Source organism: Phragmites australis, chromosome 6 (assembly GCF_958298935.1).
Source record: "Phragmites australis chromosome 6, lpPhrAust1.1, whole genome shotgun sequence".
Classification (NCBI taxonomy): Eukaryota; Viridiplantae; Streptophyta; class Magnoliopsida; order Poales; family Poaceae; genus Phragmites; species Phragmites australis.
In genome coordinates, this window is record NC_084926.1 from 7,862,409 (window position 1) to 7,923,356 (window position 60,948).

Sequence of the window (60,948 nt, forward strand, 5' to 3'; positions counted from 1 at the left end):
GCATGCATCCCAGCATAGAAACAGTACAGTAAGCTTTACGATTGATCCGATTGCTCATTTCTGAAGCTTGATCGGCCGATCTCAGTCGAACCATAGGTAATTGATTTATATAGTTGATGACTTAAGAGATGCCGTCATGGTTATCTACAGAATGTTGTCATCAGACAGAGTCCAGAGATGGGTAGTATGCGCTCCAAAGTCCAAATGCTCGTACCAGGTGAGACCTTCGACGATCGAATTAAGCAAAATCCAAGATAGCTTGTTCAGTTGTTCACATGCATGCAGCTTCTTTTATTTCCTTAGAGAGGATATCAAGATAATAAAGATATAGAGAAAGCAGTGCGCATGAGAGCAGCTAGCCATACATACTATATTTTTGGCAGCTATATTTATATGGATTGGGCAAAGAGGATAAATGCATGCATATGCAAAGGCTATATATTTTTGTTTGGAGACTTGAGTTCTTGACATCTGCATGCTTATCATCAAGAGCCGTATCAGATTAAATGAGGGATTATCTTAGCTAGTTTAGTTACGCGTCTCTCCAAATATGCTTCCGTTATCACCCACATTTATATATTAAGCGAGCGAGGGATTATTTTAGGTTAGTTACAAGTAGTTATATAACTCTCCACAAAGATAGATCGATTATTTATATATGCATCACTAATTAATCATTATAGCTAGTTAACTAGAACACCAAGGAAGTTATATATAGTCCCCTCCCATGTCTACCTGACTGGCTGATCATGACATGCTAGCTTGCGATAGAATTTCAGGAGTTGGTTCCAATTAGGCTCCAATTTGTATACATAATTCCATGCATATATCCTTGCATATATATAGGCATGCAGTTGTAGTTTACTCTTAACGATGCCAAACTATAATTTGGTATATATGACCTAGTGGGATCCTTTTATCCATATTTTTTTATCTTCAGATCTACAGTTAATGAATCAATATGTAATATTTTGGATTGTCTACTAGCTAGGTGGCTTGTTTACTGTGCAGAGCTAGCTAAGCATCACGTATTATACAAACTCAAAGTTAAGATTATCTTGCTAGTAGGTAGGGAGTATATCAAATTAACTAGTGACAGTAATATGGGGTACATGACCTATAGTACATCTGGTCCATACGTCGATGTCAGTTATACATACTTATATCTGTACAAGTTATCGATCGCGTTGCTTAGAATATTTTTTTAATGACGACCTGGATCAATCTCCAACTTAAAATGCCAAATACTCGATGTGGCTTCACATTAAGCCTCGTCATGTGCAATTCTATGTGAAATGAAAAGATCAAGATACTAATAATGTGTACTATATATAAAAACTTATTTGTTGTGTGTGAAACCGAAAGACTCCGATCAATCGATCGATCTGTCATTGTCCATAGATCTTTGGTATTTCGAGCTGTCCTGATTAAGACACACGCGTGAATCGAAATGCCTTGCGTCCAGTTTGGGGAGGCGTGTGAGTACATGTGAAGCATGCACATGATTTGAAGACAGTAGTGGAGATCACCTTTGCTTCCACTGAGAGGCATCTTCTGCCCTCGATTTCAGCTTCTCGAAGTGAGCTCCCGATCGTTAAAAATCGTTGACTCGGTGACCGGAAGCAAGAGTCAAAATCTCGATCCCAAGTCGGGATCGATCGGGCTGGACTTCCTGGGCCTCTGGGTTTCAGCCCAATAGTAGGAAGCCGCAGCCTGCAGGCCTCGAGGGACTCCTACAGGCAGCGTGACTGAAAGGTAACTATCGCGGCCGCCGCGGCCCATGATGTGCTGCACGTGGAGCCCATACGCGCGGCCTTTTCAGCCCAGAATTTTGCACTCGTCAAGCGGTCAAGGTCGCCGTCGTCGTCAACGCGAGAGCAGCGAAGCGGTCGCACCAACCTGGCGAGCGCCGCGCCGCCGCGCACCCGACCCAGTGCAGCTCCCCTCCCCGTTTACACTTGTCGCGACTCCGAGACGCGCCCGCTCACGGCAGCCGCGCGCGATGCCGGAGTTCCGCAACTGGGGCGGCCTGCCCGAGCTGCCGCTCGCGGAGGTGCTGCGGCGCCTCCTCCCTTGCCTCCGCTCCCTCTACGCCTTCGCGGCGACCTGCCGCACCTGGCGCCGCCTACTCCGCGCCTCCTCCGCCCCCTCTCCCCCCGCTCCTCCTCCTCCACGTCGGCTCCTCCCACCCCGCTCGTCCTCGCGCGGTCCCTCCCCTACCCCGGCCTCCCCGCTGACGCGATCCTCCTCTCCATCTCCCGTGGCCACCTCGTCCTCCTCCGCCGCCGCGGCTCACAAGACAGCCTCCTCGTCATCGCCGACGCCCTCACCGGCGCCAAGTGCTGCGCGCTCCCGCCCCCGTCCCCGCGCTTCGCCTATCACCACGCCGCCCTCTCGCCCTCCGACCTCCTCGTCTTCCACTCCCAGCACGCCTTCTTCGCCCTCCCCTTCCCCGGCCCAAACCCCAGCTCCGATCCCGTCTGGACCAAGCACAGCCTCCCTCGCGCCGCCTCCTTCGTCACTATGGTCCTCGAATTCCGCGAGCGCGTCCTCGGCTTGACCGACCGCGCGCAGTTGCTGGAGTTCCGCCTTGGCGCCAGCCCGCCCAACCAGACCATCCAAATGCTGCCCGCCTCCGGCCTCCCGGACGCAACCATGTTCGATCGCTGGCACTTTGGGCCCCATCTGGTCGCCGCCGGGGACCAGCCGCTGCTGGTACTCTTCATGCTGGGGCCAAAATTAGGCTCCATGAGGGAGGCGACGAGGAGGGTGAAGAAGGTGGGTGTGTATGTGCTCGACATGGCGCGGATGACGTGGGAGGAAGTGGAGAACATTGGGGCGTTCAGCTTGTTTGTGGACTGTGCCGGGAAGAGCACAGCTGCGTGCGTAGACGGGGTATTTGATTTTTTAACACTCTGCCATTCGGTAGAATATCAAATTTATCATTAGGCCCACTGTTATAAATTCAGAGGTCATTTTTTCATCTTCAGCAAGAAATTACCATTCTGATAGAGTGGTAAAAAGTTAAATATTTCACATAGATGTGGGAAGCTGTTATCAGAACCCTGATTTTTTTCGTTCTCTCTCCTTCTCCTCTCTCTCTTCCTTCTCTCCCTTCCCTTTCCCGTGACCCCGCTGCCTGCCAGCGCCGCGTCACGCTTGCCGTCGCGTCGTCGCACCAGCAGACCTCGCGCTCCACGCTGCCTCGCGCCTCGCCTCGCCTTGCCCCGCGCACCCGCCCGATGCCAACCCTATATAAGGTGAACAGTGCACGATCTTTCCCCACCTTCCCTCCAAACACCTCCATCCCTCTCTCTCCAAACTCTGTGTTGTACCCTATTATTGTACTTAATTGATATATGTCTATGATATCTATTTCTGTTGAAATTCATACGTACCAGCTACTGATTCAGAGACTGGTATGAGCTACACGAGGTGACCCGAAGGAGTAGTCTGACAGCTGTGATGTGGAGAACCGAGTTTATGTTGCGGCTCCCGGATGACGTACCTGGAGGGAATGCCCTCCAGGGTGGGAGGCGCATCTCGACGGCGCTGACTACGAGTTGTTTACAAGGAGGGCAATGGAACGCCCGCCATGGCCGTCACAGATATGGGTTTACCCACAGCTCTTATTTTGATTATTTGTGTGGCAAGAATAGTAAATGCTTTTGTCTAGAATAACCGTATCTATATTCAGCTACAGTAACAAAATAATGAGTGAACTTTAGCAGCTTTTGTAGTTCTGCGCTATGAGCTAACACTGGCTAATACAAACCACTGATGATAACAAAATCACACTATAATAACATACCGAAACACTAAATAGGTAATAGACAGCACACACTAATCATTTATTTATGCGTGTATCTATGCTTGTTCTGTCCTGTTGTTTGGAATGTACGCCCTTCTCTTTTTAATCTGTTCTAAAGTTTCTTTTATGGTTTTCCACTAGTTGTTTATTTGAAACACACTGTGTTTTGTACGTCTTCTGTCTGGAGAATAACAGCATGTATTCTAAGTCTAATCATGATCTTTTGTTGCTAATGATCCATGGCTACTTCATTACTGTAATGGCTTATCCACATTCCACACTGTAGGATGGGGTTGGCCAGAATACCAATGGTCCTTATTGTGCCACTTATAAATTTTACTCTATATAATCCATAATTTGAGTAGTTCCATCTCCATCCTTCTTGATTGTTCTTGCATGAATGGTTGCTCCCGGTGAGAGCTAACCAAGAATAGAAGTGCCAAAAGAAACGCCTGCTCTTGATAGTAGCAGGTAGTTGTATTTCTTTCTGCATTGAAGCATGGTAGAAGATATACATTTAAACATGTGAAGAAGAGATGTAAGAGCACCCACATGGAGAGGGATTTCTAGAAACTCCATTGCATGTTTTCCTGAGTTCTGCAATGACATTTCTACCTTCTTCTAGCTGTGATATTTCCGAACTAATTACAAAAAAAATATGAGGATTCTCGTTCTCATTGAGTTTGAAGAGATGTAGGGAGTCTGAATGCGGGGGTCATTAAACTTTTGCTGTTTCTGCGGGTACGCCAGCCCTCTCAGCAATGATCTGTTCATAGAGATCTCTAATCTTCAGACCAACGATAGTTTGGAAGAGACCTGTTCCATTGTTGCTTCCTGGGAAGTCTGAATGCTTTAGCATTTGCTGTGTCACCTCGCCGTAGAACTTGGCAGAGAGGTTGCTTAGATGGCTCTCCACATATATGAGTTCATCTAGTCTGTCAAATTGCCCATCCATCTCCAACACTGATACCTGAAGACATCAAGCAAATGGTCAGGAAGAAGCTGATCGACAGTTATAGTTGGTCAACACAAGCAAATTGTTATCACTAGTTTAGAAGTGGTTTTTGGAGCTTTTGGTCATACTTTGGACTACCAGCTAAGTTGCCATACAGAATGTCGGTTTATTTTTCCGAAGTAAAAGCAGTAACTTTTGCTTCAGGAGTGGAAGAGGACAAATAAACCGAGATGAATTACCTCATGACCGAAGTAAGAGTCTGGGCCATAGGCAAATTTGATGCCAGGGTAAGAGCATGTGAGCTTTCTTCCACAAGGGACCCAACTTATGCTTGATCCTTCATCAAAGAGGTAAACCGGGTTGAAGTGTTTCACGCCCTCTTTTTGGATCAATTTAACACGCAGCACCTTTCCTTCATTGTCATCGGGAATCAGTTGGGTTGGCAGAACTTCAATCACAGCATCGGCGTATTGCTTCTGTGGATCTGTCATACGAAGTGGTGAGATTTAACATGTCTTCATTTATTTAGTTTAAATTATCATTTATTGATGTGGCATTTTCTTGTATATTTTATAGTTTATTTGGAAACAAGTTATTCTGATTACAACATTAGTTGGTAGAAGGCAGTACCAATAAAGGCATCGAAGTCTGGTTTCCTGGCTTCGATACTAGCCTTGATGCTCTCAAGGCTGTGCCCACGCTCTGCCATGTCGCGCTGCCAAAGAACCAGTGTTTCTTTTTAAAGATAGAAAACAGCAGAAAAGCTCCCTAATGACTCATGAGGAACAAGAACCATCTAAACCTTTCTGTTTAGCTGACCTGAATTTTCCATGCAAACTTAACCTCGTCGCTGATGTCTAGGTAGATGCTGAAATCTAGGAGATCCCTCACACGCTCATCGAACCTGGTTTAAAAATTTAAGTAAACAAATTAGTTGTAATGAGATATTAGAAAATATATTTCTTGTCACAGCTTGTAAAACAATATTGTTACTTTCACTTATTTTTCTTAATCCCGTAAGGTATCAATAAATTGAAGATTCTGTGGAGAAAAGTTTCTTTTAGCCATTGATCCGATAACTAAACTAACATAATGAAGAAACAAAAGAACGGACAGGAACCCGGGGGGTGGGGGAGTAGCACAAGTGGAGCATGGGCATAGAATGTGAGCTTACATTGGGTGCAAACCCTCAATGACAAAAATCTTTGGGGGTGTGATGGTCTCCGGCGGGTCGAGGAGGCCAGTGACATGGTTGTAGATTGGCTTCTCGATTGCCTGGCCTTCTTTGATTGCCTTCACTTGCTCATACATGAGATCAAAGTTGTTCGCCCTTGGGTCGAGGGCTGTCACACCTTTCTCCTTCCTCCCAGTTCTGTCCAAGGAATGGTAGTCATCAAGGCATATCACCGTTGTTGTGTCACTGATGAGTGTGTTGGAATCCGGGTTCCCGCCTTTGGGTGGCTCTGCAGTACCACCAAAGACACTGGTAAGCCGGCGCATGAAGGTGCTCTTCCCACATCCTGAGTCTGCCGCCAGGCCAATCACCACTGGCTTGTCGACTGAGCATGAAACCTGAAAGGTTCTTGCTCCTCCATGCCTTCTGCCGCTTCTCCTGTTGCTGGTGAAGAAGATGACTTGCTTCTGCCTGAAGCTTGTGTTTGAGACGGTTGTGCATGGGGAGTGCAGGGGGGTGGTGGTGTGTGCACTGCAGACCGCCATGTTTGCTTTCTGGCCTCTGTTCTGGGCTAAGCTCCTCTTCTTCCCTTCAAGCCTTGTGGGCGAGACTTGAAGAGAAGAAGAGAGGAGGATGGAATGGTGGATGTAGAGCTAGGAGAACATAAGGAGGGAAAGAGGATGGCGATGATGTGGTGTCCCTATTTTTTCAATCTTTTCTGATAATATCAAGGGCAGCTTATATTGAGCTGAAAATGAGGACTTCCTATAATTCCTAGCAAGTGTATTTTGTCAGTATTCTTCCTCTGGACCCTGAATTTTCTTGTTAAAAGCTCGAATATTTTTCAGTGGCCACTCTTACTGGTAAAGTTTTTAACATGCCAGAGGTCTTAAGCAGGTTATGTCTGAAATTGTTTTTGCTTATTGCTCATCTGCTAGCTGCTAAGATGGACGTATTTGAGATTTCTATTCATGTCTGCATTTTTATGCCCTGGAGAATACTTGTGCTTGTTTTTGTCTTTGCTGATTAGTCGATGCTTGAATTGTAATGGCCAGGAACGCTTGAGAAAGCTTGGTTGTGGTTTCACGAATCTAGATATGGTTCTGCCACGTGGCGGCACAAGGATGGGTGGCTGCAGATGAGGGAATGATGGGTGGCTGCAGATGCGACTTCAGAGGACTTTGGGAGGATGTTGCTGATGACCCCGTACCATGTTGTGCACCGTGGTGTGTTTTTTTTTTTTTTTACTTTTCATCACTGAATACAGCTGTAGTATCTGAACATGAACGCGCGCATTCACTCTCCACACACGCACCTATTCTACACACACCTAACGCACGCACATGCTAACCCTACAACTACACACAGCTCGAAGAAAGCGTCCATCCAAAGATCACTAGGATCTATCGAGAATCCCGTAGACGACGAGCACGTCGTAATCCCTTCTGTAGCGTCACGCCGAAGAAGCTAGAGAAATCCAAAATAAATTGGAACTCCCCGTGCGTCACCCGGACTTGAAGCCCGGGTGGGCTCGACTCAACTCCGGAGCCTTACCACCGTGCTGAAGGCATGTTCGCCACCGTGGTGTGTTGGTTCCACGCATCTTTTCAGCCTAGCGGATATCTATAATTCTAAAAAGAAATCTATTTAATTATCTACAAATACTATTATAGTTTGACCTGATGGATATAAATATATGGCATGATCCTAGCTCATGAGTGAAGCTTGATTCGAGTTTTAATCCATAGCCTAGCTCGGTGGATGGAAGCAAAGCATCCGTTCATATAGGTAGTTTCACTTATCAGTGTTCAAAAATTATCTTCATGTAAATAATTAATCATAATCTTAATTTTTATATTTACTCATGTAACCTTAGATTCGATCATCCAAATAAAAATTTAGTTTAATTTATCTAGATAAATTCAACAATTAAATATCATTCTTTTCAACAAATATGATTTTACTCAGTCTATTTATACGATATAGCTTTACAAAAGCTCGTCTGAAGAACCAAACGTATGCCATATGTAAGTTAATGGAATTGGAACGTATTCACCATGCAGTCCACGTGATAATCTTATGGCATCTTTAGTGTTTATCTTCAATTATTATCTCTTGTTTTTTTTAATATACTCCTCGAAAGATTTCGTTTCTAATTCTTGATACTCATAATATTTAGAGTTATCTTTTATTTTATTTAAAAAAAAACTAACTCTCCAAGATTTTTCTCCACGTGAGTAAAATTTTTCTCCACACCAGTTTTATGTCTACTTTTATCTACTCTTCTCTCTGTATGTCACAATAATAAGAGCTAGTTACTATCTACGATCACTGGAGTTGTCCTTACGGCTTTAGGCGTGCACCAGGTAAGCATCCACGTCACTTGACGCCAAGACCTGTCAGCGTCCACATCACTTGAAGTCCTAGACATACAAGGGATTTTTGAGAATATGCCGCCCCAAAGCATGTGTGCAGCATGCACCCAGAACACGAGAAGAAATTCGATTCATGCACTTTTCCAAGGCTCCAGTGATGTGCCGTTTTCATCTAAAGAGAAATAAAGTGCCATTTGTATGGATCCATGAACGGAAACAATATTTGCTTTTTACATTGTCATCTCGTCACATATTTATGTCTCGACGGCAATGTTTGCGATGCATGCCTCTGAGTTGCATCAATGCTGACTAGTATAAACTATGGAATACCAGAATATTACCAGGGGAGTCGCCTATAAGTAAAGTCGGAGACACTGAGGAGAATGAGACCATGCAGTTCAGCAGAAGCTGAATCTCCAAGAAAGGGAGATTCGTTCAACGTCACAAGACACAAAAGAGATCCCAGGCGGCCAAGATGTTGCTGTCCTGGGTTCCAACAACCGTGGCTCTTGTTGTAGGCACCAACAGACCAATCAAACACGCAGCCATACTAGCAAACAGAAGCTTACACATAGTGCAATTTGTACGTGTAAAGAATTGTTGCTTCAAACAACAGATCGGTCCAGAAACGACACTACAATATAATGGTATACCCCTCGACCATACAAACTTTAAAGAAAAAATTTACACTGTCATAACATCCAACGACAGACATGCATCAGTATGTATGCACAGAACGGCAGCGCAATCAGATGGTACTGGTAGACTTTTGTAAATTTCTTCCATGGCCTACTTCACTTGTGCCCTCTGAAGTACATGTATACTTTCTGCAGGCACCAAACAGAACAAGATCGATCCAGTGTTGATATTAAAGAATGTATCATAAGAACCAAAGTTCTTCAAAGACAGGTCAACGTAAACAAAATACAGCAGCACATAACATTGTTCACAATGAGTCACTCCTGATGTGACATGTTCACACAACATTCCTGTGTTTTTATGGCTACATCACGTGACGTAAATTATATGTAGTTGTCTGTTGAGACAAAGACAATGAAGACAAATGAACATAGCAACCACAAAGGACAAGGACTAGAAACAGAGACGAACCGCCACAGAGAGGCAAAGCCACTCTTAGGAACTTATGCACAATGTATAAAAAATTGCACTCGCAAACTTCAATAGTTTCTCACAAATTTATAGGTGTAGAAATAATAACTATGATACCATATTTTATATTACCAATTGGACAAATATAATTTTCTAATTTTGAAGAGAACTTCAATTTGTTGAAATTTATGCATAGCATTGGATAACTAGAAGCCTGGAGGTAAATGCAACCACAAATGACCGAAAAATATACCAATTTTGTAGAAGATTATAGGCAGATTTTGGAAAGGAATTAAAAATTTGTCTTAAGACTCCAACATTTCCAGTTGTTCCATGACTAACCACATTGATCTCAAATGAGCACAACCGAAAACAAAACATATATAATACACAATATACTCCTGCTATCATTTAAATACCAATTTGCCCCAACGTACATGAAGTGTCCTGAGATAACTGAAAGTATTTTGCTAACACACCAAGAAACATGAGAAAGGAAAATGTGTAGGAGGGAAGGGGTAGAACAGCACAGTAGATAAGTCACAGACCTGAAGAACCCAAATGCTCACAACTGTCTCCAAGCAAAACAAGGCAAATCCAACAAAGTAAAAGATCTGAAAGAAAAGAAAATCGATTTTAATGTCAGAAACTCATCTTTTGACCTTAACAAATTGTAATGAAACATTTCACAGACTAAAATGTGAAAGTGCTAGTAGAAAACATGTCCAGTTGCTCTTTCTATAGATATGAGCTGCAAAAGGATCAAAAGCATATATAGATCTACTCACCCCAACTATTGCATGATCAGAGAAGGTGTCAATTGCAGCCAATATACCCCTGATGACAAACAAAACATATTATTCTCAGCACGAGATACAAGAATCAACAATCTTGTGAACTAGAATCTTATAGAAGTACAATAAGAGATAGACAATCCATCTGAATAGTAAGGTTTTGAGAAAAATAACTCAAGATTGAGTATATAATCAGGACTTCGAATACACTGGAGTGAAATCAAGTTCAAGACTTGGCAGGAACATAGTGTTGGAAAGGTCATGCCAAGGCCATCCATAAGCATAGCTGTCAAGATGCTGCTAATTGGCATCATGCTAGACATTTAGAGCAAACATTAAGAACATATTGCTGGTGGTGATTAAAGAAAAGGTCAAAGGATGGTAGTTACTGAAAATTCTTTACTTCAGTCAATGCACAAAGTAGTAAGGATTAAGGAAGCTTACGTTAATGATTTTCCACGGAATATAATTGGTGGAGCAATGGCAGCAAGTATGCAAAAGCCAATGTGGAGCTGTGCACAGCCAAAGATACATAGAGTAATAAAATCAGGTTCATAGAAGAAATAGCATTTCAATATCAAGGATGTAGAAACCACAACTTGATCAAGAACTTACCAGGTAACAAAGGAAAAACCATCCAAAGCTGAAAGCACTGTCAGTTCTGTTCAACAAGTTGGTAGAGCATTAATACAGAACCACTGCTAGAAAACATAAAGCATAAGGTATAACAGTTCATTTAAGGCTGAACACTTTGGTCGAATTTGTACCCTACTTCTGTCAGACCAGAAATTAAAAAAAAAATCTATTTCCCATTAACAATGCCATGCATGTGCAGCTGACAGTAATTGGAATTCACAAACTAGAAGTTTAAACTTGTGCAGATTATTTTGTATTTATAGCGGGGAGCATTAACCAATAATCGTGTACCTCATTGCACGGTATAGAGGCCTATACCACATCAAGTAGGACAAAGGGATGCCAAGCATACCGTAGATGGTAGCCAGGAAGAAAAGTTTAGAGTCTGCAAGCATAAGAATGTCCATGATTTAGTGGTCTGCTGCAGTAAAAGACATAACATTGCAAAATAAATGAACGATTGTCAGTATTTAAACTACAGGCCAAGTATGCCTGGTACAATTCATGTGAAGGTGAATGGGAGACCAGCATATATGAAGGGCAGAACAAGCTAGAAAGAAATGGTGAGCTCACCTCCCCCTCTGATCCAGCAGACTATGACAGCAATAAAATTCCAGAAGAGACAAAGCACAATGCCTGTACGTCATTGCAATCAAAACATGCTCAGAAGTACAAACACTAAATGTAGCATGCCACACATTATGGAGAAAAATTCAGGATGCATGTGTACCAAGCCAGCTTGCGAACGCAAGATACTGCAACTTCTGTGCATTGGGTGGTATCTCGTTGGCAATGTCGTGGTGGATGATCGGGAAGAACGGTGGCCAGTTCTTGTCCTCCGTGGGCACCCCAGCTACATCAACAGAGTACAATAACACAATTCTCAGTTCATGGTTCCATCAGAACCTCAAGAAAGATAAGCGTTGAGCTAAGCTCAATTCTCGTAGGACGGTGAAAGCATACAGCTCTTGAGAGCTTCCTCCCTCCTCCTGATATCCTACACCCACAAAAATTCCACCGAAGAATAAAAAAAAATCAGTCAACATCCTTGTCATGTAACAATTAACAGTAAGAATCCAAGGAAACAGCACAGCACGCGTACCGCCTCTCGCCTCTTGAGATCTGTCTCCCATTGCGACAGCTCCTTCGCCTCGCCCTTCGAATCCTTCATCCCAAAAGGCAGCCACATTACCACACACGCTCACTCGATCACTAAGAACGCAACAAAGTAGTAAAGAGATGGGGCAGCCTCGCTTACGCTTATGTTTTCGAGGGGGATATCGACGGTGGCATCGCCCCTGCCGCCGCCGAACCCGACGGGCTCCGCCGACCGGAACGCGAACTGCGACTTGCCGCCTCCGCCACGTCCTCCTCCACCTCCATTCTAAACAACACCAAATCAGCACCTCGTTTATTTGCTCCAGAAAGCTAGCGCCAGAGCCAAGCAAGGAGATCTCTCTCGGCCGAGATCTGCCACGCCGCTCGAGCCAAATCCACGCGGGACCGGGGGGGGGGGGGGTGGGGAGGGGAGCAGAGGACGGCCGGGGGTTACCGAGAAGGGATTGTCGTCGGCGCCTTCGTCGAAGGGGTTGGGATCGTGGTGCATGCTCGCTGCCGGCGACGGCTTGGCCTCGGGCGGCGGGTGGAGGGTCGAACAGGCTGCCTTGATCGGTGGGTTGGGGTCGTTGGCGCGGTGGAGAGCAGGAAGCGGTGGGCGGAGTGGGCGTGTCGGGCGCGGTGGACTGACCGTGACCGACCAACTCAAGTCGCTCCGGTTTGAAGTTATTTATCGTTCCTCTCTTTTTCCGGTTCATTGCGCAGACTTCGCTGGCAGCTGGGACCGGGACACCCTACTGTCTTTCTCTATCTTTTCTTCTGTTTTGAACAGAGGATTTTGGGGAAATTGCAAATACCCCCTCAATTCACTTGAAGTTGCAAATACCCCTATAATTATGGTTGCATTTACTATCTCAAAGGCTAACCCTCCTCCATCAGGGTTCTTACTTGAGATAAGGTTAACATATTTATTGTATTGTAACCTTGAATGCTTCACATAGGCTGATAGCATCAATAAGAGATGATTGGAGAGGGTTTAACTACATGTTAGAACCACCAAACTTACTCATCTGATCTAATTTGTGCAGGGAATTGAATGGCACATTTGATTCAATGGACTTTATACCAAACTTCTCATTTGGTCTAATTTGTGTAGAGAATTGCAATGACACATTTGATTCAATTAACTTTATAGTGTGTTGTTAGTTCCTTCCCAATCCTCATCTTTCCATGGTGGTAGCCTATATGAAGCATGTCAGGTCACGTCACGGTAAATATGTTGCCATAGCATCAAGTTAGAACCTTGAGGAGGAATTTCGTAACAATGTTAGACTTGTAGGATGGTAAACACAACTACTTTACTTATACGGGGCATTTGCAACTTTAAGTGAATTGAGGGGGTATTTGCAATTTTTTCAAGGACTTTCAAAGAAGTTCGATGCTACATGCAGTTTTCTATGAAATAAATTATGAAATGTCCTCCTAGCTCTAAGTTTGATGTTTGGGTTTGGACCAAATTCACTCTTTTGCAACTTGTCTTCAGACTCCTCGTTTGGTTGACTCTCTAACCATTTCTGTTATTTGAATCTTCTCTATTGAAATGGCATTATACCCTTCTTGTGTTTTTTAACACCATGTGTTTTGCTCATTATTAAAATTCACTAAAAATTAGTGGGACGGATTGCATCTCCCCGGGTTCGACAATCCTTAATATTGTCATTAAAAACTTGGTTTTACAAAAAAAAAAATTGAACTATGCTTTGCAAACTCAACTATCCATATAAAAACTGGTTCTCTGCTCAAAACTAATCCCTATGGCTTGATTCCTTAATAAACCTTTTAAGCATCTACTTATCCCTTGAAGTAGTGTTAAAACTTTATGAGTGTGTTTCGTACTTAAACTTGCTTGTTGAATTCAGTGAGAAATTATGGCATTACTTGGGTATGAGCATTGAAGATCAAGGCTACATCCGCATCTAAATTGCTTGTGACATTAAGCATATCGTAATTCTATTATCGAGTTCTCTTCTGTTTAACTAGTCAGCTAAGGATGTCACAATAAGCTGTGAGACCTATGTATTGTTTTTTAGGTAATATTTTTGTTCGAAGTATGATTATTCTGTCAAAATATATATATATATATATATATATATATATATATATATATATATATATTAGTTATGGATGACCTAGTTTGAACATGGGGTCCGACGTTTTTCATCGGTTCACCTGTCACCTACTTCTGCCTGGGTTGACCGAACTGAACTGAGTTTGAATGATGAGACTAAACTTGCTAAAGATCAAAGCATACTAAAATAATCAGCGGACTCGTATCCAGAATTTCTAAGTTTAAAAACTCTTAAAATACACGCACACACATTATAATTTTAAGCGGAGTAATGGCTACTACTCCCGAACAACACTCTACTTCACAAATCTCTAAAGTAAATTGCAATGAATTATACACTGATTAGTTTCTTGCTTGAGTTAACCATTGAAAGGAATAAGATACGTCCGTTTTACAAGATGCCCCTGTTGGTTGATCTCGGCTAACAAACATGCCGAATTCTAAGGGGGCTAGACCCACATACACGCGCCTTGATCAGAGGCGGAAACCAACTTTTGGTTTCGGTCCCGTTCCGTGCAGCGCAACAATAAAAAGGGGAGCCGGCACCTACGTGATCAAGTTTTTGCACGTAAGGGTCTGCCTCTCCCCCCATATACCTAAAAACTCTAACACGATCGTTAGGGCGCTGCCAACTGAGCGAAGGCCGACGCCACTACCGGCCATCACCTCTACTTCGACTACACCAACGTGATCTCACTTCTAAACCCCATTTGATGGCATCACCGACAAATGGTCAGTGCTTACGCTTCCGCAATTAGATGTGTTTGTTGTTAGGGCTAATGTTCATGTGTTTTAGATGAGCATACTTGTTCTATCAATGGTACCAGAGCCATCTTTAGCCCTAATCAGACCAATTAGACCTTAATTAGATTAAATTGTGTTCGGTTGATGTCATTTTATGATCAAACGGGCCTAATTGTTTTCGGTTTACATCAATTAGCTTTAAATTATGTTTTTTAAGATGAATTAGGCTCGGATCAATGCTCCTATTCATGTTTTAGGCTGTTTATGTTTCGGATCAATCTTAATTGAGCATGTTTAAATGATAATTAGCCCCAATTAGACTCGGATTAATGTGAATTGGTGTTTTATGTCTCCAATTAGAGCCATTTTGTCATGATTTAGTCATGTTTATACATATATATATATGTGTTTGTGTGGCATGGGTTGACACGGTTTGGGGAGATCCTACTCGGGATTATGCAAATGATGCTCAATAAAGCAATTAGAAGGAGGGGAATCGGGGAGATTAAGAAAAACCCTAAGAAATCCCCAATTCCCCCCCCCCCCCCCAAATCCGAACCCTAAACCCCAAATTTCTCCAAAATCCCGAACCCTAAGCCTTTTTTTTAGAAACCCTAGAGCAATAGAAGTGGGGGGTGGAGGACTTACGACTCCGGCGCCTTCCGTCGCTGTTCATGCCCGTCGGAGTTCTCCTCCAGCGGGATCTTCCTCGTGCGCGTGCGCGGTTCATCCGACCCTTCTCGCCTCCGCTGCGGGACGGGACACCTCCTCTCGCCGCGCGCTCACCACCACCTCCTCCCGGGCTCCACCGCAAACCAACCGACGGAGGCGCACGCGATCTCAGTCGCACGCGCGCTCCGGCGGATTGGCTCACAGAGGCACCCTTGCCCTCTTCTCTCTCGGGCGGCCGTGGTCGCCGCTGTCTCTCTCTTTCTCTCTTGGCCGGCGGCTTCCGTCGCCGGCGAACTCACGAGCCGCCGCTCTCTCTCGAGTCAGGCGGAGTTTTTGGGGAGGGAGAGGAAAATGAATTAGGGTTAGGGTTTTTCGGTCGACGGCGTTTTTATCCCCGGCGCTTTCTTCGGTCAGCCGTTGGATTGCCTTGAGCGGCTGGGAAAAACCGAGAGCACTCGACCGGGCTGGCGCGCAAGCGAGGAGCTGGGCCGCGCGCTGTGCTTCTGGGCCGATCGCGTTGCTGGGCTACAATCTCGACTGGGCCGCGAGCTACATGGGCCGAAAGTCCATTTTTGGGCTGAATGGTAGCATGCACAGGTCTGGGCTGAGCCAGGCCGAAAGGCCGTTTTGGGTTGTTTTCTTTAAAGCTTTGGGATTTTCCATTTATTTGGAATTTTTCAGTGATTTCTAACATTTTTTTTCCATTTATGCACTGGAATATCTAATGCAAATAGCCCAAAGTTAATGATGATTAATGCATAAAATATTATTGTTAATTCTCTGATTGAATTGGATCCAACAGGAAGATTTTTCTGGAGAATTTTACAATCAATTTATATAGGTTTATAATTACTTTCTGACCAAAGTTGACTGTAATTATGTGCTATTTTTATGTGTTTATTTAAATTCTTTTCCGTTTTCTGCCCAACGGTGATGCGGATTGGAGTTTTATTTTTGCATGATTTTAATCAGACCAACGTAGGGTTATTTTCGTGAAAATCATTTCCTTATGATAAATTTACTAATCTGGCCCAATTCTTCTCTCTAGCTCTTAACACTTCCTCTATTGCCGCCACTATTGACGGTATAGAGCAACTTACGGGCAATAATTTTCCTGCTTGGAAAGCTAAGGTGACTGTTGTTCTTGGTGTTTTGGACCTGGACTATGCACTCAGGGTTGACGCTCCCATAGCTCCCACCATTGGCGTGAAAAATTATGATGAATTAAAGAAAACTTATGATGCACTTTCTGAGAAGTGGGAGCGGTCCAACCGCATGTCTCTTATGATAATAAGGGGAGCAATTTCAAACTCAAAAAAAGCTAAGACGTACTTGGCATCTGTGGAGGAGCAATTTAAAATCACCTCCAAGGTTTATGCCAGTACACTGATTCAGAAGCTCCTCAACACTAAGTATAATTATGGGTCCGGTGGCATAAGAGAACACATCATGATGATGACAGACATGGCTACCAAACTCAAGGGCATGGATATGAAAATCTCTTAGGGTTTCCTTGTCCACTTCATTATGACCTCTCTCCCTCTTGAGTTTACTCCTTTTAAGATAAATTACAACACTCAGAAAGAGAAGTGGAGCATGAGCGACTTGATCGCAATGTGAGTCCAAGAGAAAGAGAGGGTGAGGGCTGAAAATAAAGACTTTGTGAATCAAGTAAGCAGCCCCAAGAATAAAAAAAATTCTAAATGGATTTCAAGTCTAAGAAGAAGTTGCATTTCGTCGCTAAACACGACAAGGCAGCACAAAGGGCGCCCAAGGCACCTGCTCCTTCTGCTTCTGCCTCTAAGAATCTAAGGATGACGGATGCCACTTCTGCCACAAGAAGTACAACTACCAAAAGGACTGTGTTGGTTTCCTGAAATGGCTTGCAAAGAAGGGTAATGATTTCATAACATTCATTGGTGAATCACTTTATGCTGACTTTCCCCTTAATTCATGGTGGATTGACTTAGGTACCACTGTGCATGTTACCAACTCCTTACAGGGATTCCTTACCGCGAGAACATTAAGAAAGGGGGAGCGAAATCTTAGAGTGGCCAATGGGAAGGAAGCTCAAGTTGAAGCTATCGGATCCCTTCCATTAGTTCTTGATAGTGGCTTCACTCTTAGACTGAATAATGTAGTTTACGTTCCTTCCATGAGAATGAATCTCATTTCTGTTTCGATGTTAGATGATGATGGTTTTCATTGTAATTTCGGAGATAATAAATGCATTCTTAAATTTAATTCAAATGTTATTAGTCTTGCCATCCGACAAGACAAACTTTATATGCTTCCTCTTAATGAATCCTCTGTGACGATGAATGTCTATGATGTAAGCTATAAAAGAAAGAGAAGTACAATTAATGAGACTTCTTCGAAACGGTGGCATTGTTGTTTAGGCCACATTTTGAGGGGGAGAATGGAGTGTCTCATTAAGGAAGAGATTCTCCAACCCTTAGACTTCTCCGACTCTGACCACTGCATAGATTGCATTAAAGGAAAATACGTTAAGTAAATAAAGAAATGGGCTAATCGGAGCACAGGATTATTAGAATTAATTCACACAGACATATGTGATCCTTTTCATGTGACATCAGTTGACGGTTTTGATTCTTTTATTACCTTCACTGATGATTTCACCCGTTACGGCTATATCTACCCCATTAAAGATCGATCTGAGTCTCTCGATAAATTTAAGATATTTAAGGCTGAAGTAGAAAATCAGCGCAACATGAAGATTAAAGTAGTGAGATCGGATCACAGGGGAGAATATTATGGGAGACATGCCACATATGGGCAAATCCCTGGTCCTTTTGTCAGATTCCTTCAGGAAAATAGCATAGTGGCCCAATATTCTACACCTGGTGAACCTCAGCAAAACGGGGTAACTGAGCGACGCAACCGCACACTTATGGACATGATGCGAAGTATGCTCAGCTATTCTAGTTTACCAGTTGGACTGTGGATGGAGGCACTTAAGACAGCTACACACATTCTTAATCGACTTCCCAGTAAATCAGTTCCAAAAACACCTTATGAATTATGGACTAGAAGAAAACCCTCTTTAAAGTATTTACGTGTATGGGGCTGTACAGCTTAAGCTAAAGTCTTTAATCCACATATTGGAAAATTAAATACTAAGACAGTTAGTTGTCACTTTATCGGGTATCCAGAAAGATCAAAAGGGTATCGCTTTTACTGTCCAGATAGGATCATTAAGTTCGTAGAAACAAGACACGTTGTGTTTCTTTAGAACGGGGATATGGAGTCGAGGGAAGTTGATCTTGAAGAAAAACGGGTTTATATTCCTACTCCGCTGATACAAGAGTCATACATCCCTGTGTCTCAGGTGGTTGCACCTTCAGTAGAAACTAACGTCAGTACACCCCCTGTTGAGGTCTCTGAAATTCCTAATGATATACCTAACGATGAGCCTCAGCAGTCTCCTGCAGTACCCAGTCCTTGTCCTGCAGTGCATAATGAACCGATCAGGAGATGACATCGTGACAGGAGACCTGCCATCTCGAACGATTATGTTGTTTATATGAATGAGGATGTTAATGACATAGGGAAGACAGAAGATCCTAACTCATATAAAGAGGTCATGATGAGTAAGCATTCGTCTGAGTGGCTTAATGCCATGAATGACGAATTAAAATCTATGAGCGATAATAATGTGTAGGACCTAGTAGAAATTCTTGACGGAGCCAAAACAGTAGGCTGTAAATGGGTCTACAAAACTAAACATGACTCTAATGGGAACATCGAAAGGTTCAAAGTAAGGCTCGTAGCTAAAGGCTTCTCGCAAAGAGAAGGAATCGATTATAATGAAACTTTCTCTCCTGTATCAAGTAAAGATTCTTTCAGAATAATTATGGCGCTCACAGCGCATTATGATTTAGAGTTGCATCAGATGGATGTAAAAACGGTATTCCTTAATGGTGACCTGGAAGAAAATGTTTACATGGCTCAGTCGGAAGGTTTTATCATGAAAGGTAACAAACATTTGGGATGTTGCCTTAAGAAATCAATTTATGGTCTAAAACAAGCGTCTAGGCAGTGGTATCTCAAGTTTGACAAAGTCATTAGAAATTTTGGCTTTAAAGAAAATGAAGTTGATAACTGCATTTATATAAAGTTTAAAGGGGGAAAATTCACCATCTTATTTCTTTATGTGGATGATATCTTATTGGCCAGCAGTAATAAGGATATGCTATTTGAGACCAAGAGATTTCTTTCCTCTAATTTCGATATGAAGGATCTCAGTGAAGCCTCTTATGTTCTTAGCATTGAAATTCATCGAGATCGGTCCAAAGGAGTATTAGGTTTGTCTCAAAAGGCATACATTGAGAGTACTAAAGAAATTCAATATGTATAAGTGCTCTGCCACGCCTGCTCCTATTGTTAAGGGCGATAAGTTTGGGACATATCAATGTCCAAGGAATCAATATGAAATTGATCAAATGAAGACGGTTCCTTATGCTTCAGCTGTCGGAAGCATCATGTATGCTCAAGTATGTACATACCCTGACTTAGCTTTCGTGACCGGGATGCTTGGCAGATATCAGTCAAATCCAGGACCGGACCGCTGGAAAGCCGTTAAGAAAGTCCTTCGCTATTTGCAAGGCACTAAAAACCACATGCTCATATTTAGAGAATCCGATAACCTTGAAGTCGTTGGTTATTCGGATGCAAACTTTGCGGGGTGTGTAGACACTAAGAAATCCAAATCAGGTTATATCTTCACCCTCGCTGGAGGAGCTATTTCGTGGAAAAGCTCTAAACAGACACTCACAGCATCTTCAACGATGCAAGCTGAGTTTGTGGCATGTTATGAGGCTACCGGGCAGGTTGTAGGCTAAATAACTTTATCCTGGGATTAAGAGTGGTCGACAGCATTGCAAAACCACTTACATTATACTGCGATAATCAACCCGCAGTTTTCTATATGAGTAACAACAAGTCGAGTGGTGCTACCAAACACATTGACATTAAGTATCATGTTGTGAAAGATAGAATCCAGTATCAAACAATAAATGTCAAGCATATAAGTACTAAATCAATGCTTGCGGATCCGCTTACTAAAGGTTTGCCGCCCCATATTTTTTGTGATCATGTTGCCGGTATGGGGTTATTGGAAAGCCTATGATTCTGGATAAGAGGACCATGATGCAAACCAACTCCCATTAGAAATAACGAATTTCCATTTCGAGATGAAATAGTGTACTATAGGTTTATGGGTTTCAGTGACATTTAATTAGCGGCTGTAATCCTTTACCTTAGTATGCTAATTTATTGAGAGTGGGCTTATAATGTTAACTTTTACGATCAAAGGGGAGAATGTTGGTTGATCTCGGCTAACAAACATGTCGAATTCTACGGGGGCTAGGCCCACATACACGCGCCTTGATCGGAGGCGGAAACCAACTTTTGGTTTCGGTCCCGTTATGTGCAGCGCAACAATAAAAAGGGGGAGCCGGCACCTACGTGATCAAGTTTTTGCACACAAGGGTCCGCCTCTCCCCCCATATACCTAAAAACTCTAACACGATCGTTAGGGCGCTGCCAACGGAGCGAAGGCCGACGCCACTGTCGGCCATCACCTCTACTTCGACTACACCGACGTGATCTCACTTCTAAACCCCATCTGATGGCATCACCGATAAATAGTCAGTGCTTACGCTTTCATAATTAGATGTGTTTATTGTTAGAGTTAATATTCATATGTTTTAGATGAGCATACTTGTTCTATCAGCCCCCTTACCTGTCACCAACTTTAGTTTAATGTTAGTTAAGGAATAATCAAACTTAAGAAAAAGCAAAAAAAAATGATAAAACGAACCACTCCGACAGCGACAGGTCAATCACTGCTACATCGATCAGTGCTCTCAGCAAACAAGCGGCCAGGGCCAGCTTCGTTCGGTTCCAAAGCGTCGAGCACTCGAGCGGGGGCCGCCGAGAGGATGGTCGGAATCTTCTCCAGGTTCTCCGCCGGCGCCCACCGCCGCGCCAAGAGCGCCGCCGCCGTGAGATCCCCATCCACGCCCTCTTTCTCTTTTCCTATTACGCCCACTTGTACTTCTATGGCGTTTCTGCAGTAGTTTACTTCCCCGGCTCCAAGGAGAGATCTGCCTGTATATAACCATGTCCCAAGCCTAGGTTAGCGTTGGTTTTATGTAGTCGTCCAAAGCTTTGATTTGAGCTGGTTTGATTTGATCTCATACTCGTTCATGGGTGGATGGTGCTGTCTCCAGTATAGGGTAGCTCGTTTTTTTCTTTTCCTCCTCCGATTCTTCAAATCGGGATGCTTTTAGCATGCCTTTTTCTTCTTTTGGGTGATTTTTGCTTGTTAGGATTCTGACAAAATTTAACCAACTGGTTGCGGACCAAAAATTGGGGAAAGTTGCGAGCTTTTGTTGTCTCCAAATTGTAATCTAATTGTCCATGGAAATTTTTACTATCTGTGCTCAGGTGGTGTTCTTGATTTGGTAAAACCAAGTGTCAATGCAACTCTTAACAAATTTGCACGAAACTACGATCCTAATTTTATTAAGTCTTGCCCAATTTATGGCGAATTTCGTTTTTGATCCCGCAGGAGATTGTGGAGACGTTGGACCCCAACATGAGTACTGGAGAGTCTGGTCCGGCGGCTGTTCCTGCAGATAATCCCCACGGTATTGAGGTCGGAGTTGAGTTCAAGCCGGTGGAGCATCCTGTGGAGCCTCTCAATCTCGATCAGCCAGTGAAATGTCCACTTCCTGAGCCATCTATACTGCATGTAAGCTGTTATCTCTCTGTTTATAGACGAATTTGTGCAGTAAAATCATATTGCCAACATAAGGCGACATATTAACGAACTTATGTTGCAGAATTCAATGATACAACTTACAACAAACATGACTGTTCTTATATTCCTTTTTCGGTAACAGTAAGGTCTTATATACTTGAAGTTTGTTGTTTCCTTTGTAACAGAAACATCAGATTATGCAAACATATTTTTTATAGATAATGGAATAAAATTATCCCAGCCTCTGCATCTATTGATGCACATAGCCGTAGATTATGCAAACTTATTTTTCCCTAATTGGTTTTACTTGATTGATGGATGCTAGGATGGGAGGGTATGGAAGGAAAGGATGACTTCAGTTAGCGCGAGGGTGAGGACAGACTTGCCAGTCGTGAAGGAAGGGTCACAGCTCGAGCCTGACAGCAGCAGTACTACAAGATCGCGGTCTACGGTACCAAGGCACGCCATATTGCCCTCTGTGAGTGCCCCTGAGCATAAAATCCTAGCACTGCTTGACGAATGTGATGTTCATGAGAGCCAGAGTCCTGCTGAATGAGCTCGAGTTAATAGTCCTCTTGGCTTGTATTTTGCCCCCTTTGTGAATTACTATATCTGCGTATCTTTTCCACTTGTCAAGCACCACGAGCTGAGTTCAGCAATGTTATGTCAGAAAAAAGAAATGGAACTACACAGATCTGTAATGTAGAACGATCCTATATATACGAGTAAAGCAATGTGCGGTACATCCCTCGCATTTGTTGCAGTGATTATTGCCTCGCTTGGAAGCTTAGTTTTGTTTTGGGTAACTGCTGTTGCCGGTAATTTTCATCGTGAGTGTTCTCGTGATGTCCTCTACCTTAAGCTTGCTGAAACACAATGACCTTCGGTACAAACTGAAGTCGCCAAACAGGACCGGAGCTAATGAAATGCGTATAGCTATGGTGTCAAACTGTCCGTAGAGGAACTCGTGCAGATACAGACATGAGCAATCGTCGCGTGTTCCAATGTTTTGAGAGGGCAGATGGCACAAGCCAGCTCTTCTTGTTAGACTGTTTGTTGATTCGCTTCCCTCTATTGATTCCTAATGTATGCCAGAAAATATTGGTTAAGATTATTGCACAGAAAAGTGCAAGCTGTTGCACAGAAAAGTGCAGAGTAGCATCGCCCTCGAGTCCTTGATGCTGGTGGTTCACCCAGCAGAACGCCAGGGATATGAGCCGGATGTCAATCATATGGATAGACAATGCAATAACTAGGCTGATTGGTGTGCCTACGCACATCTATGAAACTTTAGTATTTAGTCAGCAGAAGAGATAATGTCTATACAGTATGTATATGGTAATGTTGTTTGAAATTAGGTTGATGAGTTAAAAAATAGCCGATCTAATTTTCCGTAGTTGTTAAGTAAAAACGAGTGAGTAGAGGCAAAAATGGTACATGTATATTGCAGAGTTAAGTGATATAAGTTACAATCTAATAGATAGTCGATCTTTCTTAGGGCTACCACTCATAAGTTGCTTAATGAGATCCAGTTAAATTCATTGCACGGTGTTAGATACCAGGAGCGCCACAGCGAGGTCCAGTGGGATCGGGTTTTTTTTTTCTGAAAAAGAGTTCACTATCCACAAAATTGCATTTTTTGGGAAAAAGTAACTCAAAATTTAAAAAATAATTTTTTATTATCCAATTTGTTTATGTAAGGTCAAAAATGAATTTATATGGACGAACGGGTACTCAACACCTGCACATCAACTTAATATATGTCCAAGTCAGACACAAAATATGTAGATCGGATAGATGTAACTAACTTTCTAGAAAAACTAAACACAACAACACATTTCACTGTGCTTCTTTTGACTATTGTGCCTCTTGAGCAGGGATAATACTGCACAGCACATGTGACTCATCTTTCTCTTGTGTTAGCTCCATGGACACGGCTCGGTTGCCATGGCCTCTTCCACTCCCTCTCTCGCTCAATGTCCATCTCGATCAACAATACTCTTATTCGTGGCTACGGACCAACAACAATTGATGACGACGACGGTGTTACTAGGTCGACTCACTCTAGATCCTGCGGCAGAGCGACCAAGGCCGTCGAGATCCGCTGGCAGCGCGGACGGCGAAAGCGGTTGGTTTATGTGACGGTGCGGCCTCAAAACATGCGACGGTACGACCACATCCGTCGTGGCGCGACCAGGCCGCCTCGATCCGACGACAGGTTCCTATCCGCGGTGTGGAGCTCGGTGATGACGATGTGGAGGTTTAGGCCGGACCAATCTTGAGGCGGTGGTCTAGGGGGCCTGCAAATCCAACATTGACAGGCTAAGCCTAGGATAGATTTAGCGATGGTACACTCAGGCTAGCCAGATTTGTTGGATTGGACAACGACATAATTAAGATCATCTTTAGTTCTCCTATAATACTATTAAAGTATCCTCTATTTTTTCATCTTCAACAACTATCTTATTTAATACCTACTATTACTCTGCTCCCTTCTTCGAACCCACAGACATACACTACAAACAGTAATACAAATCTCTATTTCCATTAGCAAATTTACCCTTCTTCTAACACTACAGCGACTCACCCTGTCACTGTAGCAATTCCTAGCGGCCACAGTGTTTTACCGATTAAATAACGATACTGCTGGAGCTGGCCTAATAGATGCAATAGAAATAGACCACACATGTTAGAGGCTCACATGTCAGCACATTAGCTACAGTGAGGAAAGAGCCGGTATATTTGCACAACATTGATGGAAGAAACTGTTCATTCACTCAGGGTCTTATGCGACTCGACTACTAAAACTGTAGAACAATGCTAGCCATTACAGCCAAAATTGATTATTAGTCAGTAAATCAGACCCTCAAAGGCAAGTGTACGTTCACACGGTTTGACAAAACAATATCGTGCATCAAAACGGCCAGCTTGTTGAGTATGACCCTGTATCAGGTTACCGTCGATAAATGTAATCCTTTTCTCTTAATGTAATCCTTTTCTCTTATCATCGCCTACCACCAAAGACCCCTAGAGGGGTGAGGACTGCAGCAAAAGAATAACGACCACGAAGCAGATAAACGCCTGCTCCGTCGAGGCCATCTACTCGGAAACAAATAGAGTAAATGCCTACAGTAGAAGAGGGGAAAGCAAAAATGGTCATCCTAAGCATTCTGCTTCGGCTCATCACCAGCTAATCTTCTCCTCTGCTGGTGCTCGGCGACTTTGTAATCCACGACCTCACGGAACAGGCCTGGAGTGAGCTCGCAGTCCTTGCTTCCATACACAGCGGCCTGCACACCCGCCATCAGCTTGGCGATCTCTCTTCCAGAGAAACCCTGGGTCTTGGCAGCTGCCTCCCGTACCAAGTCATCGGTGACGCCTTTCACCTCTATCTTCTGAGGCTGGCGGCGGAAGAACCTGAGCCAGCTCTTCTCATGCTTGTCACCAGCTTTGACTATGTATTTGTCCAGGTATAGCTTCAGAAGCTTGAATCGCTCATCTTCCCCAGGAAGGGGAAATTCAAGGACCTCATCGATACGGTCAGCAACAGCAGAGTCAAGGTCACCGGGCCTGTTGGTGGCAAGTGCAAGGACAATGTCCTTGGATTGGTCGCCTGTGCGGAAAAGGAGAGCATTCAGGGCACTCCTTTGAGCTTCACTCATGTAGGTCTTGTTCCGTCTGCAGGATAAAAGAAATCAGTCTGAAATGTTGGCAATACAGTTCTGAGTGAAAACACCTCGTCAATTATGGAAAAAAGACCTCAAACTCAACACCGTAAGATCTTAACAGCTTGACCGCATCAGTACATGCAAAGACATGACAATACGATTATGAAGACCAGAAAGATCAACGCTGCAGTAACCTCAACCATTAGCTAGAAAGATCACAAATGGATGTCCAGAAAAAAAGAGTAAACATAGCTACACAGATAAAGACGTGAAAGGCAGTGAGCCAAGTAGGTGAGTTATAACATACAAAAATATCGTTCAGGGTAGGTAGGTGATTCAACAATTGGGACAGCCAAGTAAGAAACATTTTGCAAATTTATTTTATCAACCACACCTAGATTTAGCATCTTCGAAGAGAGTTGCAAGACTTTCTAAAACAATTATGATGCTGCAAATTCAAATGGTGCCATGAAATATTGTATGGAAATTCGATTCTCACTTACTCGCACAAGAAAGCATCAGCTTCGTCAATGAAGAGGAGCAAACCCCTATTAGATTTCTTTGCCCAGTCAAACAACTGATGAATCTTGGTGACTGCTTGTGATCCCAATGGTGCAACATCTCCACCAGTCATTAGTGCATAATCTAATCCCTGTAAATGGTTATAACATTAGCAAGATGGCAGTATTTCCAATGTTTTTATTAGTGTTCACAGGGGGGTGGTTTATGCAACATACAGATTTGCGAGCTAGTTCTCTTGCTGCCATCGTTTTCCCTGTGCCTGGAGGCCCATAGAAAAGCATGTTCCTGAAAGGAGCTTGATGAAGTTTTGTGTTGGCTGTGGCATTAGCAAGCTGCTGCACTCTCTTCTGGAGAGAAGGATTTAGAATAACATCACCAAACCCATTCCCATTCTTCCCTGAGTTGCTTCCATTCTTCAGTTTGCTAGTCATAGTAGTCATACCACGTGAGAAGGCACCAGACCATGGATACCTCCCTCGTGATGACTCCCTTATAAGTGATGGCTGACCTAGAATACGGTCAACATAGCCCCAGACTACTCTTGCACCTTCCCTGGGAAAAAATGTGAATCTATGTAAGGGCATCAAAAGCAACAAAAAGAATTTCACCAAACGGATAAATGAAAGAAGTAAAAAACCTGAATTCCAGAAAATAAAAGGAATAGCACATTCAGCAATAATGAATATGAAGGCTAAAATCTTCATCCTTGTATTGAAATATATGGCTTGCAATCTTGAAACAAAACGTGGTCGATACAGGAATCAGTCAAAGCAAATGAAATAAGGAGGAAAGAAGTGGTATTAGAGCAATTGATTACATTGTGATTATTTCTTTCAAGAATTCCAACCAGTAAACAATAGCTTGAAGTATAATTCTGACATCATAATTGGTTTCACATTCTTTGAAGTATTAGCAGTTGCAAGTGGATAAACAGCAGAAATTTGGTGCAATAATTTATGAGGTCCAATGCCGACACACATGCACTTACAAACACTAAGGGTCTGTTTGGTTGGTTGAAACCAACCCATACATGCACGGGGTCGTGCAAGATCCGAACAGGTCCAGCTATTTTGTTCATTGAATCGTATCATTCCGTTCAGGATGAGATGGTTCAGATTCTTAGAATATACCAAGAAGATGTTGTACCAAGCCGTACGGCAAAATCGACCGAACAACCCCGTACAAGTTCTGTCAACTCCGCTAATCACTTGCAGTTAATGATGATTAGTGACTATTAGTGGTTATTAACAATTTTTAGTTAAACATTAGTTACAATTAGATGTTATTAACCATAACTAATTATGACCGTGGGTATTTAGTGATGATTATTGACAACTTAAGTTATGATTAACCGGAATTAGTAATGATTAGTACTAGTTAGCATATTGTTGATAGTAACAAATATAAAAATTATTATTTCTGTAAAATAATTAAGTTATACATGGATATAATACATGGTTTTTAAGCAACCAAACACGTTCTCGTACCATTCCATACATCCAACTAAACATATTCTTGTATCATTTCATATAACTAATCAAACAACCTACTTGTATCACCTCATCCAGGACCATCCCATCCCATTCAACTTCGTTTAACCAACCAAACACATCCTAAGAAACAGCATAGCTCTGAAGTGAAGGGTAAACCACATAACTAGACAGCCAGAAATTGAAACATAGAGCGCAACTTATGAACTTTACCTCGTTGTGTATATCCCCGCAGCAAGTGCTGTTGCACCTCCCACTGCTACAACTAGCTTGTTCTGATCAGTTAATATTGTCCGCAAACCACCTGGAGGAAAAAAAAGGAAAGGAAGATATTACACGGAGAAGGTGTGACAAAGCTTCCTATATCACAACTGATATTTCATTATACAAGCATATAAACACCTCTAACCTTACCAGGTTGGATACAACATTATAGTATGAGAAATGTAACAGAATGCTGAGGCCCACAGTACTGTTGGCCTAGGCGATACCTGATCAATATACTTGTTGAAAATTAAAAGCAACAACTTTGGGGTTTTCATCAAATCATCTGAAAACGGTACAAATAGCTTATACTCCCTCTGTCCCAAAATATAGGGCGTATTAGGATTTGGAAAAGTCAAACTTCATAAATTTTGACCAACAATTAGTCAAATTATACGCATGCTTTAATGTACAAAAGTTGTATCAATAGATCTGTATTTCATAGATCTTTTAATACGATATTGGTTTATAGCAATTGATAATATATTGCAAAATAAATTGATGGTCAAAGTATACTTTCAAAGACTTTTTCAAATTCTAATACACCCTATATTTTGGGACAGAGGGAGTAATAAGTAATAACTGCAGAAAAATTCAATAAGTGTACAACTTTAGTAAAAAAAAGTATAAGGAACTGTTCACTCTGTTAGGTATACCTCCTATATGCTCAAAGGTTGTATTGATCACTTGGACCCATTTCTCCCTCTCAGCATTTGCCCGCTCTATTAACATTCGCCTGTCCAGTTCTTCTGATAGTTTCTTTTCATGTGCTTTCGCCTTTGCATCTGCAAAGGCTTTCAACCTGTTAGTCTCCCTCTCTATATCTGCCTTTTCCTGCTCTGTCTTTCTTCGTTGTGCCTGGATTTGCTCCTCAGTCGCACGTCGTATCTGTTCTTGCTTAATTGCAGATTCCTCCTGCATCTTCACGAGCTCCTGGTTCCTCACCCTCTGGGCCTCATGCTCCGCATGCATTCGCTTTCTTGCTAGTTCATCCTCATATCGAGCCATCTGTGACTGTATATGAGCTCGCTGTTGCGCAAGTTTTTTCCTCTCATCATAATCTGTCCTCTTCATCTCCTGCAAAACACCTCATGTTACCGAACAAAATCAAGGAGCCTAATTTGTGACTCAACAAAGCATAGTTACACTGATCACACACGGCTTACGATAATGCAACTAATTACACACACTGATGCTCCCTCCTATAAAAAAAAGTGTCTTCCTAGGATGTTTGCAGCAAAACTACTTTAACTTTGACCAAAATATCTTTAGGAATACATAGGTCAGCCATATGAAAACAATACAAATAACATTTGTCTAAAAATGACTTACTTATTAGATTTTGTTGCTGTGCTGGAATAGGAATTGCCAGTCAAAATTATGATCTGGAGGTTGTGTTAGTGTGCAAAATGACATTTATTTGTGATTGAAAGGGGGTATGCAACAGTAAACATAAATTCAGATAATGCGTGTAACTGAACCAATGTCCACTTGATCCATCACAAATACACACGACTTACTGAACAAACAGGCATGGCATGATTAATGTGATGTGATGGAACCAATGCACACTTAACATCTTAGTTTCAGTTAAGAGTTGATTCTTACAGGAAAATTAATAGATTAGCCAGACTATACATAAAAACTAAGCACCAGAAAGACCATACCACATACTGCAAAAATAAACTAGTGAATACACGACACGGAGCAGGGAGCGCATTGATTCTTTCATTTGTATTTCCAGCTGCCAAGAATCTAACAAGTCATATATAATTTGGTCAAACAAGCCACAATTACAAGAATGAGGAATCATTCGAAGCAGCATGTTGACCATAGCACAAAATATAACACAGAGCATCAACATGAATGTGACATTATGGCTATGGGAGCACAGGATTGAAGCTCTATTCTGCAGCAGTAACGAACTTCTGACGGCCAATGTGGAGATCCCACGAGAGCGTAACATACACTCAAAATTGTTCGTTTGTAATCTAAAAACCTAAAAATAACTTTTTTAGCAATGGATCTCCAAACTGTTGTAATCTTAGTTGGAAGTAGAGCTAATTCGTCCAAGGCATCATGAGGAAAAAAATTTAAGAGCCAACAGTGTTGGGACGAGAGATGTCTCACAAGCTCGAGCTCGGCCAACCCCTTCTGTAACTCGACCTTCTTTGCAGCAATCTCCTGCTGGCGCGTCTCCTCCTGCTTCTTCATCAGCTCAAACAACTGCACAACCACACAGCCTCCCGTCAAAACTCGGCCTACAACAAAAACACAGAGAAATCCCCTCGAAAAATCACACCTTTTTGGGGTCCGGCGATTTCTTGAGCTTATCTATCGCCTCGACCCCGCGCTCCAGCGGTGCGGGATCGAACCCCGGCGCGCTTGTGCGAGGGTAATGATTCGAGACCCTGGGCGCCTCCTCTGGGGCCTCCGCGCGCCGTTCGGCCTCCGGCGCGGGGGACGGCGGCGGCGGCGGCGCAGCGTGGGGAGGTGCGGGGGAGGAGAAGCCGGGAAAGCGGAAGGTGGGACCTCCCCCCTCGGCGTGGGCCCGCTCGGAGCAGAGCACGATGGCGGCCCCCGCGGAGATGGCGGCGGCGGCGGCAGCGGCCATGGTGGCGTCGCGGGGTCGGCTCGTGGTTTTGGGCGAGTAGGGTTTAAGGCTGGCTGGGTGGCTAGCCTCGCCGTCTCGATCAAAACTGCGGTGGGAGATGCGCGTTATTTGTGCGTCCGGGTGGGCGGTTCGGCAGGTCGACTTGCGGCCCAAGAAGGCCGGCTCGATTCGGCTTTTCTTGGGACAGAAAGCCGGGCGCTCTCTAGAGTTCGCTTCAGATATTTCCATGAGGACATTATTAGTGGCATCTTGCATAACGTTATAGATACCGATAACGCTACTATATAGACGTCCCAGCAATTTTAATCGAAAGTTACGTGTATTATTTTTGTTTATATTTAAGTTGTATTGTGATTAACTCTTGTCTCTGTTACCTCTTTGTCTTTCTAAACCTCCTCTCTAAAGACACAGAGAGACAAATAGCAATTGCCAATCCCCTCCCCCATCGATCCCCGCAGAAGGTCAAATCCTTCACTGTGTAAGCCCTGGTGTCAGTGCGCGGTGTGGGAAGCCAGCCCACGGTGACGCGATGAGACAAGCTAGCATCCTACCGTGCGGTTTGCACAACGAGGGCCAGCGACGCGGTGGGTCTCAACTATAAAGAGCGCGACGTTATTGTCAGGTAGCATGTCGGAGGGTTCGTTCCGGCTCCATTCGACGAACAATCACGACGAGTGAAGCACTTCCCAACGTGGCTCATCGACAGCAACTAGAGCTTGCTCTCTTTTTTCCACCCTCTCCCTCTCTCCCAACAGGATCTCCCTCACATCATAGGAGCTAGTACTTCAGTGAGTATCGACTTCTGCAATAGGTCCATCTCATCCCCTCTCTCTCCTTCACAAGATTTGGTTAGATATGGCCTAGGCGCATGACAAGCATTGCAGGGCATGTTGTCGAGGTTGCAGGAGAACCAATGACCTCCAGGGCATCTCACTAGAGAGTCGAGTCTAGCAGAGGACATCTGTGGACTAGGGTTTATTGCAGTATGTGATTTATGGCGTTGCAATAGCTGATTTGTTTCACTCTAGTATGCTGAATTTTGATTGCTTCATATGTTAATTATGATTGTTGCAATAAGTAAGTTAATTTTTTGCATGCTTCTTTCTTGATGTTGCAATAGCTTTCTTCGAATGTTCCACCTATGAGTTGAATAGTTGCAACAGCTTTTTTTATGTTGCAGAAGCTTTTCATGCATGTTACAAAAGTCTTTCATATATTTTATTGAGATGGAGATGAATATGTTCTCTTCATGTTGCAATAGCTTTTTTTGGATGTTGTAGAAGTGGATTCGGTATGTTGTAACAATATGGTAGATGCAATATGATTTAATAATTTTGCTAATTTGAAGTAATTTTGTCAATAGGGAGGTTTGTTTTTTCTTTTCTTGAGATTCAGTTTCGGTTTTGTTGCAGACATTGACAAATTATGAGTATAGTATGGACCAATCATTCTATCGTTAGATATGCTTGTCTTCTTCCTCGTCACAGACGAGGGCCGCGTCACATCCTTGCAACTCTCCAATCATCGGCCATCCACATCATGCTAGTTCCCTCCCGGTGGTCAGCACCTTCTCGATGCCACAGAGCTCGGGGAGTAGCTTGGCGGATTTGGTCATCGCAAGGTCAGAGGCGGCGAGGTACTCAGCATCCCAAAGCACGCATAGACACACTGCAGCTTGGCATCGAGCAGCAGAGCTGGTCCTCGTTGATGTAGGTGCAAAGCTTGAAGTTTGGGAGGCCGAACTATCCTCGTCTATGTAGGTGCAGTGGGATGTTGCAAGAAACAAGGATTGGTTGTTGTGGTGGGAGATTTTATTTTCAAAATCGTGTGGTGCATAAGTTAATAGACGAGAAAATCGAATGGCAGGCGAACGTCCGGGGCTAGCGCTCGGATAGGATGTCCGAACGCTAGCAGTGTCGTATGGATACCAGTGGTGGGCCTAGTATTTTGAACTTGAGTGTATATATTCGTCGTGTTTGTGGGCCACATGCATTCCACTTTGCTCATATTTGCACTGCCATCGTGCTCTGCCTAGCACTTCCTTGATGGAATCCTCAAATTTTTTCAACAAAGGTTTTTTAAAATAAAATAAATGGTTTCTATATATTCTTTCCCCCTAGATTAAAAAAACAATCTCTTCCTTGATGGGACCTTTAGCTCTATGCATAAATAGACCCATACGCTACCTTATTATCCCATTTTCATATTTCTTAACTTTCTCTATGCTTATGCAGAACAAGCACTAACAAATTAACCCACAAAGCATCTGAATTTATGTAGCAGCCAATTAATTTTAAGCTACAGCCTCTACATATTGTTACATCCCAGATGATTATGCGGGTGCCCCAAAATTGATGGTACATAACTCAACACATGAGGTCGTGACGAGCAGGGAGGGGTTGAGCTGACCTTTTTGGGCCCATGGAGCCGCCCTTGGTGTTACTGTTGTCCTTTGCCATCATCACCATGACAACAGAAGCGGAGTAGGCGGTCGAGGCAACCATCATGTGCACTCGCTAGTGGCCAGCCTCCTCTGTCCGTATCTGCCTCTGCGCCTAGTGCATGTGCTATCGCGGCCAGTCCAGCCACACCCTGCTGGCACCGCGCCCGTGAACCCCGCCCACATCGTGCCTCGGTAGGATTGCATTCGGCTCCGCCTTGCTGGCGCCTATGCCATCACCATGCCCTGCTGGTGCCTGCGCCTCGACTCTGCTGGTGATCGTACCGTAAATGTGCCCAGCCAGGCTCGTCTCTGGCTCTGCCCTGCCTCGCCAGCACTCATGCTCGTGTCGCCGTTCCTTGCCATCAGCACGCCTCCACCCTACAGGCGCTTGCGCCATCTTCGTGCCTCGCTTGCACCAGGGCCAGGCCTGCCTCCGCTATCGTGTTGGCATCTGAATTGCCGCCACGCTCCGTCAGATCTGACTCGCGTAGCCGTCGTCGCCCTCCATACATTACTTCTAGTTCTAGGTTTCGACGAGTGTTGTGCATGCGTGCGTGCGTGTACTGCCATGTGTGTCAAGTGGGCGTGGAGAGCTGGTATGGCCGTGGGCCGGTGTGGTGGGGCTTGACCGTGGGCTCCTGGGCCGCATATATAGATTCTTTTTTTAAAAAAAAAATTAGATGTACACCTATACACTCATTAACCTTCTTGGGCCCGCCCCTGATGGATACAGGCATGGCCTTTAATAGGGGTTCATGTATTAAAAATTTTTATGGTATGATGGCAAATTTCTACGGTTTGGGTCTCAACGTCATTGCCGGCGCTTGATTGGCGTGGATAATTTCCATCTAGAAGAGCATTGGTAAAAAATAATGTAGGGCTACATGTTAAAATTTGGCTTCTTTACCACCATATACTCGTATATTTTTCTCACCAGTGTTCATTTGCTAAACGCAAATCTTGGACGTAGTGGCGTTTTACATATGATGTAGACTTTTTTTATAAAAGCGATGACTAATATGTTGATACTTTTTTAAGGGATAACTCATTATAATGTTGATCATACGCTGTTCTAAGGTACGCTACTGCGTAGTCTCGAAGAAGAAGGGAAAAAAGAAAGATGCATTACTGTGTAAACTCTCACCAGTATTTTCGTATTTTTATTGTTTATGGGCCTTTTCTCCCCTTGCCTTGTGGAGTTAGGGCTCTCTCAGTTGGGTACAAAGTATGGACCGAGTACAATCCAGCCCAGTTCATTAGCTCTCCCACTTTTTTCCCCTTTCTCCACCTGTTTCTAATTTATCGCCCTACGATTCCAAAAAAAAAAAAACTATTCCATATATAAGGGACATTTTCAAGCTGTTTGTAGTTAGTTTTTTTTTTAAGAATATTTAGACTAGAAAATATGAAAAATATGTGTACTTTGGTCTCGGAAAACTTCCATAGCGTTGTGGTTTTAGTAGAGTTGCTAATATCTATTATTATCGGTATAATAGGTAATAGTACCTCATAAGGTGGGTCTCTATACTGCCAAGTGCCATCTGTTAGTGGATATTATTAAGACTACGATCTCATCGTACGATCAGGATGAGACTCGTACGACCAGCCCTGATCGCAAAATAAAATCTTGCGACTAGCCACTGATCGCAGAGCAGATACTCACATAACCAGTCATGTCTTATTTAATAATATCCACTCGAGTATTTTCTTTCCCCAGTTGATTGCTTTCGGCGAGGTATGGTCATGGAGCGGCGTGATGTTGTAGTGACTTATCTCGTAGCATTTAATGTCACAGAATGGTCTGACGGGTGAGCATTATGATGTTTGGTGATGTTACAGAGCATGTTGGATTAATAGAGCAAGGTGAGCATGCATACCCACCATCATAATGGATTAGGAATAGCTAGACTTCGTCAGCCGTAGATCTATCACTTGTTTTAGTACGATCTGTTTGTATAAACATCTTATCCATTGGTATATAAAAAAGTGAAGACTTTTCTTATACGGATAAGAGAACATATTTTGTAATAAGTTCATCTAACTCATAAGACAATATACAAGACGTAAGACTATTATCCCATATGAGATCTAAATTTAAATAAATCCTTATGTTTTTGGTCCAATTCGATATACATCTAATATAAATATAGATCAAAAGTGAGTAGATCAAGACCCATTGCACTCAATTAAAGTGCATTATTTGTTTACTTGACTGCTCATTTTGTACACATCTCTAATCGTGATCAACGCCGCTCATCTCCAGGTTAGACGGTGTTCATGAACATGCCAGGTGGTCCGAGAATATTGCCATCCCCTACACTGCTTATCCTGTTGGACACGTACCCTTCTCCCTCATCTTCACTCCAAACATTAAATCACAAATAAATAACATAAATAGAATTCTAAGAGAATCTTCATAAACATGATAATACTAAGAAAATCACTTTCATGTGGGGCCAAGAAAATCCCAGCGCTGGTCCCAGCCACAAATCACTTGCACGTGGGGCCCACATGCGGTGTCCATGTCTGCAACTCTGCATCCAGTGCGGTGTCCATGCAAAACGACCACGATGGCGAAAGAGACATGGGATTTTTGCTCGTCGCAGTAACCCATTCTTGTGAACACAAGACCTCCATGTGGCCACCGGCCGTGGTTCGGCAATGGTAATTTCGGCTCGTAGCCTGTGCCGCACCGCACGCCGATGGTGCTAGCATGGTAGGAGGCTTACCGCAGTCGCACCAGGTCGCCACGCCATCTTCGTTAGGGAAGAAGCATGAATGGTGGACTCATTGTAATTGCTATTGTTATCTATAGCCAAAAAAAGTTCCTTCTTCGCTGTTAAGGTCAAAAAATTATCACTTTTTTAATGGAGAAAATACCATATTAATCAAACAAAAAAGAAAGCAAAATGTCCCATACATGTTTATAAACTACACAACACTGGCATTATGAAAAAAAAATACAAAAATACTCCTATATATGCTTCTCTATTATCAACTCCTGCCATTATTAAAGGATGAAATGCCAAAAAAAAACTACATAATTTGATTAATGCATAAGTTCATTACACCTTGTATGCATTAAGAGTTCAAACTTGCAATTCAAATGATCTTTTTATGTAAAATACAATAGAAAAAAAATAAACATAGCTCAATACGAGATGTGTAAAAGAAAGAAAAGAAGATAAGACCCGATACAAAAGGATGACCGATCTATCTAGATCGTGGAAAAAAAACAAGTGCTCACTTAAAGAAAAAACCAAACAATATAACATATTATCTCCCTTTCCAGGATGACATAGATAGACTGGCGGTTCAACATACTGATGATGTTGCCCACTATGTAGCAGCGCAATAGGATGGGTCCAGTGTTAGGCGGAAGGACGTTAACGCTAAGAATGTCACAAAGCGCAGTGGTGTTAAAGGGAGAGATGAGGTCGGATCATATATCCAATGGTAGATGATTGAGGCAGATGCAATGAAAAAGATAAGTTCAACAACCCATTCGGCCACTGACATCCACGGAGACAAGGATCAATAGTGGAGGATACATGTCTGTTGCACCAGGCTTAGATCACGTCTTGAGGTCTCAGCGTAAGCTAGGCAGTAGAGCAAGATGTAACCTGCATATTGTTGATGATGGAATCGTAACCTCTGACATTAATAAGGAATGCTAACAAAGTCATTGATTTACAAAGCGTGACATGAAGAGTGAAACGAGACATAAGGATACAGGCTCCACTACAGTGCTTGAACCATATAGCTTATGGTCATAGCGTTTGAAAGACAATATGGAAAGATATAGTCCGTGGAGCGCACAGATGATAGAGTGTGACCTTTCACCCTAAATAAAAATTATTTTATAGGAATAGCAATGAAAAACAAGAATAAGTGACTACCAAACAGAATCTGCATCTATATAAAATCAAGTAAAGAGATGACGATATTACTGAACAAATAAAAATATTATTATGGTAGGACCATGTTCTAATTATATTTATCAAGGAGCATACATAGCGATGGAAGAAATAAGAACGGTGGTAAGGTAAAACACAAATTAATAATAAAAGGCGAGATAATACAATTGTATATGCATAGTTAGATTTTTTATATTAGCGGCGCAATTGCCGCTGGTTACAGACAGAATGTCCTATTATCATCTTATTTGTAGTCTCGGAACCACAACAGCAGAGCGTCACTTCAGAGTTATGAGATTTGCGTGTTTGGCGACATTTAGGTGAAAAGAGATTGATTAAGTCTAAATGTTAAGCGTACACGTTTTTATCACACGGCATCCGTGTTCGATCGGTCATCCGTTGTGCATCTGTCCATCCTTGTACGTTCACGGAAGTTTCAACACCATCCAGCAGCACACTAGTGTCCCACTCCTCGGCTGAGCCCACACAATGTTGGAGAGGTGAAAACGGGCCGGATTCTTTCTGCTCATCTGATCTGATTTATATGTTAACAGATCTCGAATATTAGATATTCGAAAGAAATCTTAATCTCGTATCGAATCTTTAATAGTTGTTTTCGATATCAGAATTGGATATAGAGAAACATGTATTCATCGAATATCAGATATCCGATAATAAAATTGGATATATCTGAAGATTATCTGATAGTTATCTGAACCTATTTTTTAAATTTATAATCTTTTTATACAAACTCGGATAAAGATGATTTTTATATAAAAATTATAGCTATTGATGAGATCTACAAGTTTCTACTTGATTTTTTTTTTCATTTGAAGTTATTAATATATTGAAATAATTAAAAGAAACTTTAGCCATCATATTGGGTATTCATAACTTCTCCAATTTTATTGTAACATAACATTTTTATAGGAGTATATTATTGATTTGCTTGTTAGAGCTCTAATGTAGTTGAGTTTTTGATATATAGAATGGTCGAACAATCATAGCATATATAATATATATGATTGTTGTTTTTACTCAATATTTGAATAAATATTCATGATCGATATTGTCTGTATCGGACTTGCTACATATTTGATCCGTATCAACTGCATCTGTGACCGAAATTATCTATATTTGTATCTGTATTCGGTGATATTCATATCTAACTCTGAAACTAAGAAAAATAAAATATAATATAAAATTAGCAATACCCGTTTGTATCCGATCAATTTTCACCTTATCTACCCCTCCTTCCTCCCCAGGCTTAGACCCACACGTGAAAGAGCAGTGCACAGAGCGTGGCGACGAGCTACACGAGGAGTGGCGCGGCGGCAAGTTGATCGAAGAGCGGTGCAGTGAGCAGGAATGCGATGATGGAGAGAAACGTGGAGATGGACGACCAGGTGCGACGGAGCCCGGGAAGGATGCGGCCACGGCGGGCATCATTGTGAGCAGCTCGAGGAAATTCGTGAGAGATCCACTGCGCATTTTGCAAGGCAGTTGAGGGATGGTGCGTCCCTTCACCTCCGTTGGGTGTGAAGCCGTCAACTCTGGTGGTTTCGTACCCTCTGAAATGGCGTCACCTCTCCACCTCCGTCGGGCATGGAGGGTCGCGCATGGGTGTGTGGCGCGAACAGCCCCCAAATATGTCGCACGCTTCTCTGGAATGTCGATTTGTTTTTGTATCTGGTACCAATTTGATTATATGCTGCTTCTAATTTGCTTAGCATGATAAATCAAATTGCTTTTCTCAGTTTTGTTTGCAGTTCTACCAATTTTCGTACACAGTGCTACAAATTTGGTTGCAGCTATCTTAATTATGCTTCATGGAATCAATTATTTACATGCAAATATTACGTTGGTTTTGGTTTTTTCAATCTTAAACATGAGATATATTGTTTTAACCAATTTTTTATTTAATTTGCTTTTATGATCCTTGAAATCATGCCAATTTACTTGCGCATTTGCTCGAACTTTGCTCTGAATCTATTCAAATTTACTTACAACTATTTAAAAAAAAATACCTATGTAACTTGGTGAACATGAGAATAATATATGCAATGGCGGATCTAATTCCTCATTCTCCTTTTTTTTTTCTCCTCTCTTATTTTTTTCTTATCCTGTGGAAAATGGGAAAATCGGATAGGGAGGTTACTAAATATAGGTGTGCATGATATAGGATGTACATGCTATGTATTAGTATAGCAATTAGTAATACGTGTTATGTATTAGTATAGCAATTAGTAACACCTAAGTGTCAAAATGGCCACCCTATGACATCCAAAATGGCAAAACAGCACATGCTATCTAATAGCAATGCCTAGTTGCTCTGCTGATGAACCGAATCGTCTGAAGCCGTGAATTATTTTTGGCCAACCAAAAAAACTGGAACCACAAGATCTGCCGCTAAGGACCAGCATTTCAAGGCTTGTTGGTGAATAGCGAACCACAAATAGCTGCGTTGTCCACGACACTTGGTCCAAACCAACCAATCCTCTTAAACTATGGCTTCACTTTCCTGCGGTATTAACGCCTGAAAACGACAACGGTCTATGTAGGTCCTTCAGTCGTAACCATGTACAGTAGTAATACACGTTTCATAATCAGCTAAAGAAAAGAAGGAAATACACATTTCATAATGTTGTTTTTGCTATGAATTGACAACGTTGATTTATGATGCTTCAGGCTTATGGCTTAACATATCATCAAACGGCGCACTACTGTTACCAGCAGACAATATGGATTACCAGAAGGCACTAAGCATTACCATTTGCGTGGTTCAAAAGTCGTCATGCCATTTCGGCATCGAGACTTGTGGCCTTGAGATGCACTTGTTCGGACTTGCGTGCTTCTTAGCATTTCTATAAAAATCACAACGCGCAAAGCTTTTGCAGGTTCGCAAAAGGTATGAGATACCTACTCAGCAGCTTCAGTAACTCTGCAGAAAATAATGACTGAAGAGCTGAAACAATTTCACTACTAGGATTCTAGGAATGGACAAGTGCCCAGCAAAACAACTTCAATCTTCAGTACTAGGCATTTCGCAGCAACTTTTTTTGGACAAAGGGAGACAAATTCTGCAGCAACTTCCGTACCAGCAAAGCAACTGGAGAGCTGAGGTAACGAGTTCAGAGTTGCACAGTCGCATCGCATGCCTCTGAACCGAGATCGGAGCTCATAGTTATGTCTGCCAGGAACGAGAAGTGCCTCGGATAAATGTGCACCAACATCCTACTGGATACGTACATAAACTCCAGAACTCTGCAGGACAAGAGGACAAAATGATCAGGGTTGCTGTTCAGGCCAAAGCAATGCATGTGGCAACTGGCAGGAGAGCAGCCGCCGCATCGATCGTGCCCCTGACCACTAGTTCCTCTCACCCTCCTCAGCCTCATACTTGGCGGCTTTGCCCACCACTAGTGGATTGGACGATCCCATGGCAGCATGACACTCCTCATTCATCAACCTACCTGACCTTTCCTGGGCATGGCTGCACGGAATGTCTCGTTGGCTCTATTAGCACTTACTACCGAAGTGACGATCCGTTGTAGTCCGGACTATTCCCTTCTTGTTCTTGAAATGAATGGCAGAGCTCCCGCCCTTGGTTAAAAAGAGCAATAATCCGTTTTTTATATCAGCTCGAACAAGAGAGCGACTTGCAGTACGCAGGAAATTAGCAATAGGACTTGTGTAACGAGCTGAGCTATGAGCTTGTAGTGCAGATAATTTCTGCTCTGACCAAAGTGTCAATGGGAAATCGAAGGAGTATGACTGTACGAGTTAGGGTTGGTATGAGTGAACCGTGTGGAATTTTTACTTTTTAGTCCTTTCTAAAATATTTTTTACAAATAGCATAGACTATTATGATGATCTTAATATAGGAATAGACATTATCGGGTCATAATTCTCTGTTCCATCAATCCACTGCAAGAATAAGCATTCCATGCCCTCCTATCAAATTGTCGAAAACAAATCAACAACCATATAGTAGCACGATTACTATCAATCAACTGTTGTGCACTTACACAAGAATTCACACAAAGTGTAGTAAGCTTGGATAGCTGTGAAAGGATGTCTGGAATGTTTACATTGGTAGGCACTTCACATTCACACTTAGGAACGGAAAGAGCAGAGGCATCGAGGCATCACACTATTTTACGGTGGGATAATTTTTGTTCTCTCTCATTTGAGGGATTCTCGAATTCAATGACATCTCAACGCTGCAAATTGAATCTAAATCTTTGAAGATGTAATTTTGATAGGCATACATCAAACTAAATGAAAAACTATAAATATCACTTCAAAATGCATTGAGTGAATAATTGATATGCATGTATAAACTAAATGAAAAACTACATATTTCACTTCAACATACCATAACACTTCAAACATGACATTTCAAACAAGTCATTCAAAAAAAAAAAAAAGAGAGAGCTACCAATCCAACATTGTAACAAACCCTAAATTTTAATACATACATTATGTACATTAAAGTACTAATCCGATTTTAGATCATCCAATTCAAAGAGCTAATTCAAAGAATGAGATACCAATCCAACATTGTAACAAACCCTAGATTTTATGTCTCCATCCTAATCTCACCACAAAGAGACTTTCTATTGGACAAAACTAAGGGAAATGAGAGGTATTTTCTTGCCAAACCAAGTCCACACACAAAAAAAAAAACTTCAATCTCTACATATTTGATGGATTTGAAGGAGGGAAGGAGAGGGAGGAGAGGCGGTTGCCCTTACGTCTGTTCTTGACTCGGGTGGGGAAAGCGAAAGAGAGAGAAGATATGTTGGCACCCGCGCTCAACCTACGTGGCAAAAAAAACAGCATCAAAGTCATGTCGTAGTGTAATGGGTCAATATCGCCTAGTTTTATGACACCGTGCAAGAGGCTAACAACGTCAAAGATAGTGACGTTATGCAAATAATTTATTTCTGGACAAAATTTTATGGAGGATCCATTTGTAAAATATATTTTCGAAATGGCTAAAAAATAAAAATTACATGTGAACCGCAACCAAGCCGCGACACTTGCTATGGGCGCGGGCGAGCATGCAATGGCCAGTGATACGTGGACAGATGGAGGCGCAGCAGAAGCCACGCGCCATACCCTGTGACCGTGAGTAACGGCTGAACGTTACTGATCAGGCAACACAAAGAAAGAAAGGTGATTAGAGAGCGTTTATTGATAGAGACTACAGTTGTTACTAAAAAGGTGCGCGCATTTTGTATAGGTACGGTGGCGAGTGTGCGTGTTCACTCTCCTCTTGTCTTCCCTCTCTCTCCTACCTACCCCCTCCCTCGCGCGCGATCTCTCCCTCTCCTACCTCCGTTCTCTGCTGCTGTATTTATTTCCATCGTCCATTCACTTCAGTCTCAAACACCATTGCCGTGTAGCTAAGCCCATGCACTGATACGAACTCACAAGAAATTGCTTGTGTACTTTAGTGCAGGTTCTGTTCCTTGGCCATTCCAAGAAGGACTCTGTTTCTTAAAAAAGCAGAGGAGATGATCACGGCAGCTGCACCGGAGGCGCAGCCGCAGGTGGCGGTGGACGCGGCCGCGGTGACGGCGGCGCCGGAGGTGACCGTCTTCCGGTCGAAGCTTCCGGACATCGACATCGCCAGCCACCTGCCCCTGCACGAGTACTGCTTCACCCGGGCGGCGGAGCTTGCGGACGCGCCGTGCCTCATCGCGGCAGCCACGGGGAGGACGTACACGTACGCCGAGACGCACCTCCTATGCCGCAAGGCCGCCGCATCGCTGCACGGGCTTAGCGTCGGCCAGGGCGACCGCGTCATGATCCTGCTGCAGAACTCCGTGGAGTTCGTGCTCACTTTCTTCGGTGCGTCCTTCCTCGGCGCGGTCACCACCGCCGCCAACCCGTTCTGCACGCCACAGGAGATCCACAAGCAGTTCAGGGCTTCCGGCGCGAAGCTCATCGTCACCCAGTCCGCTTACGTCGACAAGCTCCGGCACGAGGTCTTCCCAACAATCGCCAAGGCGAGCGACAGCGAGGACAACGTCCTTACCGTCGTCACAGTCGACGACGTGGCCAACGCTCCCCAAGGCTGCGTGCCATTCTGGGAGCTGGTCACGTCCGCCGACGAGGGCTCCGTGCCGGAGGTGTCCGTATCTCCGGACGACGCCGTGGCGCTGCCATTCTCGTCGGGCACGACGGGGCTGCCCAAGGGCGTGGTGCTGACGCACGGAGGGCAGGTGTCCGGCGTGGCGCAGCAGGTGGACGGCGCGAACCCGAACCTGTACATGCGGGAGGGCGACGTCGCGCTCTGCGTGCTGCCACTGTTCCACATCTTCTCGCTCAACTCCGTGCTTCTGTGCGCACTGCGCGCCGGCGCAGCGGTGATGCTGATGCCCAAGTTCGAGATGGGCGCGATGCTGGAGGGCATCGAGCGGTGGCGCGTGACGGTGGCGGCCGTGGTGCCGCCGCTGGTGCTGGCGTTGGCGAAGAACCCCGCGCTGGAGAAGTACGACCTGAGTTCGATCAGGATCGTGCTCTCCGGCGCCGCTCCGCTCGGCAAAGAGCTCGTCGACGCGCTCCGCGCCCGCGTGCCACAGGCCATCTTTGGGCAGGTCGGTATCCGCTAGTTTTGTTTCACTTGCTGGCGTAAATCTATCTATCTATTACATCATTATTTAAGGAGAAAATGAGTTTTTATATTTACTTTTAAGCCACAAAATTACCATGTTCGAAAAAAGAAAAAGATTACTTATTGTTATAAACATCTAAGTCTTAATAAAACCAAAAAAAATCCATATCAAATACGATTAATAAATAGTTAAATTTGAAATTAAAATTTATAGAAAATTAGCAGTTCAATTTTCATACGGTTTGAGAAAAAATATCTACATAAAAAGTCTAAATAAAATAAAATAAATAGTAATTGAAATTATGGTTAGAATAAAAAAGAAAGATCTATATTAAATATAGTCTTAGAAAAAAAATCAAATCTATTATAAAAATCAAATACCTAAAACAATACATACAAAATACACCTAATCATATTATCGTAATAAAAAATAGACTTAGTTCTTGAAAAACAGATAACACATACTACTTATTTATTTTAGCTTTAGTTTTTAAAAACAAAATTTCAAAATCCCAAACTAGAACGAGCAGACCAGTATAAGGAGGGTGGCATCCCACGTCCCATTGAAGCGCAAAGTGCCAACGGACCATCGCATTGATGGATGCTGATCGCAACGTCTAGGCCGGGAGGAAACCGTAGCCACGTCGATCCGAGCCTCTCGTTCCACCTACCCAACTCGGCGCACGGTCCAATGCGTCTCCACCCACCCGCGATCGGGCGCGCGCAAGTGCAAACGCTGTAAAAAGCTTCACCGTGATTTTTGGAAGAATCGGACGTGATGTTTGACGCACGTCGTTGCAGGGGTACGGGATGACGGAGGCCGGGCCGGTGCTGTCCATGTGCCCGGCGTTCGCCAAGGAGCCCACGCCCGCCAAGCCGGGCTCGTGCGGCACGGTGGTGCGCAACGCGGAGCTCAAGGTGGTGGACCCCGACACGGGCCTCTCCCTCGGCCGCAACCTCCCCGGCGAGATCTGCATCCGGGGCCCGCAGATCATGAAAGGTACACACACACGAGTGCCAACCAATTGCACACCTACGTTTGCTCGTAGTAGCCTCGGTGCCGTTGCACCGTGCACCCATGACTACTGATCATGCGTGTGGCGCAGGCTACCTGAACGACCCGGAGGCCACCGCGAGGACGATCGACGTCGACGGCTGGCTCCACACCGGCGACATCGGGTACGTCGACGACGACGAGGAGGTCTTCATCGTCGACCGCGCCAAGGAGCTCATCAAGTTCAAGGGGTTCCAGGTCCACACCTGAAAGCCAGAAAAGATGTGTCCGTTTATAACTGCTTCAACCTTTTTCTGAAGCTATAACGCCCGTGCAGGTGCCGCCGGCCGAACTGGAGACTCTGCTCATCGCCCACCCTTCCATCGCCGACGCGGCCGTCGTCCCGTAAGACCACCGCTTCGATCGGTTGCTCTGAAATATAAAGCACCGGACGAATTGATCGCCTTGACTGGATGTATGTACATGACATGACAGGCAAAAGGATGACGCCGCCGGCGAGGTCCCCGTCGCTTTCGTGGTCCGCGCCGCCGACTCCGACATCGCCGAGGAGGCCATCAAGGAGTTCATCTCCAATCAGGTAGTTGGCTACACTACTGAACATCACGGTGAAACGTGATCTTGGTGACGGTTGATGAACGCTGGCTCGGCGATTTCTGACCATGTTTTGTGTGCACGCTTGTGCCTATTTCAGGTGGTGTTCTACAAGAAGCTGCACAAGGTGTACTTCACCCACTCGATCCCCAAGTCAGCGTCCGGGAAGATACTGAGGAGAGAGCTGAGAGCCAAACTCGCCACCGCCGCGAGCGCTTGAGCTGTTAGGTTTAGAGCCTTGCCTTGCTTACATGCTTATCATCTGATAGTGGCAGGCCATGTGTTCCAGTTTTTTCCTTCGAAAGATTATACCATGCAATGCAGTGTTTGCGTATGACCGTGAAGCACGATGTGCTAAGGTTCTATGTTTTGTATGCGAGAGTCCTCTCGAACTAGGGAGTGCTATTTATCTCGAACTGGGGAGTGCTGTTTGTTGGGTGATGATGTGATATAAAGAAAGATTGGTTGATTTTGTTCTCATCATCTATACATCCATTTCTCTCTCAGCCTTACCGCAAATAAGCTCGATTAGCCAAGGCAGAGTAGCCTGAAATGATTACTGAAGTGTGAAATGATTACCGAAGGGAGGAGCAAAGATTCAGGCACACACCGAACATATCTTTCCATCGAGGCACAATTCACCATCAAATACATTCATGGGTGATGGGTCCATGAAACCAGAAGATGACAAAGTGCAGCAACTTAACAACTGAACGAACTGTAAAAGGGCACATGTATAAACAAGCGACCCAAATCCTAACGAATGTGCAATCTTCTACGGTTCTACCGTCCGAATACAGACATCATTCAGCACCATAACAGCTCAAGCCATGAAGAGCCGTGGAAGTATCTTCTGAATCCGCAAGGAACTCAGGACTGGGAAGGTATTTAAAAGCTGATCAGGTCATCTTTCTTCGGATCCTGCTTTTTTGGCCCTTCCTGTGAACTGCTTCCTCCCTTCTTGCCAAATATCATCTCGTCGAGATCATCAAGGATATCATCATCTCCACCTGACCTTGCTCGAGCAGCAGCTGGTTTTCTGACCAGGGCATCTTCATTGCCAACAGCAGTGGAATCTTCATGTTCTGTGGCAATCGGTATAACCACTGGCCGTTGTTGCTCCGTATGCTCCGAGGCCCTGGGTTCCTTCATCTCTTCGTATTTGGATATCACTTTCTGGATCTCATCGTTCACACTCAAGGCCTCAAAGAGCACAGCTTCATTGTCTCCAACCGTCTCAATGATTCTCTGGATAGTGTGCTGAGATTGGTAGCATTGTTGAACAAGAGTGGCTGTCAAGTCATCCTGTGGTGGTAACAGAACTTGTCACAAAATAACCTTTACAGAGAATAATTTTCATTTGCTTAGCAAATAATGGTGCTCTGGTAAATTTTACATTGGTTTTCCATGCCTGGCCACGAGAAAGCAGCCAGCACTGGATGCAAAGCATATAAAGCACAGCACAAAACCAAATTAGTCCATGATGCACAACATAAAAAGTGTAAACATTATGAAATGTACTCCCTAGTCTTACAACAGTTGCAGTTGTTGAAATGCAGTGAGTGTGATTGCAGGGAAAGCAATTAACATATCGTGCTCAACATAGCACCATGTAGTACATTTTCAATAATTCTAATTCCCTAATGACTGTACAGAGTATGCATTATACTAACAATCAACAAGAACTGCAAAATATCTCATTAGTATGCATGAATTTATCACCTAATATCAGTGCGGCAAGCGAAATCCACCTCTAAGTATTTTTACTCATCAACACGACAGAGAAAGCAATACCCAAATTTAAAAACATCTTTCACTGCAAAAGGTCCATGAGGAAAAGATTTCATGCGTGAAAATAGCTATTAGCGTCATGATGTGTAGAAAACTAGGCAGCTGTAGTAAAAAAACGAACTTGGGACACAGCTACACAAAATGTAGTTACCTGCAAAGCATCCTGCTGAGGGGAAGAGGAAAGGACAGTTGAAAGAAGTTCTATGCTGTTACGAGCTACATCAAAAGCTTCTTTTGTTTCTTCAGCAGTATATGTATGCACATGCACATCTTCAAATGCCTGTTGGGGCAAGCTTGCATCGACTTCAGCTTCAGCAACCGAACGTGGTGGAGTAAATATGGGGGCCAAGCTCTCATTATCACGTCCAGGAAACCGGATTCCTCTTGATTTCAAGCTCTACATAAGAATGAAATGATCATGTTAATTCTTATAGAAATTTACAAGGACTACCTTGGTTACTAAAGTGCAAATCATTTAGTGCAAGAAAAAATCAAATTGGTCATTTGCAGTACTCCCTCCATTATCTTTAACTTATCGTCCTCGAATGTGTGCAACCAAACTTTTAAAACTTTGACCACAAAAATATAAAAAAAGAAAAGAATGATATTACAAGATACGCTATCACAAGTACTACCATATCATCATTGTTTTGATATTTTTTATAAACATATAATTAGAAAAAGTAATGGGCACAGTCGTGTATTAGATATTGTGCTGATGTCTAACATGGCCAAGCGAGGGACAATAGAGGGGGTATTACCATAAAATCTGACGTCTGAATAACTTGTAAATTACTAAATTATAATAAATAATCAGCCCAGAACTATAGAAAATGATACCAGTGCTGCCTAAGGTCTGCTCATGGTAAGTACTAGGTGAACTGGGCTGATTGTGCAAAATTATAACCATTAAAAAATGTCAGTAAATTCAAAGTACAAAAGAATGCAATCTATGAAGCGTAAGCATAAAACAGCTCAGTGGTTGCATACTTGCATGAAGAAATGTAATGCGCTAAAGCAATCTTACTTCAGCATGTTGCTCCTAAGCAGATTGTTTTCTATACTTGCATCATGGAACAGCACAGATTATTTTTATTTTGTCTTTTTGGCATGCACTGGCAGAATAAAAATGAATCCTCTGCTGTGTGATAGAATGGGTCCACTGAAACATAATACGAGCTGTGCAGATGGTTTGGTTGATAAACCAGTGTAAGCAAAACAAAGACTCATGTAACTGTTTGCATACCTTGTAGGTTTCCTCATAGACTGGCAGGTAGCGGAGCTCATCACCAGACTCTCCCCACGCTTCAATCAGCATAAGGGTCTTGTTCCTGTTATTCACCACCGTCTGAGGGTCATCAATCAACTTGACCATCTCATCAAGAACCCGCTCGGCCGCAACCTCTGAGAAGGCCTTCTCGCAGTTTTTCACAATAGTCTCTAGAAGGACCAAGGCAAGGTACTGGATCCTAGCATCTTTTAGCATGATCCGCTTCTTGATCCCACGGATGAGGTCAACACTGTTGACCTTCTCCGTGTTGATCAAGTCGCAAATCTCCAAGTTTGAGTTCCAATCAGGTCCCTCCAAATTCTCTGAGGTGGCATCCTCGACAATCTTGTCCGCCGGAGTCTGACCCTGGAACAACTCCTTCATCTTGCCGCTCATGGAGCTCATGCCAGCTGTCATCTTCTTGCTGACCTCCGTCCCCGTGATCTTCAGGCGCTCGCCGAAAGCGCTAACCTTGTCCATCAGGTTGTCACTCATTTTCGCTACAGAAAAAATTAGTCCAAAACACGGGCACAGCACAGTTAGACGAAGAGTCCAAAGCACAGGCGCGGACTTAACGTGGGACAGGCGGATTCAGTTGAACCCCCAATTTTTTTGGAAATAAACTGTTTTAGGTACAACGATCTTGCGCGCTGAGGACGACGAGTCTAATTGGACCATGTATAGTTTCGATTGGATTAGCACCAAGGAAATTGGCAAAGAGAAGCTCCCCAACAACAATCCGTCCAAGCAGGCTAGGGTTTACCTAGCAATAAATTGAAGAAGAGTTCGATCCAAGCCCAGATGGATCTCCACCCCACGGCAGTCCAGCACCAGTAGAGAGCGGGCAGGAGTAGACCGACGCCTCCCGACGAGAGAAGCCTGGCTTGTGACGGCACAGAGAGAGAGAGAGAGAGAGAGAGAGAGAGAGAGAGAGAGAGGAAAAGGATTAGATCCAAATACTGAGAGGAAATTGGGGAAGCAGCCAAGCAGGAGAAGCGGATTAGGAGGAGGTGTTGGGGGCGCACCTCCGCGACGAAATCGAAGACGCGTGGGAAGGAAGAATGGAATGGCGTGGAATCCAACTGGAGCGGCTTCTCCTTCTCGTACCCGGGGACTTATCTTTGCTGTGGTGTTTCTCGGTGAGTTGTTTTGCGGTGCCTTGCTGTTGCGGTCTCCTGTTATTGCGTCTAGACCAACACGTAAAGCCCGTTACTCCCCCATCTTTTTTTCCGGCACGCTATGATATATTGACATTTGTGTATCTCGCGCCATGATAAACGACTGGCAAAATTGAAGACACCCCGTCTCAATAACCCTCTGTAGAGACCGAATAAAGTGCATGAAGTAACTAATTTGGACAGGTAGCCAGCCATAGAACAGTCAGGTGACTCACAGGAGGCTTACACATTCGTCCTAAGATGAATCTATAAATCCGGTGTTCTAAACAGGAGCACTCTCTCTATATATCAGGGTCTAACGTGCGTGCCAGCCCTAAGGATCAAACGTGCTCTCTGAGTGCACTTTCACCACCGACCCATCGGAGATCGAGCAACTATTGTAACTAGTTATAATTTCGTGTATAAAAGAGTTATAACTATAAGTATAAGGTGATTGCAACTAACATATTTCAACTATAGACAGAGAGAGGTCCCATCCATTGACCCCGTGGGCTCACTGGATTATCGAGCGTGTTTCTACCTTGTGAACAACAATTACAATTAGTTGTAACTACGTGTATAGAAGAGTTACAACATATACTATAGAGTGATTGTAACTATTAGTTGCAACTACAGATATAGTGTGGTTACAAGTATGTATTGTTCAACGTGTTGTAATCGGCAATATTGCAACTGTATTATTCAGCATGTTGTAACTAGATTATCTATCATGTTCTAATTATATTGTTCAACATATTGTAATTAGAGTGTTTATAATATTGTAACTAGTCCACACTAAAAAAATGTGTCATAACTAGAGTGTCTATCATGTTGATAACTAGTTCACACTAAAAATGCATATTATAACTAGAGTATCTACCATGTTATAACTAAAATATCTACCATGTTGTAACTATAGTGTTCACTATATTGTAACTATAGTGTTCACCATATTGTAGTTAGAGTGTTCGTCATGTTGTAACTAGAGCGTCTACCATGTTATAATACTCACTCGATAATATATATCATAACTAGAGTGTCTGCTATGTTTTAACTTAGTTGTTTCTGATACACAACTATAAACCAAGTTGTAATTGTAGTATAACACAAGACGGACTTGGTCGGGCACCTGGAAGGAAGGTCAGCTCGATCGGAGGCACGCGGGAGGGAGGAAGACTCTGTCGGGGGCGCATAGAAGGGAGACTGGCTCAGCCGAGGGAGGCAGGGAAGCAAGCATGGCTCGGTCAGCTGGCCAGTGTGTAGCCAAGATTATTATACATGTAGAATAGGCTCGATATATGTATATATATACTAGTCAATACTATATATACATTGTGTGGACTATATATGTGTGTGGACTAGTGTATGCATATATATAGTGTGTATATATTTTGCAGGTATGCACTTGCAGAATGCGCATAGGCCAACTACGTGTGCTTGACTGAGCAACCAACCAGGCTCTGACACGCGTGCTAGCCCCACAGAACAAACGCGCGTCAATCGTGCCTCGAGCGCGCTCCCACCCACCGACCTCGCGCGCTCACTGAAGACCGAGTAACGATTGCAACCAATTGTAACTTCGTGCATAGAGGAGTTACAACTACTAGTCCACACTAAAAAATGCATATCATAACTAGAGTGTCTACCATATTATAACTAGAATATCTACTATGTTACAACTAGAATATCTATCATGTTATAACTATAGTGTTCACCATGTTGTAACGGTAGTGTTCACCATATTGTAACTAGAGTATCTAGTCCACACTAAAAAAATGGATATCGTAACTAAAGTGTCTACCATGTCGTAACTAGAGTGTCTACTATGTTATAATTATAGTGTCTACCATATTGTAACTGTAGTATTCACCATGTTGTAACTATAGTGTTCGGCATGTTGTAACTAGAGTATTCACCATGTTGTAACTAGAGTGTCTACCATGTTATAATTAGTACTCAATTGACAATGCATATTGTAACTAGAGTGTCTATCCTTTTGTAATTATGTTGTTGAGCATGTTGTAACTCGGCTATCAGGGGCGGTGGCCTGCGAGGCGGATTGAAGGTGGACTCAGTCAGGTGTGCGTTGAAGCGGTTAGGGACGCGCGGGAGGGAAGCTGGCTCGGCCGGGGCGCGCGTGGGGAAGGAAGCATAGCTCGGTTGGCCGGCCAGTGCACAGCCAATACTCGCTATATGTATGTATGTATGTACGTACGTACGTACTACTTTTTAAAGATGTACATGCTCCTTTTTGAACATCCGTTAAAGAGGGAGTATGTACACCCGGGAGTACAGAAAATTCTTCAATCTGCCCTGCACACCACTACAGAGTACACCCGTTAAAGGGGGAGTATTTATACCTGCATGCCACTGCCCCCGACAGCCGAGTTACAACATGCTTAACAACATAATTACAACTTAGTAGACACTATAGTTACAATATGCATTATCAAGTGAGTACTAATTATAACATAGTAGACATTCTAGTTATAATATGATAGATAGACACTCTAGTTATAATATCATAGATACTCTAGTTATAATATCATAGATACTCTAGTTATAATATCATAGATACTCTAGTTACAACAAAAAAATCTTCATATATAAAAACTAGTCTATACTTCCAGGAATACATACTCCCACCTTGTTCCATAGTTAATCATGTTATAACTAAAATATATCCCACTTTCTAATATGTATATACTACTTCTTGATATGTATATATTATTTTCTGAAATGTATATACTTCTTTATAAATAAAATATTTTTCTGAGATTTATATACTACTTTTTAATATATACATAATTCTTTCTAAACACCTGTTAGGGAGGAAGTATGTACATCTGAGAGTTAAAAAAACTTCATATATGAAAAATAGTATGTACTTCTGAGAGTACATAATCCCAGCTCGATCCATAGTTAATCCTGTTATAACTGAAGTATATATACTTTATGATATGTATATATTATTTTCTGAGATGTATATACTTCTTTATGATTTTTTCTTCTGAGATGTATATACTATTTTGTAAGATGTACATATTCCTTTCTGAACAACCGTTAGAGCGGGAGTATATACACCGATGAGTATAAAAAAAATGCTTCATATATATATAGACACACACATATGTGCTCTTGTACACCAGGGTGCAGAATAACTATTCTACACCTCGGTCCAACACGCGCACCAAGGCCCAACATAGCCCACGCACGCCCTGCCCACGCCTGCCACATGTCATCACAACGTCGTTCAGTAGTTATCATTCAGTAATTTTCTACGATTCGGATGCTTCAATAGTTGTCAGTAGTTTTGTTTAGTAGTTATGTCAGTAGCTGTTCAATAGTTTCAAATCATAGTATCGAGAGTTAATCCCTGACAATGATTTCATGGTGTATTGGTCAAAGGGCGTGCGAACAACACTGAAGGTGTGCGTTCGTCAGTGTGTGTGTTGAACTCAAGAACACCGGGGTTATCCAGGTTCAGACCTCCCGAAGATAACAGCCCTACATTATGTGTATTTGGTTATGAGTACTTGTGAATCGGTTACTCATCCTCCTTTACAAATCGGCTCTGATCTGGTTCCCCTCTAGGTGCGTAGCCTGGGGATCATCGTCGACACTCGAAACACGGGAGCCTCTGCTGCTACCCGTTGCATGAACTGTCATGCAAACCTCTTGTTGATCCACGGAGCCTTCAGACTCCGGTTCGATGTCCCATTCCTGCAGCACACCAGGCTCATCTGGGTCGTACCTCATGACGAATACCTCAAGGTGACCGGGGTCCTCGGAACGGGACTCGGCGGTTGTCGTGGATCCGGCCATGGGTAGCCCAATCTAATCTCTAACACATACCAAAACGCAGAAACGCGCCCCCTACATGGCGTGCCAACTATCGAGGGTTAATCTGAGATAATGATTCCGGGGTGTACCGATCGAAGGACGCATGAAAAACGCTGAAGATATGCGTTCATTGGTGTATGTGTTGAACTCAAGAACACTGGGGTTATCCAGGTTCAGACCTCCCGAAGAATAACAGACCTATGTTATGTGTATTTTGTTATGAGTGCTTACGAATCGGTTACCCATCCTTCTTTACAAACCGGGTCCTCCTCTCTTTATATAACATAGAGAGGGAGAACTTACAAGTGAGCCTCGATTAACAGACCCATAGCTAGCTAGATATTCAACTCTTGGATCATATCCTGGAGAAACGGGTGAGCCCAACTTACCTTGAGAGCTTTGAGTGCCTGTCCCAACCGTGGAACGCCTCCACGCCTACCTTCCCTGCCCGTCCCATCGTCGTGCGCCGTAAGATCGTCTACCAAGCCATCCTATCCCTGCGCCCCGTGAGTCTACCTGTAAAACCGTCCAGTTACCTGGTCGTTCTGTAGACCCTATCTCGTCAGCCGTGCGGTGCTGAGCTAGTCCGCAAGGTGGAACGGGGCAGTGCCCAACCACGCCGACCATGACTTTGTTCATTGGATGAGGTGCCTGAGGAAGAAAAATACTTGAGTAGATATTAATAAATACGATTAGATGGGTTAGGTAAAGACCGGCCCCGTGACCAGAAATGGCTGGTCATGAGATCTCATAATATCGTAAGGAGGCTGATCACGCAAACCTTGCGCTGATCGTGCGAGCTTGGACCTAGTCGCATGATGGGCCAATGTTCAGAAAATATCCTTGTCAGTCATCATAACCCTCGTGGGACCTGTTAGTTAGGATATCCCTTACTTAATACTTTGACACATACTAAATTTGTTTAGTAATTTATGTCAATAGTTGCCAATAGTATTAGTAGTTTATTCAATAGTATCAGTAGTTTTATTCAACACTACTGGATAACTATTGGACAACTACTGAGCGACACCTAATGGACAACTATCGACACCTATTAGGCGAGCATGTGGTGCAGGGGTTGGCGTGTCACATGGCGCGCTCTAGTTGGTGCGGGTGGGCTGGGCCAAGCTGAGCTGGATGTAGAATAACGCTACATGTATGTGTCTATGTGTGTGCGCACATAGAATACTTTGCCAAATAATTCTTCAGAGGGACTGAGCCTAACTTAGTTAGTTAAGAGTGTAGATATATATTTAGACTATGTAAGTTTGAGTGTTCTTGACGTGGATTTAAATACTTATTTTTTTTAAAAATAGCTATGTGCATCTAAGATGCCTTAACGTCTGTTGATACATAGGAAAAATGTATAGATAGGAAGCTGTACTTTTGTTATTAAAAAGTATTTATTTGGAGGCTTCGACTTGGGGAGTTTGGAAAAGACGCATAGTTAGGGTCAACGCGTAAGCTGAAGCAGAGCATTATTCCCTCGGGGACGGACGAGTCACTCAAGCCACGACTTTTGAAAGGTGCCGTGTACCGACCACCACTGCTAGCATCACGACGAGCGTGGCAGGCCGGTCCGCAAGCAATATCTCAACTGCCCATGCTTAAAAGAACTCACACATGGAGCCATGGACAGATCACAAGCACCAAAACTTTCTGTTGGCGTAGCTTATAATCATGCAACCAACCAACCACTGAGTTGGAGGCTACCAAAGAGAAGGGCTGCAGGGGCATATGTAAAGCTATCAAAGGGGCAGAAATGGCTACCTGCTGAAAACAGCCAGCCAAGATAGGTTACAGACTGCAGCGCATTCAAAACACCACCATCACTAACCGGTTAAGCGATTTCAACAAGCCCAGTTCTTATATATATGATGCTAGCGATCTGGCAAGCTTGGGTTGCAAAACGATAAGTTGAAGCAACAGTATAATGGTTTCACCCCTTCTGTCAGATCACAAGTTCACCACAGATTCGTATATCAACACATCGTAATTCTTTCTCAAAAAAAAAAAAAAAACACATCGTAATTCTTGCTTAGAAAGCACTGACAAGCGTAATAACTTGGCAGTACATCCACAACTCAATCCGGGATGTTCAGTTCCTTCAAAGGTTGAGTACTTTTTTCAATTCTTCCATATTGCTGCGGGCATCGTTGGCAAGACTCTAACTGGCTTTCGCTAGATATCTACCTCATGATTTTCATAGCCTGATAGAGTAGTCTTGGGAGTCCTTAACAGATTGCTGCATGAGGTACCTGTAAACCAAATTCCGACATTTCAGATTAATGATAAAATATATAGTGAAGAATGGTAAAAATCAGTGCAGAAATGTGTCAGATACTAAATATAACCGATCGATTTACAGGTATAATACAGTTTTCTAAGATTGGAATATACGAGTATGGAACTTTATGGTTTTTTGAACTCTTGTATTCTAAAATAATTTCACAAAACTACAACTCTTGTATTCCGAGAAGTTGAAGTTTCGTGATAGTTAGGTGCAAATAGTTGTAGTTTTGTGAAATTTACTCACCAAAGTAATATATTCATCTTTCCTCAACTATTAATTTAGAGTAAGTGTTATGTTTTTTGAAATAAGGGCAGGAGCTCTGCCTTATACATCAATCGAGAGGAGAATACAAATACCAACCCAAAATGGGGGGACAGCTATAAACACTGAAAAGTGAAAATAAGTGTTAACAAAGAAATGCAAAATTAATGTGGATACCTAGAAGAAAAAGGCAGCACTGCAATCTGAGCACAGTTGAATTCCTGAGTGCAAGGGACATTACCTGCCAGTGTAAAACCCAGCCGCATACCATGCATTTAAGACAACAGAAAGATCACTATGTGCTCCTATGGCGTCAAAATTCGGGTTCATGCCCATACTTGAGCCCTCATTTCCAGTTTAAGCAGTTTCAGACTCTTTTCCTATATTAAAGGGAAGAAATGAATAGTGAGACGAGATGAGGTATATATCCGCATTGCTCATGGTATGATATAATCATCTCAAGCTCAAAAATCAAACCTGGAAAGAAAGCTCATGACCGCGTAATACAAATACAATTTGGCAGTACATGCATACAACTAGCTATTGCATTCTTGCAAATGTACTTTAAAATGCCTGCAAAAGAAGCATAGTGGATATGCTGACGCCACTTCAAACAAGAAATTACTTACTTTGGGAGCCAGGCTCTCCAGGTATTGCACTTCTCATAATATTCAAGCATCTTCAGCAGTCATCGTTGCAGCCTTCGTAGCTTGATCATCATTGATAGATACCTTTGTTGGAGCTTCATGAAGTTTGCATCAGTAGGGTATGTGGTGCTTGAACCAGGGCACTGATCACCTGAAAAATAAATTACATCATGTAGTCTATTTGCAGGCAATGGAACAGAGTCAAAACATTTGAACAGATGAACAAAGCACAGAACCAAACTAGGCACCTACAAGTCAATGATACGCTGCAGCCACCACTATGTGGCATACAAGTAGAATTTCCACTTGGCTGGCCAGCTGAACAGCAGGAGACAGATACCATGGGAACATTCCAAAAGCAGCATGAGGATTGAGTGGAAGAGTGTGGATCTGGTGAAGTGGCACTGTAGGCAGGAACTTGCTGTTGTTGGTTTGTAGAAGCATATCCTGGTGCTTGATAATTCCAGTAGTTTGTTTGTTGGAGTTGCTGAAGAACATTCCGACTCTGCTCCTCAAGCTCATAGTATCGTTTGAGCAATTTGTTGTACTCCCATGTTTGCTGGCTTGAGCTTACATTTCTGTCAGCATCAGTAGCATCTGAGCACAGTGTCTTAGACTCTGAAACATGTATCTCTTTGTCTGGATCAGTTTCTTGAAGAGGAGCTTGCTCGATTGTCTTTCTTCAGAGGGCTGCAGTGGTGTCTCCGTCACACCACAGGGTGCGTTCTTGGAGTTGTCATCTTTTTCAATATGCCTTTAAAATGCACAAACAAAGCTAAACTTGAGCACTTCTCACAAGAATGGAGCATCAAGGCAATAACACAAGAAATTCAAATTGGTAAAATAAGTGACAACTGACAAATGCCAATGCAAAGGTCAAAGATAGGTCTAGCTGAAGAAAAAAGGTAGCATATTTAGGCCATTGCACCTTTTCATACATTCAAAGAAAAAAAATTGTAATTCAAAGATCTCAGCAGCTTCAATTATCTGGCACTCTGCACTTTGAGCACAGGATGAAGACTCAATCAGGTCAAAAAGGTTACCAAAACTGGCTGGAACCAACCGGTTCCTAGGTTCAACAAAAAAACTTGGATTTGGTTAACCACAAGAACAGGCCATCTGGCTGCTTTTAAAGTTTTTCGTTTACCAAAGGACATGCTCAACAATATTCTTTGGGAACATCGGGGAGACATTCGTGAACGGGCAAAGAGCCCAGTGGCAACGCTCCTGTGGTGAGCCGAGCCCGCTGAGGTTCGATCCCCGCGTCGCACGCCCCGTCAAAAGGCCTCCAATGAAGGCTCTGGGAAGAGGGCCCGGTGTTAAAAAAAAACATTGGGGAGACATTCTAGACCAAAGAGCAGTTAGCCTGAATTTTTTTTGCATTTGTCAGACATTTTACAAAATGCGTAACAAGTTGATGGTTGCATAACATCGTCATCCCCGCACTTCAATTATCTCCATTAATCAAAAAGTGAGTTCCAAACAGAACAATCAGAAACAAAGATGGGAACAGCGAATGGCTGTTAATTCATCTGGCTATCCTTTTCTCTACTGATCTCAGTAATCATGCAACGCTAAGTTTTTTCATCAGTAAGTACTTTTAACACATGTAATTTGTAACATTACATTTTCTTCCGATAGCATAGTCACAAACTAATTAACAATCCACTGCAACAGTACAAATTACAAACCATAGCCACAAGCATCGGTCTACTTACTCATCTGTCGCCTCAGCCGAGATGGGTTCCCCTTCTTCTGCAGTAGCAGCAGCATGTTTTACCTTTTCGCTCTCACAAGGAGTTGCTTGGGTGTTCTTGCCACGCATTGCCTGCCAACCATCACAATAACTAGCCCAATCCCCGATACAAACGAACAGTCCAACTAATTGCACAAAGGGGAGAAGCAAAAAAAAACCCTGCATTCTCCCAAACCAGCAGAACAAAATCGACTTAGCTCTCCATTCCCTAATCCAAAACCCCGACACCCACCCCACCTTCCTTCCCAGTTCCCATCTACCCACGATACAGACCGATCCCAGACGGTTCCAACCCGTCTCGCAAAGCACCCAAGGCCCGGAAAGCCGCAGAGGCTGGGGACGAGCGCGCATACCTTGTAGCTGGCGACGGCGCGGTCGAAGGCGTCCAGCAGCGTCGAGTCATCCCAAAGCTCGCCGCCCTTGCCCATCTCACCGTCGCGTAGTTGGCGGCCTCACTCTACTCCGTTTGCGCCCTTCCAAGGAGAAGGGAGAAAATACGCCTTCGCACCGACAGAAACCCGCCTCCTTCACAAGGGCGACTCACCCGCCCAACCAGCCCAATCGAGGCCCAATGAGTGAGTCCACTAAAGCCCACCACGTTGGCGGCCTAGGCAGGCAGGAGAGACGGCCCATTAATAATCCAGGGCCGGGGCTTGTGGCCGAGCATCGCGTGGTCCTGTGCCACGTTGCGAATTTTTTTATTTATATATATATTTTTAAAGCCACCATGTGAGCAATTATATTAGATAAAGTGAAAGAGTGGCATCAAAGATGCATACATTTGAGATTACAGGCCTTGGCCGGACCCAAAGCCTAAGTTGCAAAAAGAAATGCGACATACAACCCAAGACTCGGGCGAACAATTATGAATTTTCTCAGGTAGCTCAAAGCATGAGCACCCGTCAGAACCCTAGTCATCGTCTCCTCTTGTATCCTTCATAGCAGTATGCCTTTCGTGGCGTCTTCAACTTGGAAGATCCGGCGATTTCTTTCTTTCCACCACTCCCATATTGTCTAGTGTTAATATAATCAGTGTTTTGACGTTTTTCTGCAAGCTTCTCTGTTGTTGGACGTGCTCGGCCCACCATGCCTCCATAGAGTCCATGCTGATCCATGAGTCTAGGTGCAAGGATGGAAGGTCTAGCCACTCAGCTACATGCGACCAAAGGCGTTTAGTGGCCAGGCAGTCAACGAAGAGATGCATCATGGTCTCTAGGTTGCAGATGCACATTGGGTAGAAATATTGGCTCTTGCAATGCCGAAGTTGCAAGCACTAAGCTGTCCATAGTCGATCTTGGATGAGGAATCATGCAAAAAAATTGCATTTTGGTAGCGTCCAAACCTTCCAAATTATTTTCTTGAATCCCTTGTTTGGCAAGTCCGCAAATTGGGCTTTGTGTGCCGACCGCGCAATGTAAGATCCATGTGCCGTGAGTGTCCAGGTTATTGTGTCTTCCACTTGGCTTAATTGCATTTACTGATCCTACCCTAAAGTTGCACAAATTTGTCTATTAATTGTGTGTTCAGATTGTGTTGGAGGTCACGAATCCAGCTATTGTCTTGTAAGGCATTTGCAACCTTTTGATTCTTCCTGACTGGGTGTGAGTACAAAGCTGGGGCCTCTCCGTCCAGCCATCTAGCACACTAAAAAGGTGTTTTTCTACCATTTCCTAGAGTGATCTTGATGCATGAATGGAATAGAGCCATGTCTCCCGAGTCGCATGGCACCAAGTATCCTATCCAAGGGCTTTCCGGTTTGTCCCACTCAAACCACAACCACCGTAGTCGAAGTGCTCTACTGAATTTTTGTAGATCTAGGATTCCTAGACCCCTTTTTCTATCTGTCGACATAATTTGTTCCAAGCAACGTTACACGCTCCCCCGCTACACTCCTCATTTCTGGCCCATAAGAAACTGAGGTGGTATTTGTCTAGTGCTCTGTAGAACTTCTTCGGTGGCTTGATGGCGGTGAGGAGATACGCTGGCAAGGAGGAGAGGACCGATTTCACTAAGATTTGTCTTCCAGTCACAGTAAGGAGTTTTGGCTTCCAACCGAATAGGCGACGGGCAACATTTGTCTATAATGGTTTGCAGCTACACTAGGCACAATCGACCTAAAGTAAGTGGTAGACCAAGGTAATGCATTGAGAATTTTGCCACTATCTCCGGAAAGGTCTAGAGGATCTCATCTAGGTTCATGTGCTGGCAGCAATATAGCTCTCCTGAAGGTTAATCTGCAAACCTATGGAGTCGCCAAAATCACTTAGGATAGCAAGTAGTGTCGTAAGCTTGTGTTGCACCAGGTTGAGGAAAAGGACAGTGTCATATGCATATAAGGATAGTTGTAGGCAAGCCGCTCGTCCTTGCAAGCAGGACACTCTCCCCGCCTCAGTAGCTAAGCCCAAAATGCGTTGTAGCGGGTCAATTGCCAGGATGAAGAGGTATGACGATAGCGGATCGCCTTGTCGTAGACCACACCTATGCAATAGCTGTCTCCTTGGGATGTCATTGAGTAGTATGGAGGACGATGAGAAGGCTA

At 43.4% G+C, this 60,948-nt stretch overlaps 6 protein-coding genes and 2 pseudogenes across 8 annotated transcripts; 3 read left to right on the forward strand and 5 right to left on the reverse strand.

Annotated features, from left to right (window-relative positions):
• Positions 1-1,890: 1,890 nt before the first annotated feature.
• Positions 1,891-5,251, forward strand: LOC133921466 (uncharacterized; annotated as a pseudogene).
• Positions 4,249-6,656, reverse strand: LOC133921465 (phosphoribulokinase, chloroplastic-like). The gene is made up of 5 exons (XM_062366349.1): positions 5,941-6,656; positions 5,586-5,670; positions 5,397-5,481; positions 5,006-5,250; positions 4,249-4,781 (listed from the first exon to the last, which is right to left on the reverse strand). Exons 1-5 carry the CDS (start codon positions 6,483-6,485, stop codon positions 4,530-4,532), a joined length of 1,212 nt encoding a protein of 403 aa, XP_062222333.1. The 5' UTR covers positions 6,486-6,656; the 3' UTR covers positions 4,249-4,529.
• Positions 6,657-8,887: 2,231 nt separating this feature from the next.
• LOC133921467 (secretory carrier-associated membrane protein 5-like) lies at positions 8,888-12,630 on the reverse strand. The gene is made up of 12 exons (XM_062366351.1): positions 12,408-12,630; positions 12,114-12,239; positions 11,958-12,020; positions 11,819-11,852; positions 11,586-11,708; positions 11,429-11,491; positions 11,147-11,240; positions 10,835-10,880; positions 10,664-10,731; positions 10,214-10,262; positions 9,974-10,039; positions 8,888-9,142 (listed from the first exon to the last, which is right to left on the reverse strand). Exons 1-12 carry the CDS (start codon positions 12,459-12,461, stop codon positions 9,110-9,112), a joined length of 819 nt encoding a protein of 272 aa, XP_062222335.1. The 5' UTR covers positions 12,462-12,630; the 3' UTR covers positions 8,888-9,109.
• Positions 12,631-21,311: 8,681 nt separating this feature from the next.
• On the forward strand, positions 21,312-23,005 carry LOC133921468 (uncharacterized). Its single transcript, XM_062366352.1, has 3 exons — positions 21,312-21,481; positions 22,051-22,233; positions 22,568-23,005. Exons 1-3 carry the CDS (start codon positions 21,419-21,421, stop codon positions 22,796-22,798), a joined length of 477 nt encoding a protein of 158 aa, XP_062222336.1. The 5' UTR covers positions 21,312-21,418; the 3' UTR covers positions 22,799-23,005.
• A 2,144-nt stretch (positions 23,006-25,149) lies between these two features.
• LOC133921469 (uncharacterized) lies at positions 25,150-30,886 on the reverse strand. The gene is made up of 7 exons (XM_062366353.1): positions 30,489-30,886; positions 30,317-30,412; positions 28,843-29,263; positions 28,136-28,226; positions 26,648-26,984; positions 26,414-26,562; positions 25,150-25,920 (listed from the first exon to the last, which is right to left on the reverse strand). The coding sequence occupies exons 1-7, from the start codon at positions 30,798-30,800 to the stop codon at positions 25,404-25,406; spliced, it is 1,923 nt and encodes a 640-aa protein (XP_062222337.1). The 5' UTR covers positions 30,801-30,886; the 3' UTR covers positions 25,150-25,403.
• An 11,530-nt stretch (positions 30,887-42,416) lies between these two features.
• LOC133921471 (4-coumarate--CoA ligase 2) lies at positions 42,417-45,871 on the forward strand. Of its 2 annotated transcripts, XM_062366355.1 has the most exons (7): positions 42,417-42,518; positions 42,623-43,768; positions 44,587-44,785; positions 44,892-45,037; positions 45,117-45,184; positions 45,275-45,377; positions 45,492-45,871. In XM_062366355.1, the coding sequence occupies exons 2-7, from the start codon at positions 42,683-42,685 to the stop codon at positions 45,609-45,611; spliced, it is 1,722 nt and encodes a 573-aa protein (XP_062222339.1). In that variant the 5' UTR covers positions 42,417-42,518; positions 42,623-42,682; the 3' UTR covers positions 45,612-45,871. The 2 variants fall into 2 exon arrangements, with proteins under 2 accessions (XP_062222339.1, XP_062222338.1); XM_062366354.1 differs by having other exon boundaries at positions 42,417-43,768.
• A 117-nt stretch (positions 45,872-45,988) lies between these two features.
• On the reverse strand, positions 45,989-49,640 carry LOC133921472 (TOM1-like protein 1). 2 transcript variants are annotated; one of them, XM_062366356.1, is made up of 5 exons: positions 49,478-49,640; positions 49,216-49,331; positions 48,429-48,952; positions 47,334-47,579; positions 45,989-46,696 (listed from the first exon to the last, which is right to left on the reverse strand). In XM_062366356.1, the coding sequence occupies exons 3-5, from the start codon at positions 48,945-48,947 to the stop codon at positions 46,280-46,282; spliced, it is 1,182 nt and encodes a 393-aa protein (XP_062222340.1). In that variant the 5' UTR covers positions 48,948-48,952; positions 49,216-49,331; positions 49,478-49,640; the 3' UTR covers positions 45,989-46,279. The 2 variants fall into 2 exon arrangements, with proteins under 2 accessions (XP_062222340.1, XP_062222342.1); XM_062366358.1 differs by having other exon boundaries at positions 49,216-49,335; positions 49,478-49,628.
• A 5,660-nt stretch (positions 49,641-55,300) lies between these two features.
• Positions 55,301-58,906, reverse strand: LOC133921473 (uncharacterized; annotated as a pseudogene).
• Between the last annotated feature and the right edge of the window lie 2,042 nt (positions 58,907-60,948).

Excerpts from the sequence above, each read along its gene's own strand:
- LOC133921465 (XM_062366349.1), bottom strand. The coding sequence starts at position 6,485 with ATGGCGGTCTGCAGTGCACACACCACCACCCCCCTGCACTCCCCATGC. Across the intron at positions 5,671-5,940 it reads ATTGAGGGTTTGCACCCAAT|GTTCGATGAGCGTGTGAGGG; the intron begins GTAAGCTCACAT and ends TTTTTAAACCAG. Across the intron at positions 4,782-5,005 it reads ACTCTTACTTCGGTCATGAG|GTATCAGTGTTGGAGATGGA; the intron begins GTAATTCATCTC and ends TGATGTCTTCAG.
- LOC133921467 (XM_062366351.1), bottom strand. The coding sequence starts at position 12,461 with ATGCACCACGATCCCAACCCCTTCGACGAAGGCGCCGACGACAATCCC. Across the intron at positions 11,492-11,585 it reads TGCGTTCGCAAGCTGGCTTG|GCATTGTGCTTTGTCTCTTC; the intron begins GTACACATGCAT and ends AATGACGTACAG. Across the intron at positions 9,143-9,973 it reads TGAGCATTTGGGTTCTTCAG|AAAGTATACATGTACTTCAG; the intron begins GTCTGTGACTTA and ends TGGTGCCTGCAG.
- LOC133921468 (XM_062366352.1), top strand. The coding sequence starts at position 21,419 with ATGGTCGGAATCTTCTCCAGGTTCTCCGCCGGCGCCCACCGCCGCGCC. Across the intron at positions 21,482-22,050 it reads GCGCCAAGAGCGCCGCCGCC|GAGATTGTGGAGACGTTGGA; the intron begins GTGAGATCCCCA and ends TTGATCCCGCAG. Across the intron at positions 22,234-22,567 it reads CTGAGCCATCTATACTGCAT|GATGGGAGGGTATGGAAGGA; the intron begins GTAAGCTGTTAT and ends GATGGATGCTAG.
- LOC133921469 (XM_062366353.1), bottom strand. The coding sequence starts at position 30,800 with ATGGCCGCTGCCGCCGCCGCCGCCATCTCCGCGGGGGCCGCCATCGTG. Across the intron at positions 26,985-28,135 it reads GCGGGGATATACACAACGAG|GGAAGGTGCAAGAGTAGTCT; the intron begins GTAAAGTTCATA and ends ATTTTTTCCCAG. Across the intron at positions 25,921-26,413 it reads GCTGATGCTTTCTTGTGCGA|ACGGAACAAGACCTACATGA; the intron begins GTAAGTGAGAAT and ends TTTATCCTGCAG.
- LOC133921471 (XM_062366354.1), top strand. The coding sequence starts at position 42,683 with ATGATCACGGCAGCTGCACCGGAGGCGCAGCCGCAGGTGGCGGTGGAC. Across the intron at positions 45,038-45,116 it reads TCAAGTTCAAGGGGTTCCAG|GTGCCGCCGGCCGAACTGGA; the intron begins GTCCACACCTGA and ends ACGCCCGTGCAG. Across the intron at positions 45,378-45,491 it reads AGGAGTTCATCTCCAATCAG|GTGGTGTTCTACAAGAAGCT; the intron begins GTAGTTGGCTAC and ends TGCCTATTTCAG.
- LOC133921472 (XM_062366356.1), bottom strand. The coding sequence starts at position 48,947 with ATGAGTGACAACCTGATGGACAAGGTTAGCGCTTTCGGCGAGCGCCTG. Across the intron at positions 47,580-48,428 it reads TCTATGAGGAAACCTACAAG|AGCTTGAAATCAAGAGGAAT; the intron begins GTATGCAAACAG and ends ATTCTTATGTAG. Across the intron at positions 46,697-47,333 it reads CTCAGCAGGATGCTTTGCAG|GATGACTTGACAGCCACTCT; the intron begins GTAACTACATTT and ends TTACCACCACAG.